Source organism: Mus musculus, chromosome 6 (genome assembly GCF_000001635.26).
Source record: "Mus musculus strain C57BL/6J chromosome 6, GRCm38.p6 C57BL/6J".
Classification (NCBI taxonomy): Eukaryota; Metazoa; Chordata; class Mammalia; order Rodentia; family Muridae; genus Mus; species Mus musculus.
In genome coordinates, this window is record NC_000072.6 from 126,698,139 (window position 1) to 126,759,086 (window position 60,948).

Consider the following 60,948-nt stretch of genomic DNA (forward strand, 5'->3'; position numbering starts at 1 on the left):
ATCTGCTGATAGGCCAGAATGCAAGCGTCCCCCTCTCCCTGCCTCTTTCCATGTATGATGTAAAGGACCTTCCCATCCAGTGGTGGGAGAAATAAAAATGAAGACATGCACAGGGATCTCCCAGAAAAGAAAGAAAAAGGGAGGTTGGAAAAAAGGGTAGACCTCGGCTTCTTACTACCAGAGGATAGAGCCAGAATTTTATCACCTTGTTGGAGTTGTCTGGGGCATGAGTGTTGTTAGTCGTGAGGATTTTTATTTACGGGGGGTGGGGGGGGGTGGGGGGGACGGAGGTGCACACATGCACACATGTGAGAATGCTTACTTCCAGAGGCCAAAAGTGGACATCAGGTGTTCTTTCCACCACTCCCTGCCTATTCTACTGAGGCAGGTCCTCTTCCTGAATCCAAAGCTCAAGTCTGGGCTAGGATAGAAGACAGCTAGCCCCAATCATCCTCTAGTCGTCACCTTCCTTGGGGCTGGGGTTGCAGGTATTTGTAAAGATAGCCAACTTATTACACAAATCCTGGGATCTGAACTCCACTCCTCACGAGGAGCAAGCACTGTCAACTGCTGAGTCCTTCCTTCAGCCCTGAGGACAGTATTATTTTAAGGAATCTTACTTGTGGCTCCAGGGACTCTGGTATCCCCATACTCTGTAGGTTTTTTTCTCTCGTGGTGAGGGCATCAAAGATGAGTGTTGCACATATTATTAACAGGGGAAGAGAGGTTTTGTGGGTGATTGATTTATTTATTAAGGAGGTGAGGAGTGGTTGTCTCTTGTCATTGTGAGGGTTCCCATAGCTATCTCATTTTCTCCTTGCTCCTTTCTCTACTAGAGTTTTGGAAGAGGAGTGGGCAGAACAGGGTAGCATCAAGGACCTTGGTCAGTTCCAAGGAAGACATGGCCCTGGGGACTAGATTTTATGAGGAGAGAGGAAGGAGGGTCAGGTGAGGCCAACTGGTGAGGTAGCTGCCAGGCTGCCAGCTAGAACATCCCCGCCATCCATCCTGTGGGAAGCAGAGATAAGGAAGTCTTTGGGCTCAGTCTAAAGCACTGTCATCATCTAGAATGTTCTGCCCTCCTCCATTCAGGGCCTATGAATCTTGCTTCTGAATATGGCTGTTGGGGTGACAGGCTCCAGAAGACAGAAGAAAAGGACCTGGTGCAACCATTCTGAAGGGGACCTGGTGCTCATTTGCCAATCTCCCTACCTTCTTTAAAGCCAGATCCCTCTGCCCTGTCATGTGCAGTCCCCATGTACCTTGGCCAGCATGTCGGCACACATAGCAACACACACACACACACACACACACACACACACACACACACACACGGCTTTAGCTCTGCCTGCTCAGGGTTGGTTTCATACCCAACACACGTGGTCAGACCAAAAGAAGAGCCAGAGTGAAGATACTCAGGGAAAAGAAACTGTGATGAACTCAATGAATGGCCATGTCCTCTCCGCGGTTGGGTGCAGGCATTTGTAAGACTAGGAGTGAGGACTTGGGAGCTTGACGTGGGGGCGGGTAGGTTCTTATTCTTGTGTCCTGTGTGAAAGCAGCTTGATCCTGTTTTGTCTCCTCCCACCCCCCTAAGCTTTCCTGAGTACCCCACAGTTGCAGGCAGGTACCCCTACCCACTGACTCAGCCTCTCCCACCTTGCTCTCCCACATATGCATGAGGAACCCTTGGTTATTTGGCCTTCGTAAGGGCTTTAAAAATAGATTGTGGATCCCCTATTTTTTTAAAAGTCCCTGGCTAAAAATAGCTCTCAGCATCTAGGGGAGAAAAAAAAAAAGAAAGAAAGAAAGAAACTGCAGCAAAATTCAATTGGAGCAGTGACTTTCCTGCCTCTGATGTTCCGGGCCAGTTGCAGCGTGGAGAAGGCTGCAAGGAAGGGCAGGGGCAGGGTTCTTTCAAGGACAAGGCAGTGAGGGATGGAAGACAGGCAAGCTATCTGCTGTAGACTCCTCTCACTATTCCCTGGATTCTGGTCACTAATTCCCTTGTGATCCAAACAGCCAGGCAGTAGTGATCAAGGCAAAACTCAGAGGGAGCAGCAGCAGATGCCCCAGTGGCTGATGGGAGCCTTGTGGGGATGAGGCACCCTTGAGACATCCCCAAAGATTCATGTCTGGGGAAGCCATGGAACACAGCTGTCCTGTGCCATCCAGCAGCGAGCCGAGGCCTGGGGTGAAACACTCTAGACTCAGCGGGAGGGAGGGACTCTTAGGACATGGACTCTTGGAAAGCTGAGTTCTTATTCAGGACATGGTTACACAGGATGGGGTAGCCAGCAGGCTTTTGTGCCAGATTCTCTTGGTGGCTTGTGGTGAGGAGAGAGATTGTGGAGATGAGAGAACTTTGTGGAGATGTGGTTTCTCTTTCCAAAGGGGAGCATGTTTGATGTGGAAGCAAATAAGTTCTCTACCTGCACACTCATTCGTATATGTGCAGTCCGCACACTACACATAGACGCACACATGGGCACAGACACACCATGCACATATCCACATAGTACACACATGCACACTCATAGGCACAAACATACCACGCACATGTTAACAGACACACCATATACATACACATAGTATACATGTGCACATAGACAGGCACTCATATACATATACACACATATGTACCACACATTCATATTTAATATACCACACATTCATATGCATATACTCGTGTATGCTCATATTCCCATATTCTAACACACATACACATATGCCTCTCTTTTCAAACCATTTAAAGGGGTTTCTCCCATGGACAGCCTTCATGGTGGTCTGGAGAAACACTTGACTGAGACCACAGTAGAAAGACTCTGGTCACTGGTGAGCTATCAGATACTCTTATCGAATGCTTTGCACATGTTGGTCACCAGGGCATGAGCATGCTGAAAAGCTCACTAAACAGTACTAGGGGCGCTGTGTTAGAAAAACCACTGGAGATTCTGGGAAATGTGCACCAAGTCCCCAAACTAAATTCTTACTACCCATCCCCGTTCCTACAGCTTGTCATAGAGGTGCACAGGTGCAGCCGATGTACGTGGTGGAAATTGGCCTCTCGCGTGTCCCAGTGTTGCCTGGCCTCGTTCTGCTCTCCCCTCTGAAGTTACAGGATGGCCTTCTGAGGAAGAGCTGGGAGAGGGGGCATCTCAGCGGCTTACACTCGAGCTGCTCTGAAATGCCCTGAGGGATATGACGCTCTTTATAATGCTCACACATGCTCAGACGGAAAGCGCTGAACGAACGAGTGATGTCGGCACTGAAGGAAGAGGGCTGAGCCCGCTCACGCTCACGCTCATGTTCCGAGGGGGTAGCCGAGTGCGCGATGCTCATGTAGAGAACTGAGGGCTGAACGCTGCGTACTCAACGTGGACTAGAGAAGAGAGAGAGAGATAGATACGCTGTGCTTGTGGGGGGGAGGGGCTTCATACCTGATGCTCCTGTGGCGAGGAAAGAGTTGAATACCTGACATCACCTCATGTGGAGAAGACAGGGCTGAGACACGTCAGTTCCTGGTCACACCATCTGGATCTGCCCCTTTGGCCCTGGTGCTGTGCAAGGTGTGGGCATCCTCTGAAGAGATGCGCTCAGGGGCACGCAATGTGGACAGGGGCGCACAATGTGGACCATGAGCTTTTGCAAACTCAAGGCAGGCAAACCACTGTCTGGATCATTTTGTCTTCTTAACTCGAGGTCTGACTTAGTCTTTTTTACTACAGAATCCCTGGTTCCTCTCATCATAAGGACATGTACCCAGACCTCAAATTAACCCGTCCTGCTGCAGATTTATGTTCCCACACACCTGGGCAGGAAATGTCCTGAGCCAGCCAGTCCAGCTCCGCTGACATCTCTCACAAGCTTCACTCCCCCGACCCCGACACACACACACCCATATACCACTTTCTCCCCCACCCCCTACCCCGCCAAAAACAGCACAGCATCTTTAATTCTTCTCATAACAGCAGACAAGCACCTATTGCATAACAGAATTGATGTAAGGCACTTTGAGGAACGGAAAGGGAAACCAAGTGACTTGGGAAATAAACAGCCCCTCCCCTCCTCGCCAGGCCCGAGGTTCCTGATGGCATCTGTGCACATCCAGATTGCAGTGCTGTGCTGCAGCCCTGGAACAGTGAGCCTTGTTGCCGGTGTTCTCAAAGGCTTTGCTCAGCGGGCCGCAGTACTTTTCCTCTTCTCCGCAGCTCTGGCCGGGAAAACAATAACCTTGTCTCCCTCTAGTGGCCAAAACTCGCAAGCGCTCACCTGGGAGCCTTCTCTCAATCCTGGTAATTAACCAATGGTTCAGGCTCCGTTGCCTTGGAGACTAACTACTCGCTCATCTGTGGGGCTGACTGGTGCCTACAAGCTTAAAAGCCCATACACAGGTTTTGATTTTAGAAGTCCCTGAAACGCATGTACGTGACATATGGTCGTCATTGTGTTCCAAGTTTCATAGCACAGATTATCAGTCTCCTGACCTAAAGAATGACCTTTTCCTGGGAAAGATATGCTCATTCTTGGACCCAGCTGAGGTTACTTGATAGAGTGCTTACCTAGCATTCACAAATCCCTGAATTCTATCCCAAGTACCACCTAAACCTGGAGTAGTGGTGCGGGTCTGTAGCCCCAGTGGATTCAAAATAAACAAAAACAAAACAAACAAAACAAAACAAAATCTCTTCCCAGGAATCTACTGTGTCTGTCTTAACATCCGGCTTTGTAGCCCAGACGGTCCTTTAACTTACGGTTCTCCTGCCTCAGCCTCCTGTGTGCTGGGATTACAGGCACATACCTCCATGCTCAGGTAGGAATTTGCATTTTAATGCCTCCTCTAGATGACTGTGACCCACAGTGGGTTTTGTTCCTATTTAATTTTCAGAAACCTTGTGTGAGTACTACAGAGCTGACCAAAACAAATGGGAGGTACTTACCTCAGTCAATCATTACAAGCCATGCATCAATTTGAATAAGACCCCTTTCTCCTGGCTCCCCACCCCCACCCTGCTCCTCCTACTGATATCCAGCTCTTCAGAACCCATCATGGAAACTGGGGATGTAGCTCAGGTGGTAGGCTGCCAGGCCTGCCTGCACAAAACCCCAGCACTGCATAAACTGGGCATGGTAGTGCATGCATGCAACCCCAGCACTCAGAAGACAGAGGTAGAAAGATCAGGAGGAGATCAAGGCCATCCTTGTTTGACATCGTGAGTTTAAGGCTAACATGGGATACATTAGACCCTGTTTCAAACTTTTCAAGGGGAGGCCGTGATGATGCGCACCTTTGATTTCAGCACCCAGGAAGCAGAGACAGGCAGACCTCTGTGAATTTCAGATACCCTGCTCTACCTAGCATGTTTCAGGCCGGCCAGTGCTGCACAGTGAGACTTTGTCTCAAAAACACCCAAACAACAATCATTTATAAACACCTTCGAATGGAGGTGAGGCCACTGGAGAGTACCTGTGAAGCATACCACTTGGAATCTGAGAGGAGTGAAGATCTGAGCCCTAGAATGTCAGGCTCCACCCCAAAGCTCATTAAGGGGCCCCAGCTTGCAAAGAGTAAGTATGTCTGAAGAGGGAGCCAGACAGGGCAGCGGATGAGAGGTTGGTGTTTTGAGAAGATGCCTTTGTACCCGCCATTTTTAATGTGCTCCTCTATAAACTTCAGAAAGCAGGGGGCTGGCAACCAGAGAGCTATGATTCGGGAGATCAAGCACACATCCATTATCAGATGGAACCTGGGCACACCTGATGCAGATCCCTGCTTGACAAAGTGGGGAGCTGAGGCCATGACTCAGAGACTGGCCCTGGAGGGACCTTTCTCTCAGACCCCTTGTAAGACTGGTCCAGTTATCAGGCAGGAGTTCTCAATGATCTGACTTTGCTTCTTAGCCTGTTTAGAGCCCGTAAAACATGACCAACTGAGGTTTGTACTGGTGGATTGTTTTGCCAAGAGACACTTGATTTTTTTTTTTTTTTTTTTTTTGCTTTGTCATCTCTTGGTTCCTGGTTCTCCACAGAGAACAAACTGGAGCCAAGTCCCCTGGCCACCAGGCTTCAGTCTGGAATGTCATACTGATTCCTGATGTTCCCTTGGCCCTTCCAGGAGATTAAGAACAACCCACAGGAAAGGGCTCCAGAAACTACCTACCTGCTTCACAGGCAGGGGAATAAGGAGCCTTTGGTGACCTGGTTGCTTCCATATTCACACAGGATGTCTGAGCAGCCATGTTAACAGAGTACACAGCACCCCTGGGGCAGCTGTCAACCATTTATCTCTAGTCATGGGCAACATCAGGGCAGCTGTACATCAGGGATGCTTGGATGCATCCCTGCCAAGGAGAGAGTCTAACAGTCCCAGCTGAATGGCTATGTAGGCTGTGGCCCTGCATAGATTTGCACAAGACAGCTTTGGTTGGTCCTTCCGACCCGGGAGTGGCTAACTCAGGGGCTGCAGCAGCTTTGTGCATTTGGGAAAGAAAGTGGTTGTAGCTCCCTCTAGTGGACTGTTAACAGAAATCTGAAGAGAAGAAAGGTAGAAGAGGGACCTCACCTGCTGCTGGGTGCTGTCACTGCAAGAAATGAATTTGGTCTTCAGAGGAAAGACCACACCTTCCCTTCACACCCAACACAGAATGCCTTGGTAGCAGAGGCCGTTCTTACGATCAAGTGGCAGGCCCCCCAGAGTTGCAGGGTGGCTGAGCCCCTACCCAGGAGTTATTACCACTCGGCTATGAACAGGCCAGAGGCATTACTCTCTGAGGCTAGTTTCCTTCCATTTGCCAGGATGTTTAGAGAGCATTCAACCAGCTCAACTTCCATCCCTGTGGTGTTCTGAAATGCTGGGTGTCCGTGACTGACTCTCGGTGAACTCACAATTGATTGCTTGCCAAAAGAACAAGGTAACAGAGCTTCCCAGGGGTTCAGGGAGTCTGACTGCGAGCATGTTCACCAACTTTACCACGCCTTGCCGCCACAGTGATCAATCAAGGCTCCTTTCCCGCCTTTCATACACTCCACTCTAGAACAGAATGGGTTTTCTATTCTGAGGTCAAGCTGAAAGAGAACTGTCTTCTTCTGTGACTGAACAGGAAAAGGCAGCAGGCTGAAGCAGCCATCGGGGGTGTTGGCTATTATGAAGATGGGACTGAGCATCTCATACTAAGCAGGAAGAGAACATCCACAGGACTCATCCCATAGCAAGGAGAGTGAAGGTGATGGCTGATCCTTACACAGGCTCACAGCCAGTGAGTCGTCAACACTCTACTTATACTAACCCGTTTTAATCATCACAAAAGCCCTGTGTCATCAGCAGTCTATAAAGCCGCATCTGAATGCTAACCAAAGTCATCTGGTTATTATAAATGCCAGCTGCTAAATGCAGAATCTTAACAAGAGCTGAACCAGTGTGGCTCTCCCTAGGCAAGAGACGGCGCCTGTTTCCCATCGTGTGTCTATGCCTGCAAATGAGCTCATCCTGGTGGCCCAAGCCTCAGAGCTATGAATCAAGAAGAGACACTGGGGGGGGGGGTCACAGGTCATGTTGCCCATTTTTTAGGTGGGCTCATGGCAGAGAGAGGACATGAGGAGGCTTGGTACATGTCACGCAGAGTTGGTGCCACGTGTTCAGATGCTCATCCTACAGCTTTTTGCCTCTACCAAACGATAAAGCTACTAGGAACTTGATCGGATGACCAGAACTGAGATCTCACCTCATCCCAGGAACCTCTCAAGTCACCCAGGACTCTCTTGTTGCATCATTTACCTGCCCTGGAAACAGATAGAAATCACCCCTCGCAATGGCGCATGACCCATGCTGTCCTATGACCACAGACTTGGCATAAGCTCCCTGCACCCACAGTGCTTCTGGGGCTCTCCGGTTACTTCTCTTGGGTGTGTTCCACCACTTGGCTGAAAAGCAGGCTCACCGGACTGTAAGTCTGATAGAAGAGAGAGAAACGTGAGGAGAGGCGTGAAGAGCTGAGAGGGAGGCTGTGTGGAGGAGGAGAGTGAGAGACAGGGAATGACTCATGAGAACTCAAATGTATCCCATCTCAGGTCTAGGGTCAGGATGACAGATGGGCATGGTGACAACAGCTGCCCCCCTCCCACTGGCTTTCTGGAGAAAAGGGGGTGGAGCTGTCAAGTGCTCAGACTCTGATGCACCTGCTCTGAACACTGGGGAGGAAACAGGAGCCACTCCACTGATAGGAAGTCAATCAGAGCCCCCGACTCTGACTACGTGTGCATGCCTGTCCTTCAGCAGCAGTCCAGACAGTGGGACCCACGTGCTGGCATGCTGGCTGGACTGCCTTCCTTCCCTACATCACCTCAAACTCACAGCCTTGGCATCATCCTTGCTGCCCATCCTCGCACATCCTACATCCGACCTCTCGAGTTGGCGCTGCTTTCCCTAAGGATGCGATCTGCCCTTGTCTCACTGGCTCCACTGCAACAGCCCAGATCAAACCATCTGCCCTCTAATGTGTTCAGGCTCATCACTGGTAAGTCTGATAAAAATTAAAATGTAGTCAATCACTTCTCAAAATCCTGCAGGGACGGCTTCCCACTGTCTCAGAGCACAAAAGAAGTCCTATACGTCCCTGACTGGCCTGCCCCATCTTCCTGCCTCACAGCTCTCACTTCCCTGGTGATGGCTTGCTGATCTCCAGGCACTCCTCTCTGTGCCTGCAACACAGCAACCAAGCTCCTACATCTGCACGTGCACTGAGTGCATTATCTTCTCCTGTTATCGACACGGCTCACCCGATAACCTCTCGCACTTTAGTCCAGCACCACGTGCTCGATCAGCCTTTTCCTGCCTCTCTTTTCTCCATATTCCTATGTGTAGTAGATGAGCTCAGCTCCTGTGCAAATATCTATTCGTTCATTTTCCTAAGTGCCCGTCTTCCCTGCCTGCACGGAGCCCAATCTTATTGCTCTTATTCACTAGTGAATCTCTGGCAACTAGAGAAAAGAAATGCCCAACATGTAGCAGGTGCATGGAAAACAGCGAATGGACAAACGGTCAAATGCTAGGTTCAGGTGGAGAGTTAGACCCTTAGAGGAGATGTCAGCCACTGGGATTTTATAGCAGGAAGAAAAGCCTGGTTGTTGAAGGGATGTGTCTGTCTCTGCGGGCATGTGTTGGAGGTGTTTGACAGCCATCTTCACTTGTAATCGACAGTTTATGAGCACTTGATTGTTTGAATGTACGTTCTTTGGCTGTATTTATCAGCGAGAACCTATGCTTTTCCACTCATTCTCTCTGACACTGATCCATCTTCCACACTGGGTGTCCTGCTGAGTACCAGGCAGGCTGTGGCTCAGAATATAGTCCATAGAGTAGGGTGACCAGCCCCGATGTGAAAACAAGCCTAGGAGGACTTTAACATTAAGGAAGACTACCACGTGCACTCACCCTGTCCCCCTCCGCACCTGATCAGGAAGTAAATTAAGACCCACAGGGCCCAAATACTTGGGTGTGTGGCTACTGGTGAGGATGGCCCTCTCAAGAGACCCCAGAATTGTATAGGAGTGTTTGTTGGGGGACTTCTAGAAGTGACATTACCATTTCTCTCATGAGGAAAAGCAGTTGACTGTGGGCTTCAAGGACAGCAACAAGAGTTGCTAGAAGGGCTTGCATGGTGGTGCAAGTGCACGCACACACACACACACACACACACACACATACACATTGTAATTTCCGCATTGAAGAGCCCAATATGGGAAAATCATAAGTTCAAGATCAACTTTGTCTCTATAGAGAGTTCGAGGGCAGCCTGGGCTAGATGAGAAAGCCTGTTCCAAATAAGGAAAACAGAGACCGCTCTCACTGCCCAGAGAACCCTATGTATAATCTCAGGAGATCCTGGGAAGCCACTTGAAAGACAATTCTGACCTTGGCATCTGCTCTTCCATGTAGACTCAAGAGGCAGATCATGCTAGGCAATGGGCTCCCTCTCTGGTCTCCTTGGGAAACATCCCCTCACTGTGGCAATCTGCATGAAGCTGAAGGAGGCCTTCCCTGGTGGCCCACGGATGGCCAGCACCTGGGGTGACAAATGCTAGGAAACTGAGCAAACATTTCAGCCTCTCAGTATCTGCCTGCCTCTATCAAGGCCTGTGACTTGAGTGCTGGACTTAGCTGTTGGGGTTGTCACACAGCAGAAGACAAGGCCTCTGAGACTGTCATTTATTTATTAGTTACTCTTCCTCAGCCAGCGAGTGCCTGGGCGACTCTGCAGCACACTCAGGAATTCTTCCGATCCCAGATCATCCTAACACCTCCTCTCCTTTGATCAGACCAGCAACTCTCCTTCTCCTCCTCTGGCCCCACCCCAACACTCAGAATCCCATCGTTCACTGGCAAGGAGCCCCCCCCCCCATCTCAGCCTTTTCCTTTTCCTTCCGTCTCAGTCACTGCTTGTGGAAGGCCACCAGGGGCTGTCCGGCTGAGTTATTCAGTGGGGAGGCGGGGGTCTCATCCTCCAGAGAAGTTCAAGATCGGGTACTCTTTGGATGCATAGGTTTTCCAGAGTGGCCTCGTGCAGCACAACCCTGCAAAGGAGGAAGGAGAACGAGGGAAGTTCAGTTAGGGTCATGAGGGCAGAAACAAGGGAGATGTCATCGTGCAAATTAGAAATTGGCTTCTTGAGGCTGGAGAGATGGCTCCGCTTTTAAGAGCACTGCTGCTCTTGCAGAGGACCTGGGTTCAATTCCCAGCATCCACACGGTGGCTCACAATTGTCTGTAATTCCAGTTCCATGGGCTCTGACGCCCTCTCACAGGCATAAAAACACTGATGCCCATTAAATAAATAAACTAAACAAGTAAATAAATAAACAAATGATTTCTGGTAGTCATATGGACGACTACCAGATCTCTACTCTCCAGTTTGCCTGAACCGTCTCCCATCTTGTACTTTGACTCCAGAACTGTGCAGTTATAGCTATATAACTGTATAGTTATGAGCACAGGCAGCCTGAGGTCATTTCTTCATACTTAATCGAAGCCTGAACAGCAGCTAAGCATTCCCTAACCAGGTAACCCAAGCGCCCGGGTGCAGCTTCCTCGGGATGGAAACTGGGTTACACGTCACGAACTCAGTCCCTTGCTTCCCTTACAACCCCCACAGGTCAGCAGATCCAGCAAAGTTCCTACATCAATCGCCCACCAAGGCACATGTAAAACCATCTGATCTAGAGCTAACCATGGCTAGGTTAGCTAGAAAGCACTTGCCATGCAAGGCTGATAACCCAGGTTTGATCAGTGGGATCCATGGTGGAGAGAAAAGAACTGACTCGTGTAAGTGTCCGCTGACCTTAGCACATATCTGTGTGCGCTCTCTCTCTCTCTCTCTCTCTCTCTCTCTCTCTCTCTCTCTCTCCCTCCCTCCCTCCCTCCCACACACACACAACACACAACACACAAACCAATTATTATTACTTTAAAAAGTCCTTCAATAAATAACAGATTGTTTTTGTCAATGAGAAAAGAACAAGTGGCTCCAAAACAAGAACCATTTTTTAAAAACTAGAAATAAGGGAGGCGATCTCCCACGTAAAATGCTACTACTCATCCAAGGAGAGATGAACCTGGCCTCATAGAGGCGAGGGGAGTCTTTGAAGGGGTCTCAGAACAGGAGTTTTGCCAGAGGCAGAGACCACATTCAACAGGAGGGTAGGGGCCTAAGGAAGTCAAGATGAAGGTTAGGTTCAGCCCAGTGCAGCCACCCATATTAGGAGATTTACACAGATGGCATGAAGCTTACTGAGCCCCACTCTCCTCTCAGTGACCAAATAATGGCAAATATATAGAAAATAAGTAGAATACAGAAAAGGAGATCCTTAGTAGCTCCAGAGGAAAGTAACCCACATGAAAGAGGACTCTACCCCAGCCTTCTAGTGGGGCCTCCTTGAGGAACGCTACTAACACAGTCACAATACAGAAAAACTGCATGCAGAGATAATAAAACATGTGTCATCTATACTACAGTGGGCAGAGAAGGTATCCAATGTGCTCCTGTGTGTCATGGGCAGACATGGTGGGTGGTATCTTTCATGGTGAATTGTTCTAAGACTTAAAAGACGAAACTTCGAAGGCAATACAAGTGAATCCCAGGGAGAGCCACAGTAGGTCTGGACGGAACAGCTGAAGTGAAGGACGGAATGGGGGGAGGGGGGCGTGAGGGCTGGGCTGCTTAGTGTTGGTTATGGGGCTTCATGGGGTAACTGGTCTCTTTAAACGTGAACAATTATTTCATTGCCTCTTAGAGCAGTGGTTCTCAACCTGTGGGTCGCGACCCCTATGAATGTTGTAGAACTCTTTTGATAGGGGTCGCATATCAGATATTCTGCATATCAGATTTTTACATTACGATTCATAACTATAGCAGAGTTGCAAAATTATCAAGTAGCAATGAAATAATTTTATGGTAGGGGTCACTACAACATGAGGAACTGTATTAAAGGACAGTAGCATTGAGAAGGCTGAGAACTGCTCGCTGTTTTAGAGGGACAGGAAAGATACATGACAATTTCACAAACCCCAAAGACACAGTGTCAAGTTCGTGAAAACACAACTTACAGGACTGCCAGATTTAACGAAAGCAAGAAAGAAGAAGAGAGGAGAAAAGAACACCCAGCAAAATGTGAGTTTCACAAGGACAGATCAATGTCTCTTAGCATGATTGTGTCCTAAATATCGCAGACATTACTCAGGGTTTATCTGAAGTTCAGATTTAATGAGCATCCTCCACTTTATCCAGCAACCCGCTGTCCAGAACATCCACACCAAGGCACAGAGCCACAACTGCAGAGCCAGGACAAGGAGATCCTTACACATCATTAAAGCAGCAAGCTCACATGGAAGGAAATCAGAAAACGCCTTGGCTTTTCTCATGGCAAGATTGGAGGTTAGGAAATGGGAGTGTGGCGCCTTCAAGATTCTAAGGAAGATTGATGTCCATGCTGGAGTTTCCTATCCACCCAGTCACAGAAGCTTGAGACTGGTATAAAGGCACCAGGCACAACAAGTTTAAAACTGGACATACAGCAACCTACTCACAAAACCTTCAACCAAAACATTTCCTGCCAACAGGAACAGACGGACAGAGACGGGGGAATGGCCAACCAAGGACTGGCCCAAACTGAGACCCATCTCATGGTCAAGAACCAATCCCTGACACTATTAATGATACTCTGTTATGCTTGCAGACAGGATCCTAGTATAGCTGTCCTCAGAGAGGCTCCATCCAGCAGCTGATGGAAACAGAGGCAGAGACCCACAGCCAAACATCAGATGGAGCTCGGGGAATCTTGTGGAAGAGTTGGGGAAAAGGAGGGACCGGAAAAGGACAGGGACTCCATAGGAAGTCCATAGGAAGACCAACAGAGTCTACTAACCTGGACCCTAGGGGGCTCCCAGAGCCTGAACCACCAATCAAAGAGCTACAATGGACTAGACCTAGCCCCCTGATCACATGTAGATATGCAACTCCGTCTTCATGCAGGTCCCCCAACAACTGGAGCCGGGGCTGTCCTTAAATGCGTTGCCTATCTGTGGATCCTGTCTCCCTAACTGGGCTGCCTTGTCTGCCCTCAGTGGGGGCAGATGTGCCTGGTCCTACAGAGTCTGGAGGTGCCAAGGTTGGGTATTACCCAGGAGAGACCACCCCATTCTCAGAGGAGAAGGGGAGAATGGGAGTAGGAGCTGTGGGAGGGGGGACTGGGAGGAGAAGGGGTAGATATTGGGATGTAAAATGAATAAATAAATTGATTAATGAAGAAAAACTGGACATTCAGTCATTTCTTAGAAGATGAGTCTAAGATCCACCCCATCCAAACTAAAGCAAACCAAGCCTGAAGCACAGATTCCAGGAAAACAGAAGTCCAACATAGAAAAAAGGAAAATAAACTCTCAGGGGAACAGTCGTGCTTAAGCAGATAGAAAGCAGGTAAATTGGACTGGGAGAGTGGAAGGCTCCAGAATGGAAGACCCAGGTGGTTGGGGGACCAATACAGAGCCCACATGGAAAGTAATAGAGACGGGTTTTCCAACTGTGTCAGAAAGCTCCCAAAGAGCTGTAAATGTGAATACAGAAAATTAATCAGGTGAAGAAAATGAGGCAATTATTAACAAAGTGTTTACAAGAGATTAAACAAACATTATCATAATGCACTGCTCGGCAATGCGGAAAATAATACTTGATCGTGATAATGGCATAAACGCCAATGTAAACAAAACATTAAGCAAGAGCAAAAAACACGCTCCAGGCACATGGCTGCAGCCCCAAAGTCAAGAGCTGGCATTCTGTGACTCAGAGACCGGAGGCTAACCCATAAGAACTTCCATGTTCTCACCCCACTTCGGACCCTGGCTTCACTCTTTCCGGCCCCACACCTCACCCACCTTACTCCACAAAGAAGGCTCCTCACCTCTCTCGTCCTCAGTTACACCACGTCCTCCTACCTCAGGGTTTCTGCACTGCTGGTGTGACCTTTGCTGATGGGAGTACCCTCTCAAAATATCCACAGGGCTCACTGGCCCAACCCACCACGTCTTTGCTGAGTCACCATCTTCTAGATCAGCCCTTATGTAACAGACTCCTTATGTAACGCTGTTTCTTCTCCGACTCTCCCTATGGTACTCTTGCCTGGCACTTACCTACTCATAGCCATTGGCACTTACCATGACATCACTGTATCATGAGATGGCAAAGCAATACATATTAGTTACCTTTCCTGTTACTGTGACCAAATACCTAGAAGAAGCAACTTAAGGGAGGCGCAGCTTCTTTTGGTGTACAGGTTAGCAAGATGCAGGCTGTTGTGACCAGAGAAGTCTGGAGGCAGGAGCTGGTCACATTTCATCCACAGCCAAGAAAACAGACAGAAAGTAAGGCAGGGATAACTTTGATGATGTTGATCATGGACTTTATTACAGTTGGATGTCCCAAAGATTCATGTACTGAAGGCTCAGATGACAAGGTGACACTCACCGGCTATGGGACCCTTAGGGAGTGGGGTCTAGCAGGAGGCCCTTAGGTCCTTGGGGGCTTTCTCTTGAAAGGGACAGTGAGACCGCAGCCTCATTCACACTCTCCTTTTCATCCTCTCAATGAGGTGAGCAGTTTTGATACAACACACACACACACACACACACACACACACACACACACACACGATGCTGCCTTACCCCAGGCCTTAAGCAGCGTGGTTAAGAAATCAGACTAGAACTTCCAAAACTGAACCAGGCTGAACCTTTTTTACTTTATAAGTTCATCATGGTCTCTGATGTTCCTTACAGTGACTGAATTCAGACTTCCAGCCTCCAGAATATTAAGTGTTAGAATATTAAACTCTGTTGCTGAAGTCAGCAGGCTCTGGTAGTTGGCTATATAGGCCCAGCCACGTGTGACTTGAGAAACAACGAGGCCATCCCTACATCTGAAAGGAGAAAAAGAAGAAGAAGAAGAAGAAGAAGAAGAAGAAGAAGGAGGAGGAGGAGGAGGAGGAGGAGGAGGAGGAGGAGGAGGAGGAGGAGGACGAGGACGAGGAGGACGAGGAGGACGAGGAGGATGAGGAGGACGAGGAGGAGGACGAGGAGGACGAGGATGAAGAGGACGAGGATGAAGAGGACGAGGAGGAGGACAAGGAGGACGAGGATGAAGAGGACGAGAAGGAGGAGGACAAGGACGAGAACGAGGAGGACAAGGGGGATGAGGAGGACGAGGAGGAGGAGAGGAGGAGAAGGGGGAGGGGGAGGGGGAGGAGAGGGAGGGGGAGAAGAGGAGGAGGGGGAGGGGAGGAGGGGGAGGAGAGGGAGGGGGAGGAGGAGGAGGCACAAAGGTCCTCACCATCTCCAGATGTTCTCAGGAGTCAGAAGGCCTCCTGATGAATGGGAGCTCTTTGTAATGACCATGGTCGCTAAGCTGCACTGCTGAGGGCTACCTTTACCCACTGAGCCATCTTAGTCTTCTTGTGTGAGTCAGGTGGAGTGTCTACAGGAGAATCCAGCAGTGAATTATCTACAATCCTGAGCATGCTCCTCATCCTGTGTTGGTATGGAGGTTTCTAGGCTCTGACATTTCTCACACTAGAAGAGCCATGGAGGAGCCTGGCTGTAGCAGATACTGCTTGGTATATTTGTCTGTTTGGGGAAAGAGCATTACAACTTTGGCTAGGCAATGTCCCTTTGTCCTTTCTTTTTGTAACAGAGCAAGAACTTCCTCAAGAGAAGTCACCTCTGTGTTTCTTCATCTCAGCCTGAGTTCTTTGGGTCTCATGGGCTGCACCTTCCCTCTGAGGTGTGAGTGTATACTGGATATATCCAGCTGAGCATGCTATTGGTCTAATCATTTGCCCAGGTGAATGCAGACTATTGAAGATCATACTATGTATAGGCTTTTTTATACTGGGTAAACACATGGATGAACAGAACTGGACAGAACCCATAGAAATAGTCCCATAAAGTTGGATATGGTGCTTCAAACCTATACTCCCAGCTCTCAAGAGGCTGAGGCAGAAGGATTCCTGTGAGTTGAAGACCAGCTTGTGCTACATAGGCAGGAGTACATAATGGGGGTGGGAGAGGAGGGATACAGAAAAAGAAAGAGAAAGTTAGCTCCATATAAGTATGGACAACTCATTTTTCAAGAGTTTTAAAAGAATGGTTGAATAGTGGAGAACAGGTCAGATGGTGGAGGCAGAGCAGGTGTGTAACCACTGCATTAAAAATGAATTCTCACATGTTTCTCACCTATATAAAAAAGAGTTCAAGTAGAGCATAGATTTCAATCACAACATTTAAAACCATGAAACTCTTAGACTGCAAGAGAAGACCCACTGCTGTATGAAGGGTTCCTGAACATCACATCAAAGATATGGGTCAACTATACTGTGGTGGCACAAACCTTCAGTTCCAGTACTCAGGAGGCAGAAGGAGATGGACCTCTGCATGTCCAAGGCCAACCTGGTCTACACCGTGAGATCCAGTGCAATTGGGGCTATATAGTGAGAACCTGCCTGAAAATAAATAAATAGGTAAGATTAAATAAGTACATGAATCCTTTTAAAAATTATTTCAAAAAGAATCACAATTCCTCAAGAGTGTGTTGATGAATTTGACTTCATCAAAATTTAAAATTATCCAATTATCCAATCCTCTTAAAAAGTTGAAAACAAAAGCCACTGACTGTAAGAAAATATTTGCAAACCACATGGTTGATAAAATATTCATTTCCAGACTATCTGAAGAACTATAAAAACTCAGTAGTTTAAACAAAAACATTTAAGAATTGGAAAAAAGATCATTATCACTGGAGGGACTACACAGACAGCCAATCAACATGTGAGGATGTTCACTGAATCAAAGAAATGCAAATTAAAGACCAGAAGAGCCATCACTACATTCCTAGCAGAAAAGCTACAATTACTTACATATGTTAATTATATGTACAGTTTACATGCATATACATCTTACATACTGACACATGACACTACGTTTCGTGTAGGCTGCACCTGAAGAGCAATCACAGATCAACATGGCTCTCCCAAGTCTCTGGTGACCTCTAGTGTAGGCTACTGTTTCCCAGATGTCAACTGCAGGATGCAAAGCCAAGAAGAATACAGACAGGCAGGCCAACCTCTTCCTTTGTTTCTGAATAAACCTATTTGCCGAGCCTCTCCCTTTGAGGACTTCCTGGCCACCATGAATATTTTATGAAGGATGTTCCAGGAATGAGATACTGCTTTATACACACAGAGAGATACAAGCACACACATACACACACAGACCCCTTCACTCTCTCTCACAACACACACACACACACACACACACACACACACACACACACACAGCTCCAAGTCATCTGAGAGAGAGCTTCTGGAACTGGCCAAGAGAATTTTAGCTTGACCCAAGGAAATGAAGCAAAGACTACATGTCCATGGATTCTGTCACATGATAAACAGCTCCCCTCCTCTCCTCTCCCCTGCATGCCCCATGCCTATCTTCCAGAGTATCATGGATGCTGTCCACACTAGAGAACTCTTGGAGACAGCATCTTCAGCTCAGTAGAGTAAAACCCCAAATGCAAAGGTTTGTTTCCATTCCAGACTGCAGAGCCCACATATTGCCTTTCGATCCATCGTGCCCTGGTACCTGCTTGGCTTGGAGCTGTAGCCCCTGAATTACTGCAACAGTCTCCTGTCTTCTGGGTGTCAGGGGAGTGTGCCAAGAAAGGGGACCCCAGCTTAGCCAATTCAGGGATGCATCGTCCAAAGTAGATTCATGAACAATTCTTTTTTTTTTTTTTTTTTTTTTTTTGGTTTTTAAGAGACAGGGTTTGTCTGTATAGCCCTGGCTGTCCTGGAACTCACTTTGTAGACCAGGCTGGCCTCGAACTCAGAAATCTGCCTGCCTCTGCCTCCCAAGTGCTGGGATTAAAGGCGTGTGCCACCACGCCCGGCTTTCATGAACAATTCTAAAACCAACCCTAAGTCAGATTGCTATTTTCACCAGCATTGGTGGTAAAATGCATCCCCTGACCCATGGACCATGAAACCACCTCTCTGCAAAGCTGGCCATACACAACTACCACCTCCACAGGCAGCTAGCCTTTCTCATTGCTGTCTTACTTCAGCCGGAGGCTTCACTCCCAGAGAGAAGCTCGCCTGAACCAGAAGCTAAAAGTCCACAGCTGCTGTTTTAATGCCCTTAGCTTGGATGTGTGAGTTACTCAGCATAAGCTAACAGATGCACTGTCAGTGTGGGAGCTGCCTTTCCTGGAGAGTTATCATTGCATATGAGTTTGTTTTTTTTTTAATGTCCTCCTGTTGGTTTGCTTTTAAAAGCCATTGTCAAGGCTTCAAGGCTGAGGAGAGAGCTCAGTCAGTAAAGTGATTGCCTTGCAAGTACGAAGACCTGAATTCAATCCTCAGAACTCACGTTTAAAAAAGCAAAGCCACGCAGAATGGTGTGGGATTATAACCCCAGCCCTGGAAAGACAGAGACAAGAGACAGGAGATGGCTAGGCTCAGTGGCCTAGCTGTCTAGACTACTTGGCAAGCTCCAGCCAGTGAGAAATCTTATCTCAAAACACAAAATGGACAACCTTCCTAAGGAATGGCATGGGGTTGTCTGCTGGCCTCCACATGCACTCATACACACACACACACACACACACACACACAGAGAGAGAGAGAGAGAGAGAGAGAGAGAGAGAGAGAGAGAGAGAAAGAGAGAGAGAGGGAGAGAGACAGAGAAAGACAGAGAGAGAGAGAGAGACAGAGAGAGAGCTACACATATACATATGCATAGTCAGAAGCAGCCAACAGCTCCCCTAGGGATGAAGGACAGAGTGACCACAAGCAACTTCACACATGCCACTACGGGGGCATTATTTGATTTTAAAGCCACACCCATTTCAGAATGGAGCAGTGGGACAGAGAGGACTATGCTGCCTTGAGTGAGAAGCCTTTCTACTGCGGAGCCCAGATTATGTGCTAACCCCACTGATCTGCATTAGAACACCCCAGGAAGGCCTGTGGTGTGAGATACAGCAAAATAAGGGTCTCTTGTTTTATTGGGGGGGATGTGGTAAGGCTAGAAATGGAATCCAGAGGCTTACCTAGTTACAGTCTACCTCTGAACCTTATAGTTCCCCATTTTTAAGTTCAAAATAGACTAAAAGGTATAGGAAATTACCCAAGGTCCCAATGTCACCAAAGGGGGTTGAGGGACAGGCACAGAACTAGATCAGCAGATACAGGGACTTGCGCAGTCTCCACTCAGCCTCACACAGCACCTAGCTAGGGTCATTTCTTCCAAGTCTAAGCTGGTACATTGCCTCTTAGTCAAGAAAAAAAAAGTGTAAATTAACCCTTTGGGCTCCAAGACCCACCTCTGCTACCTAGCAGGTGTCCCTAAGCAGCCATGGAGCCCTGGGGCAGTCAAGCCATCTCTCAGTTCCTCAGGTCTTCTTCTCACCGGTACACAGAAGTAGAGCAGAGCACAGATCAGGTCCCTCCCAGCACCTGTGGCTTCGATGAAGTCTATCTCTCCCACAGACTGACCAGCCTGGACCTTCCACACCCACTAATGGTCTTAGACTGACTCAAGTTCAGTGGTAACAGAACCATTATGGGGGTAAGTCCGGGAATACCAACCTGCCTGCCCGGGGCTCACCCTTGTGGGTGACAGGCAGGGAGGGGCTTGCTGTGATGTTCTCCAGGCCACTCTGACAGGTAAAGAGTTACCAAGCCAGAAAAGCTGGCTTGGTAAAGAGTTGCCAAACAGCTGCAGGAACCGCTCTGCCTGTCTGTCTGCCCCTTCCTTCCTTCCTTCGCTCAAGAAAGGAGAGTTAGCCTTTTTCCCTCCTCCTCTCCCCTCTCTCCAAATCTTCCTACCCAGCAGAAGTCACAGCCACACAAGGGACTGTTGTGTAAGCGGAGAGAGACAGAGACAGGGCTGCATTGCTAGCTGAGAGTGAGCTTTTCCCGAAAGCTGGAACTGGGGAGCAGAAGTCACCGAGGACACAACTGTCCTCCGTGCCAACCCACAGTGCGCAAGCCCCGGTGCAGGAATCTGCTGACAGTGGCTTCTGCTTGGGGACAAAGCTGCATTTCACAGGTACAGGGGATGGTAGCCGCAGTCTTGGTCCTCTGCCCTGTGCAGCAGAGGTACTGCAAGGCCCACCTGCACTGCCAAGAAGCAAAGCTCCACCCCCTCCCTCCTCCCGAGCATCCCAGGATAGAGGCTGCAGGAGCCCCACGCAGAAGCCTGCAGCAGCTAGGAGCTTCTCCAGGACACTGCCTAGTCTGGGCAAGGGAAGAAAAGGTTTGGAGGAGAAAAGAGAGAGGAAGATAGCCCTTGGTTGGAGTTGGAGAGGGAGGCGGAACCCATAGTTGGCAGCCAGCTGGGGGTGGAGGGGTAGGGGGAAGTCATGGTTTCTGGGTATGCCTTGGTTCTCTGTTGGGATTCACATCAAACAGGGAACTCCCAGTTCCAGTGATGCCAACCCTGTGCAGTAGCCTCACATGAAGGACTCGGGTGAACTATGGGGCTTTTGAAGAGGTGGGTAGTGGACACAGGGATAAGGGACACTCTCGAGGTGGATACAAGCTGGTGATGGGTGGCTGTGGGGGAGACAGGACACAGTAGTGGGGCTGTTCCAGTTTAGATGGGACTCTCCCGGAACTCTCGAGGTGCTGGAGTTTCTACAGAGTATCATCAGGGGAAGGGGCTTAGCCTGAGAGCTGAGAGTCCAAGGACCGTTGTCAGAACACTGGGGTTAACATGCTGCGGGCTGCCAGGCTGCACGTCAGTGCCATTCCCTAACTGTGCTGTGGGAGAGCAGGCAGGAGGTGGCACAGATGCTGGCTCACAGGGAGGCTCTCTGAGGACCAGGGGTGGTGGCAAAGGCAGGAGAGGCAGTGATGGAGGCTGTGACTGTCTCACCTTGGACCACTCTCAGGGGTAGGAGACCACCCCTTTCACAAGGGCTTGGGTTGTAGCTCAACAGCATGTTATGGATCGCTGAGTTTGAGTTTCATCACTGCCAATAACTATATACCCGATCAGGCAAGTGAATGAATGAGTAGCCCCGGGCAGGGTGCTGCTAATGAAGGGTAATGCTCTGTCATCTTGGGCAACTGGGTCTGCCTCTTCCAGCCAAGGACAATCATGATATTGCCTACTGCACTGCTGGTTCTCACAGATTGTTATGGTAGTCTACAGTTTAAAAAATTATATACAAGAAGTGCCATTCAATGTAAAGGTGTGACATTGTCACCACCAAAATTTCTCTGGCTGGTGGTACTGGATTCTAGAGTCTCCTATCAGTCTCTTGAGAAGATTTTTAAATCCCGTACCTAGACACCAATTTGGGTCAATTATGTAAATTCAGCTTGATAGGCCACAAAAGGGCAGGATGTGAGAGCCTGGTGCGTGACGAGGGTGGAGATCTATTTTCTGGGGTCTTCCCGATCTTCTGATACCTTGATGCTACCACTGGCCTTGCCTGTGAGGGAGGCACATGCATCCAGCTGGCAATATTTCAGATCTCTCCCAGAGCTGCTGTGTCCCGTTTCTGCCATCTATAGATTCACTCAAATTCCCATCACAAATACTTAAAGGTTTGGTACCTCTGTACAGAGTTATCATAGATTGTTTGTTTGTTTGTTTGTTTGTTCGTTTGTTTTTTGAGACAGGGTTTCTCTGTATAGCCTTGGCAGTCCTGGAACTCACATTGTAGACCAGGCAAGCCTCGAACTCAGAAATCCACCTGCCTCTGCCTCCCAAGTGCTGGGATTAAAGGCGTGCGCCACCACTGCCAGGTTTATCATAGACTTTTTCTTGTCATCATTCTCTAAACAATACCAAGCAAGTACCAACACAGAGCAGTACAGAAAATTACAAGGGATGATTTAAATTTGGGGAAAAAAGGGAGGAGTTGTCTGAGTATCCATGGATGTTGGTATCTGTGAAGGTCTAAAAACAAATGCCTCTGCGATTCCAAGAGCTGAACACATTCAGCAAGTAATAGAAGCAGTAGAGCTGTGTCTCAGGGAAGGTCGCCAGGTCAGAGCCTTGTCTGCTGGGGGAAGAACCTCACCTCCAATGCCACCCACAGCTGTGTGCTCTGAAGGTGGAGTTACTCCTGTTCCCCTCCACCAGAGTGACAGACTGCCCAGGTAAAGAATGAGGGGAGATTAAGAGAGAAGGGAATACAAATGAGCTATGGTAGCCAAGAGCATCCCCACGCCTTCATTTGCTGTCTGTGTGCCTCAATTTCCCAGGTAGTTCTAGCATTCTGTCAACAGCTTGTTTGGGGATGCTCACATCATGTTCTCTCTGATGCTCTGCTCCATTCACACACACACACACACACACACACACACACACACACACACACCTCATCAAACACCAAAATGGGAAAATGGAGAAGATGGCAAGAGCCTATGAACTCCTATTGGCAACTGTGTTCCTGAGAAATACAGATGACGTGATCCTACCAGGCACCCCTGAAGCTGTTCAATTCAGTTCTTTCATCTCACAGGGGTGACATTAGCTTAGTAATTGAACAAGGGAGTCCATTGGATGACTATCTAGGTCAAAATGCAACCACCTTACTTCCTAGTATAAAGTGTGTGAACGGTGAACAACTGGGCAGATAAGACAGGGTATGCAAGGCACACAGCATTTGTTTCAGATGGGGAGAGCAGGGTCCTAGAAAATGACTTCATCTGCCCAACTACCTGACCCTGGAGAGCCTAAGGAGAGAGTACTATGTGGGAGCAAGTATCCATATTGAGTGTTCCAAGTCAGTGGTTTTGTCTCACTGTCACTGAGAGCTTTGATAGGATGAGTTGTTCTTATTTTATTTGTACTGTATTTTTTAAAAGATGTTTTAAAACAGTATTTAATTATGGGTGGATGTATAGGTCTGCATGTGGGTATATGCACATGTGTGCAGGTGCCTGCTGAGACTAAAGGTCTCATATTCCCTGGAGCTGGAGTTACAGAGGCTCGTGAGTAGCCCAGTGAGGGTACTGAAAAACAAATGTGGGTCCTCTAGAAGAGAAGCAAGTGCTTTTAACTGCTGAGCCATCTCTCCAACCCCTCTAGTCACTCCTTGATAAAATATCTTTTCTTTTTCTTTATTTGCCCATTTGTTTACAATGTTTCTTGATTCACCTGGGCTAGTCCAGAGTTCACTATGTAGTCAAGGATAACTTTGAACTCCTGACCCTCCTACCTCTACCTCCTAGGTGCTGAGATTGCAGGTGCTGTGCCCACCATATCTAGATTAAGATGCCTTTTAAATGATATGATGCATGACTTCTGCAGTGAAACAGATGCAGGGGCAGCTGGGCTAGATGAAAATCTCCGCCTCGATGTCTTGGATGTGGGACTCTGGAGCCATTTACTGCTTGAATTGGATTGCTTTTCATAATGAGTAGAGATGTGACTTTTAGAGTTAGAACTCAAAATGTTTGGTTTTGGCAACATGTTCCAAGTAAATCAGCAATTTAGAAGCCTACTATGCTGGCTACTCTTAATCGTCAACTTGATACACTCTGAAACCACCTTGGAAGAGAGTCTTAATAAGAAATTATCTGGATCAGATTGTCCTGAAGGCATGTGTATGGAGAATGTCTGAGGAATTATCTGGATGAGATTAGCCAGTAGACACTTCTGTAGGAGAATTTCTTAGAATGTCTTGGTTGTTAATGGATACAAAAAGACTCAGCCCATTATGGGCAGAACCATTCCCTAGACAAGGGATTCCTGAAGAGGAAAGGGCTAGCTGAGCACTAGGCATGCATCCATTCATTTCTCTCTGCTCTTGACTGGGCAAGTGATGTGACCAGCTGTCTTAAGCAATTGTTGCCTTGATTTCCCTGCAAGAATTGACTATAACATGGAATTGTGAGCTAAAATAACACTTTTCTCCACTACATTGTTTTTGTTGAGGCATTTTACTATAGTACCAGAAATGAAATTAGGACATCCATACAAGTTTTCTACATATCAGGTCCTACCCCTGAACGCTGAAAGGGCAACAGGAGCCAAGGATGATGACTGATATATCAAAGAGGGTTACAATAGGGTAGAATGGGGTCCAACCTGAAGCTTCCTGAGCAAAGTTGTGTTCTACCCTAAAGCCACTGTATGGCACACAATGCAATGCCTGCCTCACATGTGGGGCACTCTCCCAGGAATAGAGAACCAGTTCTGACTTTAAGGATACCAGAGTGTTGACCGATCTTTCTCCCCGCTGCGGTGGGCGCCTTTCCAAACGCCTGAGATGCTGCTTAGCATCTGGCTGGTTTGCATCCCCTGCTTCTCCTTAATATAGAAAAGCCTGTCCATGCCCAACATTTTTCCAATCACAATGCCAAGGTGTGTGACACAGCCAAAAAGCAATGAGTGTTTATTTTGCAGCATAGAAATAGAAAGAATGGTCTGGGAACTCTTAATAACTAAGATAGACCTCATCTAAGAAAAACAAAAAGGAAATAAAAAAGAGATGCAGGAAAGATGAGAAGGAGAGGGATAGAGGGATGGAGGGACAGAGGGATGGAGGGACAGATGGATGGAGGGACAGAGGGATGGAGGGGAGTGAGAGGAAAGCGAGGGAGAGGAAGAAGGTGGGAAATAGAAAAGCAGATTTATCACACCTAATAGTGGATAAAATTATTACGTCCTCCTCAATCTGTCTTATATAACCTGCTCAACATATTTTTTCAATGGTATATTCTGCTCTTTGTCTATAAAGTAGGAATCTGACACAGGGTATATAAGCTGTGAAATGCAAATCATACTCTCTGAAGTTGTAATTGCAGCAAGCTCATCTCTTTTTCTCAAAGAGCACTCCAATGACAAATGCTTAGCAACCATGCCTGCTGGGTGTGCGGGAAGGCAGCTGTGCCTTCAGGGAAGGTGCTAGAGCATTCACAGAATGTTCAAACAGAAACTTAATCATCTGCTCCAACCATTTCACATCACAGGTCAAGACCATGGGCCAGGGGATAAGGCTCATGTCCATGGCTGGTACTTTCTAGATGAACAGCAAGTGACTTCCTGAAGGTAACACAGCAGGAAGATCCAAGGTGACATTTGATTCCCATCTGCTCTGACTATTTCTGGATTGAAGGATCAGAGTAACTAAATACCAGAAACTCTTTCAAGGTTCAGGGGATTCAGAAAAGGAGCAATTACCACAGCACCAACAGGCGAGAGCAGCTAGTCCTCTCTCCTTTTGCCTTAGCATGGAAGGGAAACTATACCAGACACCTTTAAGAGGATTGACCAGCAGCCACAAAATGAGCCATGTGAAAAACTAATGGCTAGTATCTCCATGGGCTCAAATGCAATAGAGTGACAGGGCTTCCATTCTCCATAAGTTTCTTGATAGACTGCTTGGGGTACACTTTTGTATAAGTTGCAAACAAAATTTCCTTCAAAGACAAAAAGAGGTTGGAGACAGGGCAATACAAACTAACTGGGAAAGGACCAGATGAAAGAATCAAGAAGTGTTGAATTGCTACCGGGCTTCTCAGATCACTTCTTTTGTGTTTATGTGCAGTGTGGGCATCCGTGAGGCACTGTCTCTGAAAGCAGCACCTGGAGATGCTATCCACACAGAATGTCATGGAAGATGACATGTTCTGCACAGCCAGGTAACTCGTAGAGGAGTTGCTCTGGCTAAGTTGGTTGCTGAGCATTCATCCAAGGAAAGGACCAGACAGGAGGGAAGAAATTTAAGGTGCAACAGGTGGGGTGTGACTGGAACATGAGGGAAAGAGCAAAGACCAGGAATCTCAGACAAAAGCTACATCAAGGAGTTAACACTTGAGTAATGTCTCCTGTGAGTCTTCAGAAGGTACCTGGCACCATTAGGACATTTGTAATGCAGAGCAGAGCAGAGCACTTTTAGATCCACAGTCTCCTCTCCTCTTCTCTCTTCCCCTCTTCCCATCCCTTCCTTTCTCCCTCTTCCTCCTGTCCCTCCCCATTTTTGCCCTCTTACAGCACCTGTATTGAACCTAGAGCCTCTTTCATGAGATTCAAGTGGTTTAAAACTGAGCTACAACCCCAGCCCTCATGATACCTTTGACACAGGTCCTTTAAGGAGCCCAGGTTGGCCTTAAACGTTCTCTGTAGCCCAGATGGGCCTCAAATTTTTATTCTTTCTATCTCAGCCTCTTGAGTACCTGTGGTTGTTTGCATGTGCCTCATGTGTGGCTAGGAGTCTCTTCCTGCCTGCCTGTTCCATGTAGGCTAGTCTGACTCTCTATGTGCCACTCAGGTCAGCCCACTTACTTGAAAATAAAGACAGTCCTGGTGGCTGTATATAGAGCAGATGCTTTATCTGCGAACCAAGTCATAGTTTCCACTGACTTGTAATCCCAAGGAAGAATGCTCACCTCACATACATGATTAAAGGCACATTCATAAGTCTGCTTACCTGTGCGCTCAAGCAACCCAGTCACTCTGCCCAGCAAGAGCAGCCCAGATGTCAGGCAAGGGTGACCACGTGACCTGTCCACACTCAGCTAGTTCCCAGTCCTGTAGGTGGTGTACTCTGACCTCAGCAGCTTATCATTCATAGTGATCGCTCGGGAGCTTATCTTAGTCTGTGGCATTTTCAACATGGAATCAGGTTTCTCTAAAAAAAGGGTGTTAAGGCCTCCTCACATAAGGCATGTTTGTTAGAACCAAGTGTTCAATGACTGCAAATGAAAGCATGAAAATATATGATATGTGTGTGTATGCATATGTATATATATACATATATATATGTATATATACATATATGTGTGTATATATATATGTATATATGTATATATACATATATAGAGAGAGTATAAGAGAGAGAGAGAGAGAATAACTAACTACATGCTACTGAATGTTTATTGGATGCCAGGCTTCCTGTGTGCCAGACATGACCAGAGATAACAAGATCTCTCACACTTCTACCCGAGACTTCCATTGGTCACTCTTGTTTCACAGAAGAGTTAAAACTCAGAGCCTCCTAACTCTCCCAATGCCACACACTCCACAGAATGGGGATGGCAGTGTCAAGGCATGCGCACTTCGTCTTCTGACTGCACTGTTGTCAGGATGGCATCCTCATCCAGCATGACCCTGCGGGGTGGGACATGTCGCGCTGCACGTCTGCAGAAGTGTCATCTTGGGGTCTAAATACAGTTAGGACTCCTTCTCAGAGACCCCACTCTGAAGCATACACTTCAATATATGCCCCTTGTTTCTCCACTGGGAGAAAAGACTCTCAGATCTATTTGGCTACAGCTGCCATTTCCTTTGGCTGCAGTGGAGGGAGGCATTAGAATTGTGAATATAGCAGCCCGTTCTACTTCCTAGGTCTATTGACTGAATGTTGTTCTGCAAGTTTGCCTACCCTGGGCAAATTTTTAATTTTTTCTATGGCCCACTTTCAGTAAAACTTAGTTCCAATAAGAAAATAATTACCTTCTACACCAACAACCTTTCACACACACACACACACAGACACACACCACACACACAGGCGTGCACACACCTTGTCCTAGTCCATTTTCTGTTGCCATGGTAAACACCACAACCAAAAGCAACTTGGGGAAGAGAGGATTTATTTTGGCTTACCGCTTACAGTCCATTATGAAGGGAATCGGGGCAGGAACTGAAGGCAGGAACTGGAGCACAAAGCATGAAGGAGTGTTGCTTACAGGCCCACACTCATTGCTCACTCAGCCTGCATTCTTACACAATCACTTGCCCAGGGATGGTACTGCCCCTGGTGAGCTGGTCCCTCCCACATCAACTGTCAATCAAGGCTTGCCTACAGGTCAATCTCATAGAAGCATTTTCTCAGTTGAAGTTCCATCTTCCCAGAGTCTGGCTTTTGTCAAGTTGACAAAAATTAGCCAACACAAAGCTACTGGGGAAACTGAGGCAGCCACATACTGAATGAAGGCTCATGGTGAATTTTCTTGTATACCAGTCTGGTCAAACTTCTTCTGCCCTACTGCAGGAGGTAGATATTTTTCTGTCTTTCAGGAATGAAAGATGTCCCTGAGGAAATATGACTTTAACATGTCGGTTCCTCTCAGAATTCTAAGGCTTTATCACTGACTGACTCTGGCCTCAACTAACCTTTTGAATTCCAGGCCTGAATCATTTTAATAAAATTATAGGTAAAGCAAGACAATGGGAAGAGCCTTTACTCCCCCCACTTGAGGCCCTTATGCTGGGACAGTTACAACCCTGCAGCCATTTAACTTCTGAGCAACAAAGTTCAAGCCGGGAGGTTTCACCGGAAAGCTCGTATTTGTCACATTTGTAAGAATCATCCAAAGGAGGAAAGAATCATTGTTGGCTCCTGGTTTTAGAAGTCCCAGACTTTGGATGCTTGGCCTCATGCACTTGAACAGAAAGAATTGTGTGGCCCCGACATTGTTTTACCTTGTGATAGATAGGAAGCTGACAGAGAGACTGGGATTGGGGCTGGGACATATCTTGCAACACAGAACATCAAACACCCTAACATCACAGCCAGACACCCTTTCCAACACATCCCCTGAGTAACTTACTTTCTCCTGCCTTCCTGAGCCCTGCCTCCTCAAGTTCACACCACCTGTTGAGGACCAAGCATGCACTATAGAAGCCTTTAGGGACATAGCATATTCAGAATATGACATAGTGAGAGCCAATTGCAAACATCCTAGGCAGAGAGGCAAGCAAGAAGCCAGGGATGAGCATGACGTCCCACAGAACTCGACAGGTGGGTACCAAGTGCCAACCCTCATCTCGGAAATCCACTTACTCTCACTTCTGAGTCCATGTTCTAAATCCGTGTCTGTCCTGGGCAGCAGGAATGGAACGGTGGGTTACAGCTTGTATCTTTAATGCTCTCCAAAAGCCTCCCACTACTGGAAAGTAACAAAAAGTTTTAAGATGTCATTTGGGAGTCTCAGCTCCTCCCGGGTAGTTATCAGGCTGAACATAGGACCTATGAGGCCAGACATCTTGTCTTTCGAAAGAAAGACACCCAAACTCGAGACCTGTGTATAAAGTGCTGTTTCTTGAAGTTAGGTTACATCTGGCCCATGAACCAAAAGTGACACTTTAGGACCACTCATAAGAAGTAGACACCCTGTAGTGGTAATGTAGGTCAACTCCTAAGGGGTAGACGCCCCGCAGTGGCTCTTTGGAATGTTTGCAGTCCTGTTACATCAAGTACCAGCAGGATACATGTGAAAAGTGATTGAATGAATTCAACAGACACCCACATTCAGGGCAATGTGCTGGGCTCCTACTGGTTCACACAGGTGGGCTCATAGGTAAACACTCTCTGCCATGAAGCACAGACAACAGGCTTCAGTAGCCAACACAAACTATCTTCTCTGTCTTTCCAGACTTTTCCTTTTCTTTTCAGCAAAGCTGGATTACCTGAAAGCAGCCCAGAGCTGTTCTGAGTTATGGTTCAGCCACCATGGCTCCTTTAAGCTTTATTTTCCTGACCCCCAGTCCTGTGATTTATGAAGGAGATCTTTAACTCAATGGAAGCACCCTCCTCCTTCTTCCCAAGTTCAGAGCAAAGGGGCACAGGGAAGCAATAAGAAGCCAGTTTCGGCCTCCCAGGGCTTCAGGAGATAGTCGAGCTCCTGGATAAGATGCTAGTATTTTTCATCCCTTCCCTCATCTCCTAAATAGGCGTCTCTAAAAAGCTCTCATTTTCCTCATTTTCCATCACTGACTATTTCCTTCACTCTAGTCACTAAATTTAACAGAAAACTCCAACCTCGAAAGTTAAAGAAACTCTTAACAGGGCAGAATAGAAGCTGGAGTGTGGCTGCCGGGACCATCACTCTCATGCCTCCCTGCTCAGTGCTGAATAAGGCTGTTCCTCCCAACCCTTCCATAGCATAGAAGGCAGCTGCCAGATGCTGGTTCTCCAGCCAGGCCTGCCAGGAAGGGAGAGGGGAAAGATCAAATTCAAAATCACGTCGCTATACTTCCCATGGGCCACTCTGCCAAACAGTGTGGCTGGTGGGGAATGAACAAGGTTACTCACTTCTGTTTAAGTTCACACAGTCCTTTGGTTTTCCACTGTCTTTAGGAAGGTGCTGGGATCAGATAATAATCGGGGGTCCTGGAATCCACTCTGCCCCAGGGTCTTGCGGTGTTGAATTTAGCCCTTTCGATTCTCTGCCTCTGTTTCCTCTTTCTTACATGAGACATTTACCACCCGCTTTCAGCTCTCACACCCCATCCGTCTGCAACCCTTTGGAACTGTTCCTTGTGCAGCTTGGGAAGGGAAAGGAAGAGGCTCCCGTCTGGGTTTAGTTAGAAACAAGTTTGCTTTTTTAAAAGACTTCTATTTTACCCATCCCAGTCTTCCAGGATACATCCGCACATTTCTGTATATGAAATCACATCCTCGGGAAAATTATTTTAGGAAATTCTACTGTGACTCCTCTAGGCAAACAGCCTTCTGGTACAACCAAGAACTATCCAGATTATATACATATATACGTATATGAGTATATGCATATCATAGTCTATTGAAATAATTGCAGTCAACAGGGACACTGTCTTTGTTTGAGGATGCAGGTGGCCTGCCTGGCCCCAATTCAGCTTCTCACTCAATGTCACTGAGGGCCCCTCAACTAGTCAGAGCTGGCCACTCCATTTAACTGGCAGGATCATCTGGGCCTCATCATGCTACCTTGAGAGGCTACTGGTATTAGCGTCCTTGTTTTGCAGATGTTAAAACTGAAGCTTGAGCCAAGCAGTGGTGGTGCACGCCTTTAATCCCAGCACTTGGGAGGCAGAGGCAGGCAGATTTCTGAGTTCGAGACCAGCCTGGTCTACAGAGTGAGTTCCAGGACAGACAGGGCTACACAGAGAAAACCTGTCTCAAAAAACCAAACCAAAACCAAAACAAAAACAAAAACAAAAAACCTGAAGCTTGGTAAGGTTAAATGAGGTGCAGACTCAAGTTCAACTTTAAAGGCAAACAAACTATGCATCTCTTAATCCAAAAACAATAGGGCAGGCATGCACCCTTGCTCCAGGCTGGGTCCCTCATGAAAAGCAGCAAGGAGCTGGCAATGGGCAGAACATCCTGGGTTGTGTGTAACCTCTAGGAGAGCTAAAGCTCCCAAATAGAGACAAGCAAGTTGGGAAGCTAGCTTGTTCCAGCAGAATCCCCTGTGCACTCCATCTTAAAGGAGCGCAGAGAAGCTGGAGCAAGTCTTAGAGATGGACGCTAAAAGCTGCCGCTCAGCAAAGCAGAGAAGGGTCAGGGCAGCCTGAGGGTGGCTGGGGAACAAATGAGTGGTACGGATGAGGCAATGGTGACCGCAGTAACAAGGGGCTCAAAGGGAAGAAGTTCCATATCTAAGGTGAATGAACAGGGAGATGCAGGCATATAGACAGGAGCAGATACTGATCTCACAGATGCAGGTGCAGCTGTGGGTGTAGATGCAAACACAGACACAGGTGCAGATACTGGTGAAGATCGATACAGACAGAGATGCAGTATCTGATGCAGACAGACGCAGAGGCATACAGATACAAACAGAGGTAAAGTGGCAGATGCACATGAAGATGCAGATATAGATGCAGATAGATGCAGAGGTGCAGCAATGCAGACAGACCCAGATGCAGACATAGATGAAGACAGATACAAATGGAGATGCAAGTGCAGAGTGCAGTCGCAAATGCAGACAGAGATGAAGACACAAGTGCAGATATGCATGACAGACAGATGGAGATGAAAACACATGTGCAGATGCAGATGGATACAGACAAAGATGCAGGAACAAATGCAGACATAGATGCACATACCGGTGCACAGACAGGAACAGATGGAGACAAAGGTGCAGATGCAGACAGACACACAGAGAGATGAAGATGCAGGTGCATAAGGATACAGATGTAGACTCAGGTGGAGACACAGAAGAAGACGCAGATACATATACAGAGCTCACGTGCTTTCCAAGCCTGTAGAAAAACGCATTAATACCTGCAGCTTTCCTATCAGAGATACAATGATAGGCAAATAATAACCTACACATAGTCAGGAAACACAGCCATGGTTTTCTCACTCAGTACCAAAAACACCCAGGCATGCATTCTTCCCATAACACTGGCAGTGGATCACACATATTTTCGAGTCCTTGAATATGCCATAACCCTTCTTACCTCAGTCTCTCTTGCCAACCAAAGAGGACAACTCAACTGCCTGCCTGCCTACCTATCTACCTACCTATCTTGTTTCATTATGCAAAAATATGATAATCAATATTATCCATATTTAATTTTTATTATTTTATGGCTATGGGATGATTTACCTGCATGTGTGTGCATCGTGTGCATTTTCAGTTCCTGCAGAGACCAGAAAAGGGGGTTGGATTCCCTGGAACTGGAGTTAGAGCTGTCTATTACTATACAGGGTCTGGGAATTGAACCTTGGTCTTTTGGAAGAACCAGTACTCTTAAATGCTGAACCATCTCTCCAGACCCAAAATATTCTATCTTAAAATAGAGATTGCTCTTTTAAACACTTTGCATATATGAATTCATTCAGCCCTAAGAACAGCCCCATCAGATCAATGTTGATATTATCCCCCATGTAACAGAAAGGGAAACTGAGTTGCAGGACAGCTTCATACTTGCCTGGGGTCACTCAGTAGGAAAGGATTTAAACCTGAACCCCTGGCTCATCACCACTTTATTCTAAAGCAGTGACTCTCAACCTGTGAGTCATGACCCCTTTCGGGGAAGTGGAGTGTCAAAAGGACCTTTACACAGAGGTCACCTAAGACCAACCGAAAACATAGATGTTTACATTACAATTTATAACAGCAGCAAAATTGCAGTAATGAAGTAGTAACAGAAATGAATTTATGGTTGGAGGGGGGGTCATCACAACCTGAGGAACTGTTTTAAAGGGACACAGCATTGGGAAGGTTAAGAACCATTGCTCTAAAACCTAATAGCAAAGAGCCCCACCCAGGTTTCAGAAGACCATAAAGGGCAAGAACCCTTGGGGTTCCTTAACCTTGGGAGGCTGCAGAGTACCTTCAGCTTCCTCGGGCAAGGGTATAAGAGCTCAGCCAGAGTTCTGCAGACTCTTACAGCTGCATGACAGTCATACTGTGTGTTCTCTCAGAGCACATCTCTGCTGCCGGGAGCAGGTTCATCTCCAGGAGACAGCGGTTGTCAAGCCCCCCCCCCCCCCCCCAGAGAACAGCAAGCTTGTCAAAAATAGCAGCTCGTAGACTGCGTAGCTGCAATTTCCTTTCCGAATGTCGGCTTTGCTTTCACTGAAGGGCCCAGGTCTGAATGCATTCTGTGCATCCAGCAGCAGACTGCCCTAAGGTTCCAGGATTGGTTTCTAACGGCAGACATCTGCATGGAGGAGTCTAAAAGGATGTGGAAAGCAAATCTTACCACTTAACCCATGGGTCTGTGGACTCGACTCAGGGAAATTTCCTCTATAATATCAGTGATGAGGTTAGAGTTAAATTTTTTAAAAATTGTCATAAACCTGAGCTGGGTAGGCCCCGGAGAGGTCAAGGTTAGACCAGCATTTATATTCCCAGTATAAAAGAGGGAAAGAGACCAACACTGAGTTTCTGACTAGTGGGTCTCTTTCCCTCTTTTATACTGGGAATGAGTCGATATCTTTTAGAAATAACCCTTCAAAAGCTGTAAATGGCAGCTCGTCCCCCTCTGTAGGAGCTGTGTAAACAAGTGCATGAGGACAGAGAGAGAGCAGAGAGACCAGAGGAGCCACTCAGAGTAAAGAAAACACCACAGTCTGCAGCCCCATGAGGCCCTAGAACCCAGAGCAGGAAGGCAGCAGCAGGAGAAGCAGGCGCCCATCTGTCCCCATCCCAGTGGCCTGTGTCTGGCAATATGTGTCCTCCCTCCAAAACCCTGGGCTCCAGGCCTCATTCTGCCATGAGGTGTCTGTGCAATGGAGTCTAAAAGGGACATGGGCAGTGACTCCTACAGCTGAACACATGAATTCCTCTTTCTCCCGTAAGTGACCATGACACATCAGAAGGAGAACACACTTCCCTTCCTCAGGCAATAGCACGCCATCAAGACCAATCAGAGTTAAGGCAGCAGTTCCAGCAGACGGCTCAGGGAGCCTGGCATCTCCTGGGAATGGGATCTTTCTTGGCATTTACATGGAGATGCAAAGTGAGAGAAATAGCACTGCCAGCCAAGCCTGCATCACAGAAGCGAGGGATTGAGGGCAGAAGACAAGCTGTAGAATGAGAGGTGTCACGTGGAGGGAAAGGCCCAGAGGAAGGACAAGGCCCTGCGGGCATCAGGAATCCAAAGGGACACCAGGCTGAGCTCTTGTAGGCACTATGAGATGCATGATTAATTCTGACCGCCTTAGTTTAAGCAAAGCCTGGAGGACTGCAGGTTCCTGTCTACAGAGCTAAAAAGGGTTAATGATGACCTTGGGGAAGAGTGGGAGAGGGTGAAGAAGAACTACATTTAGTTGTCAATGCTTACAGATGCAAGGATTTGGTGGTTTGGGGAGCCTTAAGGGGTTGTTTTGTTCAGAAAGAAAAAACGAAGTCCTTGAGCAAGCCCTTGACCCTACTCCTATGTACTATGACGCATGCCATACCTGCTCACCAAAAAGTGGCCTGATGGTCTTCAGAGAAATACTAAGCTTGTAAATCTCATGAAAGCTTGACAGTCAAAATAAAACACCACAACAGACTCACATACACACACCCCACACATGCCACATACATACCACAAACATACCTATACCACACACACCACACATACCCCACAGACACCCCACACACATATGCCACACAAAAAAACACACATACATATACCATACCCCGTATTTATACCTCCCACAGACACACCCCCACCCCCATAGAGACACCATAGAGCCCATAGAGACCCCAGACACTACACACACACACACACACCACATACACCACCGACACACAGACACACACCCCAAGAGACCTCACAGACACAAAACACCTACCTCACACACCACACATACTACACACATACCTTACAGAGACAACACACACACTACACATGTCACATACTACAGACAATACATACACATACTACACACCACACACATCCTCACAACCACTTCACACCACAGACATACACACATATACTTCACAGAGCCCTCACAGACACCATACACACACATACACTGGGACACATGGACGGACACACACCACTTCTTGGTATTTTGTGACAGCTGCAAAGGAGCAGCTACAGGATAAATCTGAAGTATGCCCACATGTCAGAAGAAAAAGAACTGTCACTCTGATCCACATAGCATGCATATGGGCCATCCTCTTTAATTTATAAAACTAGACCTTTGTCCCAGGTCAAAAGAAGACTTGGGTTATAAGACTCCTGCCTCCCTCACCCAAGTCATATGACTATCAATACATCTGTTTTAGAGCAGTTATGTCACCCTCAAAAGTTCTCTGGTACTCCTTTAACAGCCTGTGTTGATCCTGGCATGACCTGATGGCCACCAGAACATATTGAGGTAGAGAGAACTTCACCCTATGCTCCGGGGCAGGGACGGTCCACACTCTCCCTACGGACTAGCCAGTGAACCCTGGCCTTCCACATCAAGAAGTGTCCCCTGTACTTTACACCTCCAGGAATGCCTTTTTTTTCCTGCCCTGCCTTGAGCACACAAGCGACCAGCCAGAGGCTAAGTAAGCCTTCATGGGCGTGCAGGGAAGTTATGGGGTCTGCCTCGAGTTAAGGCTCCCTCCTGGCTAGTCCAATTTTCCGTTTTACGCTTTTACAATTTCTTTTATTTCAACCTCTCTGCAAAACTCCTGAGGTTGATGGACCCTGAGATGGACATACTCCAGTACCAAATCACTGAGTATCTGAGATTCAAATTCACTGTCTGTTTTTCTGTCTGTCTGTATGTCTCTCTGTCTGTCTCTCACCACATTCTTTCCTCCTGTCATCTTTCTTCTTTTATCCTAGCATTTTCATGCTCAAGAAATCTCCAGAAGACATTTTACTAACAGAGTAGAATATCCTAGGATTGTGTATGTGCCGCCCCTCCAGGAACAGAGAGTGCACAAGGGAAATATGGGGCCCAGGGAAACAGGGAACCCTCTTGACATCATCCCAGGTCACAGCTATCCTGTAGTTCAAGGTATGCCCTCCCCCAGCAATGCTGAAGAGGCTCCCCAAAGCCAAAAGATGTGGAGAGGAAGAGAAAGGAGATAGAAATATACATGCAAGACAGATGCCATTTAAATGGGGGGAGGGAGAAGAGAATCAGGGGAGGAAAAAAAAAGACAGAGTGGGAAGGAGAGGAAGACTGAGAGAAGAGATGGAGAAAAATCAAGGGGAGAGAGAATCAGAAAATAGGGGACACAATCAGGTGAAGGCAGACAGAGCCACACAGCAGGAAAGATGGACAACAACACCGTGCTTTCCCCAAACACTGAGCCCACCCCCTCCCCATTCTGTCAAGGATGAAATACCTCTATTGGGGGACCTACCTCAGAGGCAAGAAAGGCCAGCTGTCCCTTGCTCCTCTGGGATGCTAGGCAGGAGGGCTGTCCTCATCCCAAGCAGAAATTGGCAGTCCCAGAGTATCCTCTGGGAGCCCCCACTGGCTTACGTCAGTCATCGAGATGGCTTGAACCCCACCTTCTTGAGCAGCTGTGGTCCTATTGATCCAGCTGTTGAGGCAGCACAAGGTGGTGCATGGTCTCTTGATGACACGGTTACATCATCCACATGGAGGCTCAGAAGCAGGGAGAGCTCACTGGACAAAATTCTCCACAAAAACTTGATAGTCACAGCCTCTCAGTTTCTGTCTGACATCTTAAGAATCACTTCTGTAATTTTGCCAGGAGCAGTGTTGCTCCCTGGGAGGGAGGAGTTTCATCCTTCTTGATCTCTCTTAGGGCTGGGAAGAACCTGCGCCTGAGATGAGAATACCATGACATCCCAGATTGGTGTCATCTGTGTCCTCAAGGCCCAGTCTGGCTGCGATGGAGGGGACATTTTATACCCCTCTCTGAGGTCTTCCTTTGAAAACCTTAACCTTGCTTCTGGCTGAATTGGGCAGGTTTTAAGCATTCAAGTTTCTGAAGACTCGGAGTAAGATGTGGCGGCTTCCATGACCATACAGGGAACCAGGAAGAAAGGTCTAGGCAGGAAGTGTTGGGAATCTACTCCCTCCACATTGCCAAAGGTCCTGAGTCCTTATTTTAGTTCTGCCAATGCCTAAACCAATAGATTGGAGGTGTTCCCGTGTGAGAAGCTGGGATATGTAGTCTGTTCTCCCTTGATACCCAAATCAGTAGAGAGAACAGTCTGGAAGGTTGCTACAGCAACCAGAGTCCCTGGAGAGCCTGGCTCTCCACAAACCTTTTACTTTCAGGCATGCTCTGACTTGAAAAGGCAATGTTTGCATAAGGACAGGGACAGTGATGAGGGTGACAATCTATACATACACAGAGGTCCATGCACACATGTCCCCCCATCCACCCTCAGCTGGAGACATCCCTTTGGCCACTGGGGTGGGCATGGAGTAACTAAAATCATTGGAAACAGAAAGTACTTTCTTACTGGCCTTAGAATAGATCTCTGAGTCTCAACCATCTCAGCCTTTTACTATGTTGCAGGCTTGGAGAAGTTAAGCTCCCAGATAAGGTGACTTCTGGCCACCAAGTCTAATGCAAGAATACACTCCTTTTCTGACGGGTGAGAGAAAGGATGGAGAGACCCAGCCCAAGATGGCAGGGAGCGACTTAGAGAGCTGATGGTCTACGATGGCCTAGTCTTAGGCTTTGGATCCATGGTAGAAAGTTCTGAGGAAAGGCCATGCCTTTGAGAGATAGGCAGGCAGTATAGTGAACTAAAACTCAAGGCCATTACTATAATTCACACATTTGCATAGCATCCTCCCCACCCTCCTGGGTGAGTTTATTGATAATTCCCCATGAGGTAAGGAGGCGAAGACATTAATGTTCTCATTTAATGGGTGGGGGGAACTGAGGCACAAAGAGGGACCATGACACCAGAGTTACCCTGTAAAGCTGTGGCAAAACTCAGAGTGGAGCCACAGTGGCCTCTCAAGCCAACCATCAAGGTCACTCCTTCCTAAGTTGTTCTTCAGGGAAAAAAAAAATCTTTTGAAAAGCCATTCCCTTCGAAGAGTCTTAAAGCATCAATAGAAAATTAAAAACATGTTAACAGTCCTTTGAGTTTCAGAGCTGTACCCATGAGAACTGAGAAGAGTGTATCACAGTTTATCAAAGGCAAAACTGAATGGCAATGTTACTGGGGGAGGGGGCAGTGGGCAGCTGGGAGGGTGGCAGTGATTTCACAATGGGAGAAGATGGCTTGGTCCAAGTAGGAACGACCGAGTTACCTTAGCAGGCCCAATGCAGCTCCAAAGGAAGAGCTGAGCAGACAAACGTTTGCTTGACTCAGCAAAATCCTCTAAGAGAGAGGCTGCCAACAAAATGACCGTGCCCTTCCCTGGCTCCCAACCAAAGGCTGTTGCCTGTGGCATAAGAGGAAAGCTATGCTGGCATTCAATGTGTGAACTCACCTGTCTGTAGGTTACAGCTGAGGTTGCTTTATAAAAACAAATCCATTTGCAATCCTAGGTCAGATTCCCAGGAAAAAGGGTGGAGGATATCTTAAAGAGGTCTGAGCTAATCTGGAGGAATTGGCTGCTGTCTGCAGCAGAGTCCCTCTGCCTGTTCTAAGTGACAGTCTCTGCTTAAGTGGCACCTTGCTTCAGATATGTGGTCCAGCCAGTCCTTTGGCTCTGGTCAGCCTTTTCTCCTGTCTCTGTAGTTCTATTTTCCAGTTCCTCTGCACACGAAGGCGCTTGCACATAAAAAGAACTTGGCTCTGAGAAAGTGCCAAGTTTCTTCCTGGAAGCGCAAGGAAGTCATGGAATCAGAGTGGTGAGGACTAATGTAGACCCCTGCCAGCATCTCCTGTGACAGATCACAACTAGAGAAATCCACCGGCCCCCATTGGTCTAAAACTGACCTTCATGTCCTTCAAATAATCCAGTTGGGTAGTATTTTCTCTAATTCCATCCAAATTTAGCCATATCTTTCAAAGCCGTGCAGCTAATAGCTCTACCAGTCAGAAGATGGCTTGGGCACTAAAATGCCAAGCTGAAATCTTTTCCATTCTCCAGATTCTGCCAGTGACCAAGTGACCAGAAGCTAAGTAAGGAAGGTGCATGACCCAAAGCAAAGGACACTAAAGAAGGGACCTGAGTGTAGCTGCTTCCTATTCTACTGGTGTCACCATTCCTAGAGATATTACAAGACCCAGGCATGAAAACTCAGTCTTGAGGGAAGATCAGTCAGAAACGTGCATCTCATCCACGTGACTGATGGGCATGATTGGGTGGCACCGTTGAAATTTCCAAAATGTCACTAAGATGGAGAAACCTCGAATGCTGCGAGGATCGAGCAACAGTCTACAGTCCAGATATTTGGTCCAAGATGCCATGTACTGTGTTAGGGGGGAGGGGGGTTCGAGGTCCTCTGGAGCTAAGGCGGAAGTAGTGAGCATGAGAAGGAAGCCTGAGAGATGACTTGCTCAGAGCTCCTGTTTTCCTGCAGGCCTGCCCGCATCCATCAAACCTCGGTGAGCATCCTTTTCTCCGCATAAGCTCGATGTGGAGTCGGAAGGTAGCTGGGCCGGCGTTCCCGTGAAGCCTCGGCAAAGTCAGGTTTGCCAAGCCCATTGTCCGTTGCCTTCAAGTCCGGAGTGGGCTGCCCACAAGTGACGTGGGTATACTGGCCTTGCTCCTCCTGCTCCGTCTCTCGGTGGTAGAAGTAGTTGAAATTGGAGACAATGACCGGTACCGGTAATGCAATGGTGAGGACCCCAGCAATGGCGCACAGTGAGCCCACAATCTTGCCCCCTACCGTCATGGGGTACATGTCCCCATAACCTACCGTGGTCATTGTAACCACAGCCCACCAGAAGGCATCTGGGATGCTAGGGAAGAGCGAGTCAACATCATCAGCCTCTGCGAAGTAGACAGCGCTGGAAAAGAGGATGACTCCGATGAAGAGGAAGAAGATGAGCAGCCCGAGCTCCCGCATGGACGCCTGTAAGGTCTTACCCAGGATCTGCAGCCCCTTGGAATGGCGGGAGAGCTTGAAGATTCGGAACACCCGGACCAGGCGGATCACCCTGAGGATGGCTAGGGACATGGCCTGCTGCCCATTCTGACCACTGCCACCACTCACAGACTGCTGCTCGTGACGTTGCACTAGCTCGGTGCCCAAGGTGATAAAGTAGGGGAAAATGGCCACCAAGTCAATGATGTTCATGATATTGCGAAAGAAGGCCGCCTTGCTGGGACAGGCAGAGAAGCGCACCAGGAGCTCAAACGTGAACCAGACGATACACAGAGTTTCCACCAAGAAGAAGGGGTCTGTGAAGAAAGAACCCCCGAGAGTACTAAGTGAAGATGTTCCTCCAGTCCCCAACCCCCCAGAGGGAATGCTACCAGGAAATGCATAGGAATCTTCATCCTCATCTTCTTCCTCGTGGCTCCTGGAGGCCGGAGACAAGCGGGTCCCACTACCCTCGTTGCTTCCACCGCGCCCATCTGCACGGAATTGAGGCAAGGTCTCCAGGCAAAAGATGACGATGGAGATGAGGATGACCAATACTGAGACGATGGCGATGCCTCGGGCGGGCCCGGAACTCTCCGGGTACTCAAAGAGAAGCCAGACCTGTCGCTGGAAAGGCTGGGAGGGGAGTGGTTTCTCATCCTCGCCACCTTCGGGCAGGCAACCCTCATCCTCCCGGAAGGCCGCCAGGGCTTCCTCTCCCAACTGATAGAAGCGGATCTCTTCCATAAAAATGTCCAGGGGCACATTAACAGGCCTGCGCAGGCGACCTCCAGATTGATAGTAATAAAGGATAGCGTCGAAGCTGGGTCGGTTGCGGTCAAAGAAGTACTCGTTCCTCAAGGGGTCAAAGAAACGGACTCTGCGGCCAGGGTCTCCTAGCAGCGTGTCAGGGAACAGCGACAGGGTGCGCAGCTGCGTCTCGAAGCGCAGCCCGGAGATGTTGATCACCAACCTCTCACTACTACAGCAGCCGCCGCCGCCCTCGGCCTCCTGGAACTCACCCGCATCCTGTTGCTCCCCCTCCGGCCCACGGACCTCCCCCGGCGCCGCCAGCGTCAGGGATTTCTCCGATCTCATGTCACCTCGGCGGTGCGCTCCCCGCCACTAGGACGGCGCCCACGACACGAGCTCCAGAGAGCGGCACCCGCTTCACAGCTTCGGCTGTGCCCTCCTTTAGGGTGGGGCCCGTGCTCTGACCTGGCGGTTAGGTCGGTGAGCCCTGCAGCTGGTCCCTCTGCCAGGCTAGGTCTGGGAAGTGGCTCTGGCTCTCAATAGCCGCGCCTCCGTGCTCAGGATTTCTGAGATGCCTGGAACCCGCAAACTGTCGCGCGCGTGAAACTGGCTGCCCGAAAAGACGCGTGGCTTAGCTCTCGATGGTGCCTAAAACTGGGCTCAGGACCCACAGGTCCGCCCTCCAGACCTGCTGGCTCTCACCAGGTCCTACTGCGCTTCTCCAGCTGCACACGACTCTGGGTTGCCGCTGGTACCTAAGCGCCAGATGCGCCTCCCTCTGGCTCACCAAAGACTCCTGCCCGGGCTCGGCCTCCGCCTCCGCCCTACGTCCACCACCGAACTAGGTCTGGCCAAGGTCGCGATTGCAGCCGCCACCTTCTTCCCCAGGAGCTAGCTGTTCTAGAGGCCTCGGAATCGCCCTGGGCCTTCCCGGGCGCCGAAGCGCGGAGACCCACCTCCCCACCGCTTCAAGCCTTGCCTGCACCCGCAGCAGCCCCAGCAGCAGCAACAGCAGCAGCAGCAGCAGCAGCAGCAGCAACAGCAGCAGCAGGCTCAGCTCTCAGCTCTGCCCTTCCTCCTTAACACACTCTCCAAGTGACGTGGCAGGCCCCGCCTGCTGCCCACCCCACTCTCACATCACACCCCTTACCCAGTCAGGGGCTGCAGCAAGCCTGGATGCTGGGGAGAGATGTGTATACTTGCCTCCCCAGTAATCTTTCCCGCGCTCTCCTGGCATGCCTCTTGCTTTCTCACATTCACACGCACGCCCCCACCCCCACCCCAACCAAGCCGCAGTATCCTAATAACACACCCACTCCATCTCTCCATAGTCATCTCTTCTCGTTTCTGTTCACCGAGCTGACCTGCTCAGTGTATTTCAGCAAAAAGAAATCACATACGCTGGCCCACAACACACCCCTGCCCAATAAGCTATACACAGCACCTGACCCCTCCACAGCTATTTACTTGGGGGGGTCGGGGGGGGACAGGAGAGGGAAAAATCCATGTTTTTTATATCCATGAAGACATGTTTGCCATTTTCAACCTCTCCTGGGGGGGGGGGGAAGATGAAGTATTTTTAAATGTCTTGAGAGCTTTCCATTTAGGCTGTGTCCCAATGTTAATTCCCCATCAGACTCTCACTTTTGCAACCTGGAAAGGCAAGGCTGCAGCTCTCTTTCAAGGCGCAGTGATAGTAAGAGGGGAGGAAAAGCCTGCCCGTGCCCAGTGCTCTCATGGAGTCCTGAAGACGTCCACCATCATCTCCATGAAAAAGCACCAGAAGACTATGATATTGAAGAAACACTATATACAAGGAATAGCAGCCAAGAATCTTTGCTTCACGCCTCCTTTGGAGAAAAAAAGAAGAAAAGAAAAAAGTAAATAAAAAGATTCTGCAATTTATACTTATCTGTGTCAAGAAAAGGGAGGAAAGGAAAAACAAAAAGGAGGTAGTCAAAGTGTCAATAAACAATGTAGCTATGTGTGATGAGCATCTAATAAACACATTTTAGTTGCTTTACCAGAAAGATGGCCTCCCCTTCTAGGCCATAGAGTCTCATTTGGTAGGATTTGAATGGGACAAACTACTCTGCCTCTCTTAGAATGCCAAAAAGATTTTCCATCCATTCTCCCAAAGGCTTCCTCCCTAGATCACGTGGATGAAGTCGCTGGATGGTGCACCTGGTTTCAGACTACCAGGTAGCTTGCTCTTGACTTGCCGTGGCCACAGTTGATTGGCTGGCAACGGCCAGTGTTTCTTCATAAGAAAGAGCGTCCGTAGGATAAGGACAGTAATGGCACATAAGATTCTCTCAAGCCATGAGATGCATGTATGGGTTTTTAGCCATACGATCTAGACAGACTGTTTTTAAACCACAGCAGTTTTCACAGCAGGTGCTCCCAGAGGGATGAGGCAGGGGAGGAAACCAGAGTTCTTGGACCTGTAGGGAGGAAATCGAGTGGAGATGATGCTGACTTCATCACACATGGAAGCTTGGGCTCCCGCCTGTCCCTCCCCAGGTCTCCTAGCCTCAACCTCTGCCTCTCTTATGTTTGACTTGGTTTCCATTCCTTCCCCTCGCATGCACAGTTCAGTGAAGGGTGAGAGAGCAAGTCTGCTGCATTTACCCAGTCGATAGTTTTCCCATTTGCAGGCTATGTAATTAAGCAATTTAGACATCACACAAAAGTTACTCCACTCAAAGGAAAAAATAAAATAAAGCAACAACAAGCACAGTATAGAAGACACACTCTCACCCTGTCCTGTGCTCCACGAGGATTTCCTGGGTTGCAAATTGACTTGCTCCTGATTCTTTGAGGTTTGTTTTTTGAGGTTTATCGTGACTTATTCATTTGCATGTCTGTTGTCTTCATAGCCCCTCTTCCAGAAATGGGATGTTGATGAGGTCCGTATTGAAGCAAAATATGAGAAGAAATTGCATTCTTCTAGAAGATGGACCGGGCTTTAGCATGACTGCAGATACCCATTTGAATACTCCTGTTAAACTGGCTGTCACTCTCTGCCATTCCACAGGCAGATTTGTGGTTACCTTCAAGTCAGACGGAAGGCTGAGCCCCTAGAAAGGTTTCATTTTACGCTGGGAAGTTCCCTTGGGAGGTAGAAGCCATTAGCAAATTCATGAATCAGACTTCTGTTTTTAGTTCTTTTGTGAGACAGACTCATTCCCTGTGCCTAGATAGTTCCTCCTAAGTATATATTAAGGATGGATTTTAAAAGAATCACACCTTCAGAAGTGCCAGCTCCCTGAAGAGGAAAGGCACAAGCCCCACCTCCTTCTGCAGACACTTTGTTGCTCCTTCCAGTGACAGGTGACTGTGATTTGATTCTTCCTCCTCCATCTCCTGGGCTCTAATTTCATTTCAGCACAGACCATTTGTTTATTGTCTCTAAAATTAGACATTTGCGATGACCACCAAGGTTGGTCATTTCTTTAATTCGTCATTAACTGAGCAGCTACTTGGTGGCCACCATAGTGTTGGGGCTAAACAGTTAACAGGGAATACATTCCATTCTAGGCAGGAATTCTTTTTTTTTAAGATTTATTTATTTATTATATGTGAGTACACTGTAGCCATCTTCAGACACCCTAGAAGAGGGAGTCAGATCTCATTACGGGTGGTTGTGAGCCACCATGTGGTTGCTGGGATTTGAACTCAGGACCTTTGGAAGAGCAGTCAGTGCTCTTAACCACTGAGCTATCTCTCTAGCTCCTAGGCAGAAATTCTTACCAGCAGACAAAGAAGATGTTTACACACACACAATGTATAATAAAGAGAATGAAGATGCTACTTCCAGGACAAACATAGAAAATAAAACTTTAAGAAGTGTGCTTGATGGGAAAAGATCCTGTAATGGTTCATTTTCATCGATAATTTAACTGGACTCAGAGTTAATGATGAGACAGGATTCTGGCCTTGCGTGTGAGAGGCATTTGCAGAATTTAACAGAGGAAAGAAGACTTTCCTGTAGTGTGGGCGGCACCATTCAATTGGTTGGGATCTTGGACAGCAAGACAAGCTAAGCAATAGCATTCCTTCACACACCGCCTCTCTCTCTTCCCTGAGTGCAGACACAGTGTGACCAGCCTATATTCCTGCCTACCCTGCCATCATGTGAGACAAACAGGTAAGACAAAAACACACACCCTTCCTCTCTTTTGTCCGGTGTTTTGTCCCAGTGATAACAAGGTTCAGTGATCCAGTTCCCCTGGCTGAAGGAATGTTTCAAATAAGAATTCAAAGTAGGGAATGGATCCTTAGTGTGCCACGTTAATCATCAGGGAGAGAACTTCCTGGGCAGACAACTGCAAAAGACTAGACAATTTGCAGGCATTGAAGACTCATGAAGACCGTGCAAGAACAACAGTAAAGGTTGTTAAACGAGAGACAAGGGGGAAGATCTTGCAGAATGAGATATTTAGGTTCTGTGACGCTAGTGACAGTTCCCATATGGAAGAGATCGAATTTACACAGAGGATTAAATGAGAAAGAATCCAAGGGACTGTCTTAGTTACTGTTCTACTAAACAGCAATGAAATACCATGACCAAGACAACTTATAAACAAAGGCATTTAATTAGGGGCTTGCTTACGGTTTCAGAGAATAAGTCCAGGATCATCGTCTTGGGGAGCATGGAGACAGATATGCAGGCATGGCAATGGAGCAATATCTGAGAACTCACATCTAAACCTCGGGAAGGAAAGAGGGCTTGACATGGGCTTTTGGCACCTCAAAACCCATCGATCCCCTGTGATACCTTCTCCAACAAGGCCACACCTCCTAATCCTTCCCAAACAGTTCCATCAGCTGGGGACCAAACACTCAAACATATGAGCCTATGGGGTCATTGCCACTCAAACCACCACAGGGACAAAGGAAGAAATGGAAAGACTAGAAAATAAGTGAGTGGTATTCTGAATAAAAGATGGTGGCAAATTGTACTAAGGTAAATAATTTGTATAAGTGCCGTGGGCAGATATTCTGGGAGGGGTGGCTTTAGGAAATGGCCCATCAGAAACTGGTCATCTGTGAAAAGCAAGCAAGGAACATGCCAGGCTTGGTTGGAGGATCAAGGCAGGCCATCATTGCAGCCAGTTGAGACATGGAAGGTGATGGATTAAGCCAGTTGAGTCAAGACCTTGTATTTAGACACATTAAATTGGAGAGGCCAGGTAAGCAAACAAAGACGCCATGGAGCTAGGAGCAGGGGCAGCAGCACCAGCAGCAGCTGGGGCCTGTTAGTCATGACCATCTTGGGTCAGAACAACTTCCATTCAGTTCATGGTGCATAGCTGAAATGCAGGCATTAATCTTGCCTAGAGATGAGACAGAGGGATGGGGATACAGTGCCTGATACTGACTCACCACCCCTGTTTCTAATCAGCTCTGACCTGTCTGCACTCTACGGAGGGAAGCCCAGACATGGAATATACATTCAAGGGTGGGCATGTCTTCACACACACAGGTGAGGCTCAGAAAGAACGGGACAGAGCAGAGAGGAGCAGCATCTGATAGATCACTCAGAACAGCCTCCTCCTTCCCTATGGAGAACTGCAGGGACCTTATGGCTGGGATTAAGTCAAAGCTTCTGGAGAAGCTGCCAGAGAGAATTCAACAGCTCATAAACACACACACACACACACACACACACACACACACACACACACACACATACAGAGAGAGAGAGAGAGAGAGAGAGAGAGAGAGAGAGAGAGAGAGAGACAGAGAGAGACAGAGAGAGACAGAGAGAGACAGAGAGAGACAGAGAGAGACAGAGAGAGAGAGAGAGAGAGAGACAGAGAGAGAGACAGAGAGAGACAGAGAGAGAGACAGAGAGAGACAGAGAGACAGAGACAGAGAGGTAAAAAGCTCAGGCCATTTCTACTTTCTCTCACCTTTTCCATAGTTTCTCTGTTGCCATGGTGAGGGAGAAAGCTATAGATCCTAGAAAACCTGGGGGGGGGGGGGAAGAATGGACAGTAGGATGATTCTACACTTCACAGACAACTTTTGCTGTTTCATTTTTTTTACCTTCCCTCTACACACACACACACACACACACACACACACACACACACACACACTCCAGAGCAGGGGGGATGGCACTAAAGATAAACCAGATATTCTAAACCTAAAGGGTGAATTTCCTGCTAGTAGTATCCACTGGTCCTACAAGCTATTTGAAAACAACTGGGCAATGTGAATCTGAGCCCCAATGTTCCTTCCTCAGTCAGTAAGGGGCTGGAAGTGATGTGACTATTTCCTTTCTGCTAAGTTTTCCCCCTGAGCAATGTACCAAGGAAAACCAAATGCAAAGACCTATCCTGTGGGTGAGTACTATTTATAATGAACTGTAAGGTGGAGGTTTTTAATGAGGAGGAGGAGGAGGGTGTCAATAGCCAGACGGTGGTGTTGATCTTAGGGCTGGAGAAGCTGCCAGAGAGAATTCAACAGCTCTCACTTGAGTGAAGATATATATTGGGAAAGGAATGCATTAGACATCTGTGCCCTGCAAATCAACAGCCTTCAGAAAGGGCTCTCTGTGCCAAGAAACTCATCCATAAGAAACCCTTATCTTTCAGAGAAGGTCCCAAAGGAGCTTGCTAGCATCATAAGTTGGCAATCAGCTTCTTCCTCCCATTTTCTTGTTGGGATTGGCCAGGGATGCTACTTTCTGCATCCCTCCAGTTTTTAGGAACATGGGATCTTGTACTTTCTGGCTTGCTTGTGACTATACCAGACAAATGGATCTAGCCTGTGGGGTGGTTGTGGCTTCTGAACCAAAACATTTAATAATAATTAAATTGATGGAAACACACCCCCGCACACACCAGAGCTTTCTTTCCTCCATCCACAATGACCAGCATTGCAAGAAACAGTGGGGGTGGGGGGGTGCTACTCTGCCAGATGCATTCCATATAGAGGGACACCAAGCTAGAACTCCTCAAGCCCCTAGACAAACCAAGTGTAGCCTGAGAGAGAAAGAACCCCTCCCATGTTCAGGGCCACTTTGTTACCGTTGCATAATGAGTCTATCCAAGTTGATTCAAAGTTAGTGCCCGGCAGTGGAAAGCTGCTATAGTCAAACATTAACAATTAGCCACGATGTATCACAGGCCGGCCAATGGATGGTGAGAAAAAAAAAAAATAAACTTATTACATGATGTTTCTGGAAATACATGTCACAAGAGACAAAATATTTGAAAAAGAACTGTAGCAGTTTAGAAGGCAGATAAAATGTGCATATCTAGGAAGAGGTTCAAAAACAAACTGTTAATAGCATATGGTGGCTACTGTTGGCTCTGAGTAAGAATGTAGCGAGCCAAAAGGATGAGCTAAGTAAAGAGCTGGCCAGTTAGAAAGACGAGAGAGATGAAGTGGACAAGAGAGAGTCCAGAAACGTGTAAGACATTGTGTGGGACACTGGTTACATTGTATTCACAGACAGGAAGCTGTGAGAGACAAGCAGTGGGGCAGCTCAAGGCTGGCAGAAGTATCTGCTTCTTGTTACATTCCCAAAGAAGTGAGCAAATACTTAAAGGCCTTTGTATGAGAAAGGCTGGTTAGGTCTCAGACTAGCTTCTCAAATGTTCTGGATAAAACAAGCTAGGTTAAAGCAAACAGTTATAAAGTTTAGGCTTACAAGTGAGTTGATTGAATTAGATACAATGACATAGTGTGGGGGGGTTGTCAGAAGGAAGGGAAGAAAATGAGAAAGACAGAGACAGATGGGAGACAGAGACAGAGACAGAGAGACAGAAAGAGAGACAGAGAGCCTCCTACACCAAACTTACAGTATCACAGTATGCACTGTGAGGTTTACATTGAGAAGAACCAAACCTGGACCATACATGCAGTTATTGTCACTGGGATGCCTGTAAGATAAGAGAGGACAGCCTAAGAAGAAATTCAGATGGTCCGTGTTGGTCAGTTTTCAGCCATTTGGACAAGAGAGTGAGATAATGGACATATAAAGAAGACATGCTCATTGGGGTTACATTCTCCGAGGTCACATAGTCCCAGTTCTTGGGGCCTGGAATGTGGGAGCATGTGGTCAAGTCTTTCATCCCAACACCAAGAAGGCAAGAAAGACAAAAGGCATTAAAGACCCAGCATTCTTTTTGGTTATCTTTTGCTATTTCACTATTGTCTGTGACATAATTCCCCACAAAGGCCACTTAGAGAAGGAAGAGTTTCCATGGCTTGCAGTTAAATGTACAGCCGATCGATCGAGGTGAGGACAGCATGGGGCAGGAGTGTGAGGCACTGGTTACATTGTATTCACAGGCAGAAGGCTGCGAAAGACGAATTCTGCTAGTCTTCTTGCTGACTCCTTTCTATTCGGCCTGGAACTCCCCCACCCCCACCCATGAACTGGTACAGCTTTTATTCAGGGTGGCTCGCCCTCACAGACGCACCCAGAGGTTTGTTCCTCAGTGATTCTAAATCCCATCAAACTGAAAATCAAGATTATCCACCACATCCCCAATGACCTAACTTCCTCCCACCAGGCTCTGCCTCTTAAAGGTTCTGCCTCCTTCTGATGGCAACCAAATGTTGGGAGTCTTTTATGATTCAAACTATAACACAGTCATTCTACCAGAGGAACCATCACCTGAGACTTTTCAGGATTGTTCAGAACCTGCAGAACCCTAAATGTAAATGGGCAATAAGGAGACTGAAGGTGCTCTTCAGTCCCCAAGGAAGATGTCGCTTGCTTTACCTATCAGCCATGGCCAGGAGCTTAGCAGAAAGGAGAGTCTATGGAGAGAGTAGTCAAGGGCCAGAGAACAATAGTTTGGGAGGGTGGGGGGAGCATTAGGCATTGTCTTAGTTAGGGTTTACTGCTGTGAAGAGATACCATGACCAAGGCAAATCTTATAAAGGACAGCATTTAATTGGGGCTGGCTTACAGGTTCAGAGGTTTAGTTAAAGTGGGAAGCATGGCAGCATCTAGACAGGCATAGTGCAGGCAGATCTTAGAGTTCTACATCTTCATCAGAAGGTTGCTAGTGGAAGTCTGACTTCCAGGCAGCTAGGGTAAGGGTCTTAAGTCCATGCCCACAGTGACACACCTACTCCAACAAGGCCACCCCTCCTAATAGAGCCACTTCCTGGGCTGGGCATATTCAAACCATCAGAGGCATCTACATGAAGCCTCATGATAAGCTAGCTCATCCTCTCCTTCTCTCCCCTCCAAGTAAGAATATGGACTGCAGTTTCTTGTTGTGTGTGAACAGATAGCAGGCATTTTGGGGTCCTTAAGCTGAATCCAGAGGCTTCCACACCCATAAGAGAGTTTAGAATGTGTTACTCTTTAAGAAAGAAACTGCTGTTAACCCATGAGTTGATGCTGGGGCTGCATAGGTCCTTAGGAGTTACAATATTTCCTGTGTGTGACCCAAGCACTTCATGACCTTAGTGGTCATTTCTGCTAGTTTTGAAAGATTTCTAGCTCTCTGTCTCTTGGGCACACAATACGATATGCTCTTCCTTTATCTTGGAAAGACCAAGTTATACAATGAATCAGATCTGATTCACATCCCTTTACTGGTCAGAGCCCTCCCCATTCTCAACCCAATAACCTAGCACTTGAAGAGCTAACAACTTTGTGATCCTATGACTTAGACCAAAAGACTACAAGAATACCCAGGATGGACATATTCGTTTATAGTGTAACCCACCAAGACGTCCAAGCTGTGTGTTACTGAAGCACAGCCTAGTCTTTGCTGACCAATCTGCTGCTTTCTTCTCTGTAAGATGCAGCCACAGAGATGATTAACGTTCTCTATTCTATCACTAGAGAAGAACTGCAATTCTTTTCATGAGATCGTGAACTCCATTTCAAAAGCTTAACAATGCGAGCATGCGTGTTCATTCACATTGTTGCTTCCTTCCTCTCCTACCACACTGTTCTGTAAAGAACCCCGTGTGTGTTTATGTGGGGCTGGCCTGCAATTCTTTCTTCTCCTTGTCAGTTCTCTGACCTAACTATATTACTGAGGTAGCAGCAGCGGGACATCTCATTCTGATGTCCCATCTGATATCTCCAATGGGGTCATGGGTCTAGCTAAATCTCTATGATGGCATGGAATAAGTTCCTTTGCTCCATTAACATTTCGATAAAAATGTAATGGCAGTGATCATCACTACTTGCAGGCGTTTAGAGATCTTGCTGTGTTCTGAACACTTTGCTAAAAACTTGGAGGTAGGAATCTTTCCTGGCCTCCTTTTTAAATGAGAAAACAGAAGAACAAAGGAGATAATTTCTCAGGGCACGGGGCATCACCAAATATGACCAGCAGTGTAAAGCCCATGTCAGAAGTGCTGTTCATCACTTCTCAAACCCTATTGTATACAATTCTTGTATACATCGTGCTGGTACATATTCTTATACACACACACAACCAGCAACAACTAAATGAATTTGAAACTCCCGTTTGCCAAAGAAAGGCCACAATAGACATTAAAATTGTAAAAAAAAAAAAAAAAAAAAAAAAAAAATTCCTACTATTCCTCAACATTTTGTTTTGTTGTTCTGTTTTTTAAATAGTAGCCCAGGCTTGCCTCAAACTCACTATGTAGCCTAGGCTGGCCTCAGAGTCACAGTAATCCTCCTGTTTCAGTCTCCTAAATGCTAAGATCTCAGCCTGAGCCACCATTTCCTCCTGTACCTGAACATTACTTAAACGAATAGTTTTCAAATGGATTCAATCATGGAAACCTGTTTTCCATTACCTTACACTTTAAGAAATGCTCTAGAAAACATAATCTAAGAATGAGATCGCAGACCCCAATCTCTAGAGGAGGCCATGGCTGTTGCCTTATACAAATGTTCTGTTTTGATGATGCCAAGGAAGGGATTTGAAATGAGAACACAGATTCACAGAGTTTGGAGGTACATATTCCTTTATTCTCTCTACTTGAAAATGATGACACCTATCAGGTTAAAAATAGCAAGTGCTTCCGGGGCAAGACAGCAGATCAGAGAGAAGCACCCCTCACCTAGCAGGTACTCAATGAACTGTAGCTGATTCATAGCAGCAAGGCATAGAAAATGGACGCAGCATCCAAGAGACAGAGGAGCCAGGCGGCTTCAGCAGGGAGGGCAGGGATGCTAAGCACTGATACAAAGCCTGCCACGGGCAAAAAAGAGCAGATTCTGCTAGGATGTGAGTGTGTGCTTGCATGTGCGTGCTTGTGTGTGTATCTGTCTGTCTGTCTGTCTGTCTGTCTGTCTGTCTGTGTGCCTGTCTGTCTGTGTCTGTATGTCTATGTGTGTCTGTCTGTATGTGTGTATGTCTGTGTCTGTCTGTCTGTCTGTCTGTATCTGTGTGTGTCTGTATGTGCCTGGGGGGGTTCTGTGTATGTGTGTGTGTGTATGTGTGTGTCTGTCCATGTGTCTGCCTGTCTGTGTCTGTCTGTCTGTCTGTCTGTGTCTGTGTGTACCTGGGGGGGGGGGTCTGTGTATGTGTGTGTATGTGTGTGTGTGTGTGTGTGTGTGTGTGTGTCTGTCTCTCTGTGTGTGTGTCTGTCTGTGTGTGTGTGTGTGTGTATGTGTGTGTGTGTGTCTGTGTGTGTATGGGACTGTGTATGTGTGTCTGTGTGTGTCTATATATATATATATATATATATGTCTGTATATGTGTATCTGTGTCTATGTGTGTCTCTCTGTGTATGTATGTTTATGTGTGTGTCTATGTATGTGTGTCCATGTCTGTCTGTGTATGTCTGTATATGTGTGCCTGTATGTGTTTGTTTATGTGTGTGTGTATGTGTGTGCATATGTAGGGAAGAGTATATGGTAAGGAGAAAACAAACTGGACAAGACATAAACATGCAATCATAAATATTGTCCTATCAGACATGGGTGGAAGGAGTATCAGTGCCCTGTCCAGTCACTGATTTCTGGAAGAGTCAAGATCACATTTTCCTGCCTTTTTTCTTTTACCCTGTTGTCATGAAGTGTAAGTTCTTTTTAACATGATCAGGAAGAGATGGATGCTGAACCTTTGACACAGTTAAATTATACTTCCTATCTATTGTAGCTACTGTTTAGTTTGCTAGATGGAATAGACAGTTCTTTTAGTTCTGACAGCAAGTTAAGGGGCTTTATGATTGGGGGTAGAGAAGCCTGAGGTGTGCTGTGATGGACAGCCAAAGGCAGAAGTCATATTGCTTTGCACCAAAACAAAGAAAACTGATTTTCTACCTGTCAGGAACTCGGGGAGGCCTATTCTTTGTATGAGAGAGGAAATCTGAGGACAAGTCTGCTGATAAAGACAGATGGTCCCCAAAATAGAGTGGGAAGGGCAGGGTCTCAGATACATTACCTGTAGGACGGGATCTCAGCAGGGATGTGGGATTAGACAGTGATGACTGAGGGCCACTCTCAGACTGTTCTATTCTCGGCTTGATTCCTTGCTGAGTCTTGGGGATTGGAAGAGCTGCTTCCACAGAGGAGAAAGTGCGAGTTTTGACAGCATCCAACAGAAAAGACCCCACCAGGATCTCTCTACCATTCCAGACCTGCACAGATGAGGTCCTCTGTTTGTGTCTGACTCCCCCCCACCCCCCGTATCTGGTCATGTCTTATACAAAACATGTATATGCCGCTTTGGGAAGAGAGGTCCGAATCCCGCACCCAGTGAGTCATGGTGTGTGCTGAGGGGCTCTGTGCTGCTGTTTTCCTTCCTCGGAGGCATGGGGTGTGATTTTAGTGTTCCGGACCTCCTGCATTAGGGATATAATGAAATAGCTGGGGTTAAATAATGCAAAGCTCCTGGCCGATGGATGGTAACTTCTCTTTTTTTAACTACAGTTTCTAATTCACTCAGAGGAACAAATTATGTTTTATGGCCATTTATAAAATATTCATGCCCTCCTCCCCCAGCACTCTCGGCGGTTCAGGAAGCCAGCAAATGGCCTGCTAGAAGGGGGATCGCATTTCCTCCCAGACACAATTTACAGAGGCAGCCAGGCTCCGGACAAAGGAAAAGGAGGGGCCCTGATGCTAGAACAGGCTGAAGGAAAGACCCCTGTGCCCTCTGCCTCTCCTGCAACCACATCTCAGGACACCAAGGGCTTTGAACCAGGATAGTAGCGAGGGCAGAGTGCAGAGGTGCTGGCTGACACTTCTCTGCGGCGCTTACCTCTTACGCACGTCTCCTGGCAGGTTCAAGCCTCCGCCAGTCACCCATACTGCACAGGCCCACCGGGTTTTCTGCATCCTCTTTATGTTGTGTCGTTTCCAGGGCAACGGCAAACCGGTCAGTACATGGGGAGATGGAAGACAGGTTTGTGAATTGGATGTAGTGAGACTGACAGCTCTGTCTTGTCCATTCCCTTTCCGTTTACCACAATCTGTGCTGCAGGAGGAGACCGGTGGAGTCTGGCCTTCCTCCAGAAGCTCTTTACAGTTCCTGGGAATATTTCACCCCGAGATGGCGGTGCTAATGGTGGAGCAGGAGCCTAAGGTATCACCACCTCCCCCTGGGCCTGGTTCTTCTGCATAGGAAGGATCTTGGGTTAGAGAAGGAAGACCGGCACAAGATAAGCCCTAGTTCTATGGCCCAATGCGTAGCCTGACTTTCTGCCCCTGACTTGAGGCTGGCACTGTCTCAGAGAGTCCCTGGGCATCTGCTCAGTGACTGACGGAAAGAGATACATCTCTCCCACAAGGAAAAGCAGAAGCAACTCCACCGCCCCACAAACCAACCAGAGTAAAGAAGGGGCCTCGTGCCTTGCTGCCCACAGAGCCCAACTCCTGATTCTCAGAGGGGGTTCCCAGAAAGACACTGGCTGCAGCTGTGCTGTGACCAGCATACAAGTAGGGAGGGGATGCAAACACTGGTCACCCCAGGGCTTCTCTCCTCTTCCCCTTCCATTCCAGAGTATTCCTGTGTTGCCCCATACTGCCTTTGAAGGTCCAAGGAAGGGAAAAGGGGGAAGGGGAGGTCTTACAATAGGAATTACCTAATTCACTCATCATTAAAACTCTCAAAAGTATGTTGAGTTTCCTGTCTATTTCCAGAGTGAGTTCATCAGAAGGAAAAAAAAAAAAAACAGTCCCATTAATGAATGTGGGGTTGTATTGTGTTGGTGAAGGCAAAAATCTGAGTCCTCAACTTCAGGCATTGCAAAGCATACAGAATTCTCTGCCAGTTCCCAGGACAACTTGAGCTGCCTTTAGGGTGTGGAAAGAATAAAGGGCTCACGAGAAGAAGTCTGTCTGTCCCCTCCTGGATCACCTCATACACAGGAGACTCAGCAGTCACATGACACCGTACATATGTCATCCACGTGACAAGCACATAAGAAGCAGCTTCTATGTACCATGCACTGTGTACCTTCCAGGTCTCGGAGACATTTGCACATCGATGCTCATTTGCAGCACCAGTCACAGCAGCTAAACTAGGTGTCCCACAGCTGAGGCACAGGTAAAGAAGATTGACTGGGGCTGGGCAGAGGGCTCAGTGGTTAAGATCACTAACTTCTCTTCTGGAGGGCCTAGGTTTGCCTCCCAGCACCTAGATGGCAGCTCACAACCATCTGTAACTCTAGTTTCAGAGGATCCAATGCCCTCTTCTGACCTCCAGTGGCACCAGGCACACATATGGTGTCCACATACAGGCAAAATGTTTACATGCATAAAAATAAAAATAAAAAAATCTAAAAAAAAGAAAGAAAACCAGCCATATAAACACAATGGAATTTTTGCAGCCACAGGGAAAAATAAAGATGTATGATGCCCAGAAAAATGGTAACAAACAGACACAACCATATGAAGCAAACTAAGCCAGTCTTAGAAAGATGAATATATGTTTTCTTGTTTGTTACCCTTAGATTTTATATATATAGATGCATAGTCACGTGTGTATACATGAGATGGAAGTGGAAATGAAGCTATATATGGGAAAAGGAAGGTAGGAACTATATATTAGGAAAGGGGAGATGGGGGCACAGGAAAATATGTTCAACTGGTGAGGGTAGGCCCAGTGCTCCTATGTGTTCAAATGCTAAATACTGGCCCCCAAGGTCTGGTTGCCCCCACCCCAGAAAAGCAGATCATCACATATACCAAGTGATGTTATGCAACTTTGCTCCCCAATTAAAAACCGTTGGTTAGATAAACATGGCTACAGCCAATTACTGGGGAGAATAGAAAGAGGCAGAATTTCAGTTACCAGGTTGGGGGTCTCAGGTAGAGACCATGAGGAGAAGGAGAGGAAAGGAGGAAGGAAGAAGAAGACAGAGAGAAGAGGTCTCCATTAGATGTGATGGACCAGAGCGTGTGCCCAAAGTGAAATGCCCCCAGGACAGGCTGCTGGGGGAGAAGTAACCAGGGCGAGGTTCAAACAGCAAGTGCTTGGGCAGCACAACTAGGAACAGTCTAGTGAATAGGAATAGAGATTAGGAGTGAACCCCCAGTAGTTCTGCAAGATCCGATTAAACAGTCCGTAGAACTCTGCCTCCTATTGGGTGGGGAGCCTGGCCGGGTCATATTAATAACTAATAGAGTTTATTAAAATCCATTTATGCTCAACATATACTCAACATACTTATACAGAATTTTTAAAAAGAAATTGATTAGAATACAATTTTTAAATTTTTAAATAAATTTTTAATAAAATTTTAAACGGAGAACAAGAGAGCCGTTGCCTGTGTCACTCAGACTTCTTGTTGCTATGACAAACACCTAAGAGAGTATGTCCACAGTCTCCCGGATTCACCACTTTTAGAACTGTGGTGGGAGACACATCTTGAAGGGATCATGTGGCAGAAGAAAGCTGCTTGCCTAGTGGTAGCCAGGAAGCAAAGAAGAAGGGGGAGGGCCAGAGACAAGATACCCTTCAAAAGCATACCCCATTACTGCTTCCTCCAACCAGGCCTCACTTCCTACCACCTCCCCCAAACTTGTCAGGTTATGAGTCCACCAAAGGGCGAGCCCACTACTGAAAGTGGTGCATTGCCTGCATGATCCAACACCCTCTCAGGGCTTGCATTCACCAGCTGAGGACCAATAGTCAGTGCTTGAGCCTTGGCGAGTGAACTTGGCATAAGATCATAACATGGACTCTGCCTCCCAAGATGGCCTAAATTATGAGTATATATATATATATATATATATATATATATATATATATATATACATATATTTGTGTGTGTGTGTGTGTGTGTGTGTATACACACTGTACCATCCCATCACAAGCAGGTAGTTATTGCACAGAAAGGATGTACCTCTAGTTTCTCTTTCAGGGAAAAAGTAAAGCCAAGCTGAGGGAGAGTCAGCAAGGCTCCACATACAGAGCTGGCTACTGACGACCATGCTCTAGCCTTCCTCTGTAGATCAGAGAAACTAGACATATGGATCCAATTTGAATTCCACTTCCTTGGGGGGGGGGTAAAAAATCTTCCAACCAACCTAATCCCCTGATCTTTCCCAAAGCCAGGAGAGGGTCTTGCTCTTGGGACGTCCTACAGATTCTCACTCCTTTGTCAAAAATAGGAAGAGCATAAATAAAGAAGTGTGGGTGTAAGTGGAGAGCCAACTCAGTGCTGTCCAGGAATTCTGCTACAGGGCCCTCCTCACACTGTTGTCCCTGGGAAGCAGCAAGGGAAGGGGCGGGGCCTTATTAGGGGCACAGAGAAGGGAAGTAGCAACCTGATCCTCTCTATGTATCCAGCTTCTGTCTCCCCTCGCTACTTAGGGAAACATCAAGCCGTGGATGCGTCACGGTTTTCCTGAGAGACTGGGTCTCAGCTAGAAAGGCAGGGGAAGACGTGCTGAAGGAGTCATAGACCCACTGGGAAAGGGTTCCACAACACCAGAGTCCCGCTGCCTCGCTGGGGTGTCTAATGAACAGGAGCACTCGGTGTTTGTTGAATGAATGGATGAGAAGATTGTCTCCATGTGACTGGCTAGATGCCATTTCTTCAAGTACTCCAGGGAGTGGCCTAGCTTCCTCCGATCCAGAATCTCACGACCATGGTCTCTAGAGAGAGAGTGGGCTCACTGACCCGATGGATCAGACCATGGGCGGAACTGACACTGCAGAGGGATTATGTTGGAATGGCATACTGGTCCCTGCCCTGGGTGCTACCCACTCACTAGTGTGTGACTGTGGCATTGATTCTTAATATCTCTGAGACTCTGTTCCCGTATTTAATATAAACCTGTTTTTTTTCTTCTGAAATTAATACAAAAATATTTGGATTATTTTCCATAAAATAGATGTCCAGCAACTGAATTACTGGATGCTTGTTATTAAAATCATTCCTGTCATGATTAGCTCTTTCTATTTACCTGGATTTTTTTACAGCTTTAGGGATAAAATGTTGCCATAGAAATCTATAATTCAGGCATTACGTAACACTATTTCTTGGGAGTTGTGATCAAATGTCTGTCTACTCTCTCCAGACAAGGAGCCAGCCACAGACCAATGTAACAATACCACACTGAAGTCCAACTTGGTGAGCCAATGAGTTTATTGGGTAAGTTTAATGTGTAGTATGGGGAAGAGGTTCCTTGCTGGAGGGTGGTTATATCGAAGGTCGACACATTACTGATAACCCTCCCCAGCATGAGTGATTGATTACCCAGGAAAGCTGAAATCCCTGAACTCTCTGCACAACAGCTCAACACCTCTGAGAGTCTCTCTCTTCAGAAGTCCTTACTGCTTATAGAACCATATCTGGCCTCAGGGGGAGATGATGAGCCTAATCCTGCAGAGATTTGATCTGTTATGGTGAGGGTATATCCAGGGGAAACCTTCACCCTCTCAGAGGAGAAGGGGAGAGGAAGGGGTTTTGGAAGGGGGGAATCAGGAGAGGGGGCAGCAATCAGGATGTAAACAGAAAGAAAGAAAGAAAGAAAGAAAGAAAGAAAGAAAGAAAGAAAGAAAGAAAGAAAGAAAGAAAGAAAGAAAGAAAGAAAGAAAGGGGGAGGGAAGGAAGGAAGGAAGGAAGGAAGGAAGGAAGGAAGGAAGGAAGGAAGGAAGGAAGGAAGGAGAGGTCTTGGGAATTTGGTAAGATTTAGGGTCTTCCTGAGGTTTGTGTGTTGTTTGTTTCCTTAGTCTTGAGGAACTTCCCTTTAGAACATCCTAACTCTGAAGAAGCTTTGCTGCAGAATGGAATGTTTCTATATGAAGGAAATATTACACATCACTTTCTCTATTTTATTTCTCCCTCTCTACCTTCCTACCTTGCCACTCTGTTAAACCTGACTGCTAAGATTGCAGCTACACTTTGAGAGGGTGGTATTTAAAACACTATGGGGGTTTAAGGCTCTCAGGCTGAACAACAAACCAAAGCACATACATGGGCAGGACCTATACCCTTCCCCTACACATATAAAGCAGATGTGCAACGTGGTCTTCATGTAGGTCCCGAACAACTGGAAAGAGGGCTATCTGTAAAGTTGTGGCCTGTCTGTGGAATACATTGTTCTAGCTGGGCTGCCTTATCTGGCCTCAGGGGGAGATGATGAGCCTAATCCTGCAGAGATTTGATCTGTCATGGTGAGGGTATATCCAGGGGAAACCTTCACCCTCTCAGAGGAGAAGGGGAGAGGGAGGCGGTAATCAGGAGAGGGGTAGCAATCGGGATGTAGAAAGAAAGAAAGAAAGAAAGAAAGAAAGAAAGAAAGAAAGAAAGAAAGAAAGAAAGAAAGAAAGAAAGAAAGAAAGAAAGAAAGAGGAGGGGAGGGAGGGAGGGAGGGAGGGAGGGAGGGAGGGAGGGAGGGAGGGAGGGAGGGAGGGAGGGAGGATGGGAGGATAGGAGGATGAGAGCATGGAAGGGGGTCCTTGGGAAGGAAGGAAGGAAGGAAGGAAGGAAGGAAGGAAGGAAGGAAGGAAGGAAGGAAGGAAGGAAGGAAGGAAGGAAGAAGAAAAATGAAAACTACTCAAGACTTTAAGATGGAAAGCCATGGTTTCAAATCCCACCTTTTCCATTCAGACAGATCGCTTAACCAGATGGCTTCTCAGTCCACACCTGTGAAGAGGGAGTCACCACAACCTGGTCACCAGCTGGGATTCAGGACTGATATGCTGGCCGCTGACTCCAGAGAAAGAAGGGCTTCCTCTTTCTGCTGTGCACGGAAGTGCTGTAAGGGCTAAGTGTGAGTTCCCTGAGTTGACTAATGGCATGAAGTACAAACCTCAGTTACCCTTGTTCACGACAGAAGGCAGCTTTAACTCTCCCACCTCTGAGTTGGAGAGAGGTCTCAGTGGATGTCTTAGTTAGGGTTTTACTGCTGTGAACAGACACCATGACCAAGGCAAGTCTTATAACAAACAACATTTAATTGGATCTAGCTTACAGGTTCAGAGGTTCAGTCCGTCATTATCAAGGTGGGAGCATGGCAGCATCCAGGCAGGCATGGCGCAGCCAGAGCTGAGAGTTCTACATCTTCATTCAAAGGCTGTTACTGGAAGACTGACTTCCTGACAACTAGGGTGAGGATCTTATGCCCACACCCACAGTG

The 60,948-nt window shown here is 47.4% G+C and overlaps 1 protein-coding gene and 1 long non-coding RNA gene across 10 annotated transcripts; one reads left to right on the forward strand and one right to left on the reverse strand.

Moving 5' to 3' along the window:
- Positions 1–10,189: 10,189 nt before the first annotated feature.
- On the reverse strand, positions 10,190–42,696 carry Kcna6 (potassium voltage-gated channel, shaker-related, subfamily, member 6). 4 transcript variants are annotated; one of them, XM_006505639.4, is made up of 3 exons: positions 37,077–42,696; positions 16,925–17,036; positions 10,190–10,569 (listed from the first exon to the last, which is right to left on the reverse strand). In XM_006505639.4, the coding sequence occupies exon 1, from the start codon at positions 41,784–41,786 to the stop codon at positions 40,197–40,199; it is 1,590 nt and encodes a 529-aa protein (XP_006505702.1). In that variant the 5' UTR covers positions 41,787–42,696; the 3' UTR covers positions 10,190–10,569; positions 16,925–17,036; positions 37,077–40,196. The 4 variants fall into 4 exon arrangements, with proteins under 4 accessions (XP_006505702.1, XP_006505701.1, XP_011239530.1 ...); XM_006505638.4 differs by lacking the exon at positions 16,925–17,036 and adding an exon at positions 29,342–29,447; XM_011241228.3 differs by lacking the exon at positions 16,925–17,036 and having other exon boundaries at positions 39,143–42,696.
- Gm33581 lies at positions 18,318–60,741 on the forward strand. 6 transcript variants are annotated; one of them, XR_378043.4, is made up of 6 exons: positions 18,318–20,847; positions 26,102–26,195; positions 45,536–45,591; positions 54,839–54,940; positions 58,885–58,958; positions 60,420–60,741. It is a non-coding gene; the product is annotated as a predicted gene, 33581 (long non-coding RNA). The 6 variants fall into 6 exon arrangements; XR_869445.3 differs by having other exon boundaries at positions 18,318–20,640; XR_003956515.1 differs by having other exon boundaries at positions 18,318–26,195.
- The last annotated feature ends 207 nt before the right edge of the window (positions 60,742–60,948 follow it).

Bases quoted from the DNA above. Each gene is read 5' to 3' on its own strand.
- Kcna6 (XM_011241228.3), bottom strand. From the start codon at position 41,786: ATGAGATCGGAGAAATCCCTGACGCTGGCGGCGCCGGGGGAGGTCCGT.